This window comes from Odontesthes bonariensis, chromosome 15, assembly GCF_027942865.1.
Source record: "Odontesthes bonariensis isolate fOdoBon6 chromosome 15, fOdoBon6.hap1, whole genome shotgun sequence".
NCBI lineage: Eukaryota > Metazoa > Chordata > Actinopteri > Atheriniformes > Atherinopsidae > Odontesthes > Odontesthes bonariensis.
In genome coordinates this window covers 9127355-9198078 of record NC_134520.1, presented here as the reverse complement: position 1 = coordinate 9198078, position 70724 = coordinate 9127355, and the positions used below count along the sequence as shown (strand labels likewise).

The window sequence follows — 70724 nt, the reverse complement described above, 5'->3', positions numbered from 1 at the left end:
GTAGATTTCAGGAGAAACAGGGTCAGATCAAATCCTGTTTCCATCATGGGAGAAGAAGTGGAGGTTGTTGAGGAATATAAATACCTTGGTGTTCATCTGGACAACAGACTGGACTGGAGACACAACAGTGAACATCTACAAGAAAGGACAGAGCAGACTGTACTTCTTGAGGAAGCTAAGGGCCTTCAAGGTTTGCAACAAGATGTTGCAGATCTTCTACAAGTCTGTTGTTGAGAGCGTCATTTCCTCTTAAGTCATCTGTTGGGGCAGCAGCATCAGAACCAGGGACCTAAAAAGACTCAACAACCTGATAAAGAAGGCTGGTTCTGTTCTGGGGACGACTGTGGAACCTCTGGAGACAATGATGCAAAGAAGGATTTTGCATAAAATCAAGAGAATTATGGACAACCCTGAACATCCTCTCAATGAGACTGTTATCGGAAAACAGAGTCTCCTCAGTCAAAGGCTTCTTCAGTTTGGATGCAAAATGGACCGCTACAGGAAATCTTTCCTGCCCACAGCCATCAGCATCTATAATAACTCTTTGATTTAATTGAGCTACATCAACATTTAATTTCCCTCTGGGATAAATAAAGTATTTTTGAATTGAATTTGAATTGAATTGAATAACCCAGCCACCGTACACTCCAAAAACGTCAGAGAAAATTACCGGAAATACGTCAGAACAGTTTCCGGGTATTTCCTTGTTGAGTGCTTCAGTGTATGGCGGGTAAATTCTGATCAAAAGTTTCATGGCGTGTAAAAGAGGCGCTCTCATTGTGCTGGAGGGAGTGGACAAAGCGGGGAAGACGACGCAATGCAAGAAGCTGGTTAATGCATTGCAACAAAGCGGGCGTCCGGCGGAGATGATGAGATTCCCCGGTAAGCCACACTGTTCTCTGGAGTGTTTGCTGTTAACCGTTGGGCGTGTATAAACAGTCGTCAGCCTGTAGTTGTTCGGTGAAAAGAGACATTCTGATAGACGGCCTAAAATTCGAATAACGCGCCGTTTTGTGTATGCAGACAGGACCACAACAATTGGACAGTTGATCAGCGCCTATCTGGAGAAGAAGAGTGATTTGGAGGACCACACGGTGCATCTGCTGTTCTCTGCCAACCGCTGGGAAATGGTGTAAGACTCTGGCTTTAATCATTGTGGACATATACAGGATAGTTACAATGTTTGGATAGTTACACGTAGTCAGCATGGCAGATGTACATCGTAGTAAATGAAAGCGAAAGTTATTCTGTACGAGAAGGAATGAACACCCGTAGTCGAAGCAATTTCACCGTGCAGTGCATTTCACGCCAGCCAACACAGCAAAACCAGACTTCGCGAGGGCGTCGCGTGCACATCACGCTCTGACGTAACGACCACGAACTCACTTAATCATAAACAAACACACAGAGCGCATTCGGTGCACACACACTTGTTTGTCACATGAAACGTGTGCTTCTACATAACTCCAGTAATGAAAAGTTCTTTACATTTACAGTTTGAATTCTTCCCTCTATGCAGAACAGAATCTTAGTTGAAACGGTTTCAGGTGGGCCCTTGTGTCTGTGTTGCAAAGTTTGCAGTGGGCCTTAATTTTATCACCTTTTGATCCATAGCTTGAGATCATTCTCACTTTCTCACTCTTTTCTAAAAGTTTTCTGCCCACTTTGGTATCCTCCCTCTGTCTACTCTATTGCTGCAGGTTGAGAGCATCTCCTGTTCAGTCTTCATAGCCAATGGCGGCGTTTACTCTGGAGACTTGACAGATGGCAATAGCCAGTCAGTGATGTAGACAGGTCATGGGGCAGTACTTGAGGTATCCAGCTGACTGTACCAGTTAGCCCAGTTCTTGAGCATCATAATAGACCTAATACCAGGGCCGTTTCTCAATACGCGTACTTGTCTGTACTTGTGTACTTCTGAAACGTCATCACCGAAGGACCAAGTACTGTTCCAATTCAAAGTACGCATCCAGACAAGTACGCTCCACATTCCCTTATGTGCGCTTGCTCCGCCCATTTTTTCGAGTTTGCTTCTGTGGTGACTTGTGTAGCTTCAGACAGCTTTCTATCCCAGAAAGCAGTGCGGCACGAGCGATGATGACGCTTCCGTTCCAAATGCACAATGAGCGTACTTGTGTGCTCAGAAGTCCGTACTTCTGACAAGTCCATACTTGTAAGCACACAAGTACGGACTTGGGTACTTGGGTAATGAGAAACGGCCCATCAGTCCTTTACACTGAATAAATTGTGCCCAGTTAATAAATAAGGGCCAGTTTATCTTTAAAGGGACACTATGTAATTTCTTCCCGCATCTAGTGGTGCAATTTTATTTTGCAAAGTCGAATGAATTCGCTCTCTAGCGCCTCGCGTTTTCAAATGTGCGTTGAACTACGGCAGGCGGTATGTGTCAAGATTCAAGAAGCTCACATTGCCTTTTCAATTCTCTTTTTCGCTTTTTTGGCGACGAGGATCCTTTCTCCTGTGGCGTGGCATAACTATGGTCTTCCATTGGGAACAAAGTGCAGGCCGTTCAGGCTGGTTTATACCAGAGAATGTCTAATGGCGTAGACTGGCTCTGTTTATACCTGCGTGCAAACGTGATGTCAAAATGGGGAAAACGCGATTCGAAGTGCTTTATGTCCCTCTCGGCACTTCGTTGTTTTTCATAGACCGGAAGGACATGGCAGCCTCCATAGAGCTTGCCTGCTCTATGCAGATACAGACTAGTTATTCTTCACTCAGGAGGATAATTGAGATTTTTGACAGAGATAATTTTACACCAATGAGGACTAATTTATGAATGAATATGTTGATTTGAGCTAATAAATGACTTAATATATTACATAGTGTCCCTTTAAGCCACTCCTTTCCACGTGTTCTCAAAGTTTTCAATGATATCTGCAATTAAGAGCAATTCATATTTAAAGTTATGGTGATTAAAGAAAAAAAACGTCAACCATTTTGTCCTGTTTATATATAATAAGGCTTATTTATGCAATAAAGTTTTGAATAGTAATGACGCAGTCATTCAAAGAGCTTCTCAGATATGGAATAGCAGGCTAGGAGACAAGATACCTGTGGAGGAGCGCTTAGTTTTTTCCGGATTCACTGTCATTGTGTGTGTTCAGAAGCCTGAGCCCCATCCACTGTCCTAGCGTGTTTTTTTTTTTTTGTCCCCCTTATCTACTGGACTCAGGCACTGCAAAATAAATACAATTTTAGGTACTGCACCAAAATATTGAAATACTGGGAGTACATCCTTCAGATTATTCTGGTAATGTGTTTGTTAGAAATGTTGGTAACTAGGCTTTTTTATGCTAACAAGTACATGCAAACACATGCAAAAACTACCGGTGAGCAAAAATCACTGTAGTCAAAGATGCTCAACTGGTCTTCACGGACATGTGCCACCTTTCTTACTCTTGCCGTGGGTGACGTGTACCTTTTCCATATCTTGAACAAAGGCACATCTTTTATGAAAGCTGCTCTACGACCAGTTCTTAATGGATTCATTATGTATTTGTGTCTCCATGTTTCCTGAGAAAATGGGGAGACCATCGGTTATTTGGAAATAATTTAGCTTCTTTTAAAAACCCTATGATAGCTAAACTTGTTTCTTCACAAGGTTGCAAGCGAGTATGTGCTAAACAACCAGAGCCACAGATGGGTTGAGGACCGTGGAGGATTTTAAAACAACAAACACACTACATGTTAAATTAAAACGTTGACTCTTATATTTTTTTTATTATAGGATATTAACAATCAAATTGTCCTATTTTTCTCTGGATGACCTTGTTAGATGTAGGTCTACAGACATGGTGGTCTTGACAGTTTCCCTCTTTACTGTGATCCACTGCCTTACATGTCCACGGTGTTCCGTGCTGCTCACCCACAGCTGGGATAGGCTCCAGCCCCTGGCGATCCTGAATGGATTTAAGAGGGTATAGAAGATATCTGACATCTTATGGCCATAATCCTATTTCTACTAACCCACAGGCCTTTGATGAAGAAGAAGCTGGAGCAGGGGATCACTCTGGTTGTGGATAGGTACGCCTTCTCTGGAGTTGCTTTCACCAGCGCTAAGCCAGTGAGCGTTTTTTTTTGTTTTGTCAAACTTTGTATCCATCCATTAGTGTTTTCATGTGTATTTGAGGAGCAACAGATAGTTTAAGGTTTAGTTTTTTTTAAACTCCTCAGGGTTTCTGTCTGGACTGGTGCATGAAACCTGATGTGGGACTGCCGAAACCCGACCTCGTTATGTTTCTGCAGCTGAGCCCAGCTGAGGCCGCTCTGAGAGGTCAGTTCGGAGATGAGAGATACGAGACTAAAGTTTTCCAAAAAGCTGTTCAGGAGAGGTTTGAGCAGCTGATGAAGGACGTGTCGGTAAACTGGCAGGTATGACATTGTTTTGGTTCTGGTTTTTAGGTCATTTAAGGCAATGGTGTGCGTCTAACAATCCAATTTGTCTATTTTAGGTCATTGATGCTGCACAGAATGTTGAGGATGTTCACAGCAACATCACAACGCACAGCTTTACTGCCATCAATGCAGCTCAGGACGCACAAATTGGAGAGCTATGGAAATGAGTCAGAGGGTGAAACTAGTTTTTTAATATAACATAACATTCCTCTTTTTTAGCCAAAAAAGAGGAATAGATAAAGCTTTCGAATACCAGGTTCGGATTTTATTTTTAGTTTTTATTCCTCTTACATCTATTGTAATTGTATGTTTTGTTTTTTTTATTTAATAAATAATCTTAAACCAAACTAAAGTGTATGTTTTAGACTTGGCATGGATACTTTGCATTAACAATTAATACAACTTGTTTTCAGTTTTGACTGGATTTGGTTTCATTACAGGCTGTTACAGACTCCAGTTATTGGTGACAAACTGCGTAAGCCATAGGCATCATGAGCCATTGTGTTTGATACAACATAAAACCGTTTTTATGGCAATTTTACATATGGAGTCAGGGAAAGGCACCATATCACTTCAGAATAAACATTGAACGTGTTAAGACTCGAATGGAAACGCGTGTATGTGAAGATGTGCATACAGAAATTATCCTGAGCTCTTGCTACAGCTTCCATCAGGCAGTCTTGATGTTGGATACAAAGAGCATTCAGAGGCTGTTGAAGAACGCCGTGTAACACACACAGACCACACCACTGGAGCTGGACCGGCTCAAGAGGTCTCCAATAAATGTTCGTCCCCTCAGGCTTCCCTTCTGATACAGAGAAGAGAGAATCTTCCGCCTACTGTTGAACAGTAAATCATTGTTCATTGTGTTCCTCACAGGGACAGGATCTCAAACTCCTCGTCTTCTGAATCAAAGAATCTCTCCAACCTGTCCGAGTCTGAGAAATCTGAAGAAGATTTAAAAAGACATTACAATTCATTTTAATGAACGCCCTTTTTTGGAATATGTTAAAAACTATGCAGTTCATTTACCAGGAGTAAGGTTAAGGGCATCCACGCTGACCATGTGGGCTGGCTGACTGTCAACTAATTCAAACATGGGCAGGCCCCCCCGTTTACAGGACAGCTAGAAGTGAAACAACATCTTTGTATAATATCCAAATTCCTTCAACCCAAAGTGTTCCTTTATTTTAGGAAAGTAAAAGAGGAGGAAGCGAAACAACTGTTGAGAGACGTACCCTTCTTATGCGCATACACCAGTCGTCAAACTCGTCCTCCGTTCTGCAGAAGAAGCCCTGGCAAACACCAGAAAACAATCAGTCATACAACATCTGAGTTCATTTAAACGGTTCAGCCTTCTCACATTCATCTTTAACAATTGGCCTTAGTTGAAGATACAAAGGCTGTCTGCAATGAAACCCTCCCTGGCAGTCCTACCGCTGCTATGGATGGGTCCAGCTCACAGATGTGCATGCGGCAGGGTGGGTGCTGACAATGGTACGTCTCATCGGGGACCTGGCTGTCTTCACATGGCTCCACTGCCGGCTGTGTGGTGTGTGGGTCTAAATAAATGAGCTCCTCTCCTGGGGACAAAGAGATGAGTTCAGAACTAAACTGGTCTCGAAGGTTTAAAAAAAAAAAAAAAAAAGCAACAAAGCATATGAGCTATTTCCAATGCACAGCTGAGTGTTAAATGCACAAACACAAGACAAGACATACCAACATAACCAATGAAGTAATGGGCACTGTTGGGTTTTCCCCCAATAACACCAAGGGATTGAGGCAGCATGAAGCATTGCTGTGAAAAGAGAAAGACTATTTATCTTATCAGTCTTTTCACTAGTTGTTGAATTTGCCCCAGTCATTTCTACATATTATTGCTGTTATACTGCATTTCTTTTGAAAAGTGAAATGACTCATTTTCCTTTCCAATTTCAATACTTTTTCTACAAATTCCAAAGTCAGTCTGCATTGAATTAGTATTATATCCAATCTTACATGATGACTGTGAGCTTAATTTTTGTAAATCGCATAAGCGATAACTTATCACTCTTGGAATACTATTGTCAAGGAAAAAATGCAACACCTCTGTACATGGGGACGTTTCTCACCTTGAGAGTTTCAATATAGGCCTCATTTATATCGCTCAGGCCCAGCCTGAGTGGGATGAGCAGAACAAGAGGTTTCCAGAGAGCCGTCTCCTCCTCAGCCAGGGCACACGCTCCCTCCAGGCAGCCGTTGAGCTCCCCCACGCCCTCCGTTTCACCGCATGCTCCTGCAAGGTCCAGCCAAGGCATACAAAGACGCTCTGCAGAAAATACTAGCACATTAGCAAAGAGGACTGGGACAGATATGCTTAGTGTAAAATAGAAAAAGACTTTCCTCTTGCAAACCATTTATCTGTTTAAATACAAAGTGAGATTGACCAGAGTACAGTGTTGGGATTAACTTTTTATTTCCTGTTTGGTTCTACCTGCATTTCCTGTAATAGCAGTAAGATTTATTTAAAATACCACCTGAGTAAACAATCTATGCAAAGTCCAACACTAACTACAGAGCAAGTACAAGAAGTACATTTAAGAGGTTATGCAAATGAAACGAGAGGAAAAGACTCGAACACCATGTTGCAACACAGCTGCACTCACTAATCTCCTCGATGATCACAGTGTTGTCCATTGCCACGTGTACAACCAGTCTGCTCCATGTATCAAACACTGCCAGCTTCCTGAAAGTGAGACAGCAAAACGGTCACGCGTGTTAGCTTCAGCAACCACAAAGACACTTCTGGAAGCCGTTTTAAACGTCCATGGAGCGCACTTCCTGATATGACTCAGTTAAGTGTTTGACAGTAAGATTTCAATTCATACAAGGAAGTCAAAGCATTAAAAATATTCAGGTCAAAGTACTACACGATAAGTTAGTATTTTAGATTAACTGAAACTTTTCTCTTTACACTAGTTGCCTTCCCCAGTTTTCTTTGTAAAAAGACTGAAGTATTACCAAAGACGTAAAATGATTCCAATATTATCCGGCGTTTCAGCCAACAGATCCCCCTAAATTGTATTGTATTTTAATAATAAACATACCTGCAAGTCTTTACAGGTCCCAAAAACAGAAAAAAAAAAAGAAGAAGCAAAAAGTGCTAACCAGGAAATGCTGGAAACTTTGAGTCTTAGCTAATGTGGCGTTAGTAAACCTTCTCCCCTCTGCCTGGCTATGAAGTGTATGTAGAAATAAAGGTGACAGAAAAATGCACCATCCTGACCTGACTGTATAAAACATGGATCCTAAACTGTGTGGGTCCCAGGCTGGTTGTCCTCTACACTAAACAAAAACACAACTTTTATTTGTTTACTCCACAGAGCACATTTAATCTTGAACACTTTTCACACTGTGGTTTCCACGTCTGTGTGTGCATACCGGTTAGGACTGCAAGTGCATATGCACATTCACTACCTTTTGGGTCAAGTGTGCCAAAGCTTCAGACGCGTAGGCATCTACAGTGCAACACTGAGATGGGGATAATGCTGATTCTACCCTGATGTCTCCCGTCAAAACAAGCGTCCATATTGTTCTGCACCGCTTTGTCTTCTTTGTCAGGTATATTCGACAGGGCGCTGAGTCCATGCGGTTACAAATATGCGGGGTGCATGCACAAAGGCACCCAGTGGACCCTTGCACACAGGTGAAGATGAAGAAACTATCGCGCAAGTCATGAATTCATGGTAATTCATCATTTGAACAGCGTGATTCACAATCCCTCACCTCCCTTGCTGTCTCAGAGGTGGATCAGCGGCAGACCCATATTCTGTTTGCTTATGTATAAATATGACACCGATGCGCACTTCGCGACACAGGTGTATCAGTCCCAGCCTAGAAATGGTGTGGAGAGGCTATTTAAGTCGCCGAGCAAACAGGAAACCATAAGTGATTCCAGATTTCCAAATGTGAGAACTTTCTGCTTCATGTGACTGTGGATGGATGATCTTTACAATTTGGAGTAGGCACAATCTATTTTTCACATTTAATTACTTACAAGAAAAAAAACAAAAAAAAGAGAATAATTCCACTCATCTCCATGACTTACTTTAGAACCTGGGCGACTGTGTTTGGTCCATACCACTGGCCTATCGGCTTTCCCTCTCCGACTCCCATTTGGGCTGCAGCATTTAGAAGCAAAAAGAACAATTTTAAGCAAACTATTTAAGTACTGCCCAAGGGATCCCTTGACATAATTGCAAGGATTTGACACTCACTACTCACTCACCGATTTGATGGATAGAATAATAGCTATCTTTTTTGTCAATGAAGGCATTGAGAATACTGATGTACTCTTCTCTTTGTTTCTGGCCTTTGGCCCATCTCCAGTCTGAAAACAAAATGCCTGTCATCATGTCCGGCCTAAACAAGCTCAAACTGGTAAAGTCTTATTAATGTTATGAAAGCTATTAGTATTCCACAGTGTTAAAAGATATTTTAAGTATTTTAAAGGTGTTTTACCTCTGCCTAAGTGTCTACACACCAAGGCCTCTCCTAGGATCATCTGGCCACACCGTAACATACATCCCCACCCTGTGTCTGATGTCGGTCCAGTGCCCCCTGCAACACATTTGGGAGTCATCCATTATTTTTCCTCTGTGTCTGAAAGTGAAAACCTCAGGAGCTTAACTAAAACACACAGCTGTTTTGTCAACTCACCAATCGGTGGGAAGTTTTTTCTGTACGTGAGCCACAGCCGTGAAGTGACGTCGGACAAAATCTCATCTTTCTCTACATTAAGAGGAGAAGTCAATCAATTTGAACACATATGCATTAAAAGATTAAGTGTACTGGCTGTCTCGCTGATCAGATTTTGATTAACACAAGACTTTTATCATCTACTGAACATGTCCTAAAGCTCCACCTGTGAGTGCATTATATTCTTTCCCCAGGACCCACACAGGCTCTGAGGTCTCAGGAAAATCTTCAAACTCTCCAAAGCGAAGTGTGTCGTACGTCAAGGTAGCTGCAAAAAGAAACAATTTTAAGTGTCTGGGGAACTCGTAGGAAGAAAGAGACGCTGGTGATCACCACTAATATTAGTAGCATTTGTCTGCTCATTGAAGCTGATAAGAATAAAGCTCTCTGTCAGGAATTTAGGGTGGAATATCCATTAGCTGCCTGAGATCCCATATATGGACATCTTTAGATAAAAAACCTGTTTAGATTAAAATGGTTCTCATTTTATACGCAAGCAAAAAAGGAATTTTCTTTTCTTTTCTGGAACTGAAACTGTGTTTCTATAATGTTAAACTATATATATTATAATGTTCCATTGTGGGACTTTTGAGAAACTTTTAAAAAGTAAGTTTGGAATGAGTTTACACAACACTGTAGCAGTATTATAAACCTTTATAAAACTCTTAAATGACTTAAAAGAAGGTTCACAGACGTAAAATATTTGTCTCTTTGGCTTGGAGGTAAAAAGCAAGTTAGCCTGTGCATGAGCAAATAATCATGCTGTGAATAGTTTGGTTTATTTTAATCCTGTGGTTTTACATCAGAGGAATTCCAAAATGCCAGATTGTGAAATCAGTCAGAGTCTGTATTTACAGGCTGCCTTTGAAAACACTTGACTGAAAGTCAAGTAACACCGCAGTGGATGACACCAGTTAAGTAAACAGTTCCTCATAAAAATACATAAAAGATTTCTTGTGTTGGCCAAATGGTGTCTGTAAATATACTTGAACTGTGTAGTGGGTTGAAATGATGACTTGTGGCTCTACAGTTTAAAAAAAGAGGTTTATGAAGATACATAATGTTACTAAGCCTTGAAAAAACCCCCACTGATTTCTAAGTTTATCTTTAAATGAGAAAGAATTTTCTGTCGTGAGATGGAAATGAAACGGGGAGCCAGTGAGCTCCAACTGAGGAGTCTTGCACCATACCATATATCACACGCTAGCCTTTAGCATTCGCAGTGCTAATATTACCACAATAAGCCTACGTGATGTTATGGTGATAGTGCATTAGGATGCTCCTCCTGGGCGTAGCACAATGTTAGCACGAACAGTGACAGGAGGAACTGGGACCACTTATTGTAGGCGAAACTTTATAATGACACATGACATTACACCATATAACACCTCGAGAATGTCGCTGTAAGATATAGATGGAGCAAAACGCTGTCAATGCGGAGAATACAGCACATTTAGCAATTACAGCAGGCTAACGTTAGTTAGCAGTTAGCTTTAGTCATCATTTTAGCCAAGCTAACGTCACAGGGGCTACAAAGCAATATGGGTCTGTGTTGGACTGGCGACAAGCTTTGCAATACTGTCAAGACAGAGCGGGACATTCCTTGCAAAGTATGGGGCAATGATTTTATGAATACTCTGTGATAGTCTGGGCTTCTAGGGGAGAGAAAAAAAACGTTAAACGACTATAAAATCTTACTAACCTGCATCCATCCCGACGATCTTCACCCTATCTTGTTTGTTGTTCTCTGCACTCCAACCTGCTGGACCAATGGGAAGCGAGTGCCGCTGTGGAATTCGCAAAGAGGCGGAACATTTCTTGCAACATCCAATAGAATCTAACATGGAGAAGTTGTTTTGCCCAGAACCCAATGATTATTGGCTGACGTGTAATAAAAACATCCATGGTGCCTAGAGTGTCCATTCTTCTATCTTTTAGTTTGAAAGTTAACAAAAAAAAAAAATCATCTTCGTGGTATGACATCATGCTTTTATTATTCAGAATATGAAGGGAAATTAAATGTTGACTTAATATTTTGATTATGAGTTGCAGCCCCTAAAATTAGAAACTGTCAAAGCAATTACCCTGCAAAATTTAAAAAATGTCTGTGGTGATATGATACTGAAATTGTTTTGAGGAAGAGCAAGGGCTGTCTGAAAGGTAGGGAAGCAAAACTCAATTATATAACCTCAAAAGACCCAAGTTTAAAAAGTGTGACACAGTCAATTCCATCAAAGTAGAACTTTATAACCTTAAGAGGAAGGTGGTTATAACTTGAAATTGGTGGGTACAACTTGCAGATTCCTCCCCTGACCTATTCCTCTCTGCTGTGCTTCAGCTCTATCTTCATACCCTATCATTAGAGAAGAGGCTCCATGCACGCACAGGCAACTTACTAACTGGCAACTGAGGTGGCAGTGATGGACACCTCGCCCTCCTCCACCCTGGCTCTTATTGTGTTTGTTTTCACTCACTGTGGATAAATGCAAATTGCTTTAGAAGCACTCAGAGGAGCCAGAAGAACTTGATTGGTTTTTGTCTTTTTTTTCTTCTTTTATAGATGGTCTTACTACTGACAGGGCATAATGCTCTTTTTATCCTTTTCTTTACCCTTTGTAAAGGTGTTGAATTTTATTGACCTTTACAATCCAAAGTCATATAATAACATATTCAATAACCTCAAATCCTGGACAGAATGTGACGCAGATCAGTTTTTGGGCCTGTTCAAATGGCAAATGATCTGCATATTGAAATTGTATTTGCACAAATGTAGGTCCATTTGAATAAAGGGCCACAGAAATTCACATTCTCATTTTTAATCATAATAATTTAAATTAAGGTAAAGATTCCATTGTCTTGTTGCATAATACATTCCACATTCATTTTCTACAAATGAGACACATAGTACTGCTACTATAAAAGCCAAGACATTTTGTCTGGTTCTGCATGACCTTACCTTCGGCAAAAAGGCTGCAAAGCCTCATGTACCCATTAAAATGAACAAATGATGCCACACCTGTAAGAACCATTTTTATTGTTAATACTTAAAGTTGCAGATGACGGACAAACATTTACCTATTCTGTATGTCGCTTGGTGCTATGTGCCACATAAAAGTACAATTATTCATGGAATAAATTCTATGCACAAACTGCAACTGCATCAAAGTGCTCGTAGTACCATGCTGCAACTTATGTTACTGTAATTAGAGAACAGCAACACAACACGCAGCCTCACAGTGAAAAATAAAAGCAGAGGAAACATTGCTTAGAATAACCCATTCGGGACGCTCATTCTGATAATCTTAGAAAATGTTCTCCCCCTTTTGGGAAAACTGAAATGCTCCTCCCTAAAATATAATAGTACTGAGTACTGAAAAGGTATAGCTCTGAAACGTTTAATCAATTTAAGATCCCCTATTTGGCCCAGGTGTAAGGTGTCAATGGACCCTCAGCCAAAGAGTTACATTTTTCTTCCCAAATCTGGTAGTAAAAGTAAAATCATTAGAAGTGGCCAGTACACACAGACCAACCGTACTATGACCTGTTTGCCTTGCAATACTTTTACAAGTTGTGATTCAAAAGAGTGTGAAAGATCAACGTTAGGAAGAGACTGACTATTGTGATGAGCATTATGAAATAGAGATAACTGACGTTCTATATGGCAAAGTACCCTTTTATGGCTGCTTTTATTCAACACTCCACTAATTATATTGTATTGTCTCTTAGCCCCAACATGCTGATGAAGTTTCTCAGTTTGTAAAGCAGTTACTATTTGTTACCGCTAGGGGGAAGGCAAGGTAGCAATACTGGCAGTTCTACAGTCTGAAGAAAAAACAAAAGGCTAAAAAGGTCTACGGAGGGTGATTGTGCACATTCACACCAAGTGTGCCTTAATATAAGCACTAATAATAAATAGACAAGGGAAAGCCCATGGAACAAGAGGAGTTCAATTCTGTGAAATGGGTAGGTGTTCATCAATAAAGGCTCAGTGCAAATTAGTGTAAACATAATCCAAAACAGTGGATACTTTAGTGGTGGTGGTGCTGTATACAGTGCTGGTCTGTCGTCTCAGAATCCAGTTCAGTCTTTCACTTCTCCCTGAGGAGGTAAAACACAACAGCCTTCAAGTAGTGTCCAAAGGCACAGACGGCAGACACCAGCCAGTGAGAGTGGAAGCTTGGATCAGTGTTCACCACACATTTTGTAACATCCACCTGTGAGAGAATACCAGAGAAATTCATATGAGGTCAAATTCTAAGATCTAACAACACAAAGTCACATGGAGAATGCAATTTACAAGTACAGATTGGTGACAACGACCGGAAAACGCTTGTCCCATCCAGTAAGGGGATCAGGTGGCTCAGTTATGCATTGGGGAGCATTTTTCTGGGATGGTTTGGGTCTGCTTGTTCCATGAGAAAGAAGTGTGGCTACAATTCAAGTTGTTGGGGGGTATCTTTATCCTTCCATGAAACACTCTGGAGAGGTTACTTCTAAGGGGACAATGCCAGTATCCTTGAAAATGATTTGAATCGTATGTTAGGGCATACGATTCAGATCTCAACCCAGCTGAACATCTGTCTCTCATCAAAATACAAAATGAGGAAATATCTTTTGAAAGAATGGTGTTCCATCCCTTCAGTAGTGTTCCAGAGACTTGCAGAATTGATGCCAAGTTGCACTGAAGTTGTAACAAGCCAGCACCTAGGCGCTTTATGCTGTACGGTACAGTGAAAAGAAGCAGTAATGAATCCGACATATGCTCCTAATTTGTCACTATTCTAAGAATTTACTGTGAGAAGATTTTAAACTAGCCCATAATAAGTTCTTCCAAAGCCAAAGAACTCTCAGCAAGTCTTATTTACCAGTCTACTTATATAACTATCTTCACAGAGAGTGATATACCACAGACCGCACAGTTTAGTGTCAGTCCTGACACTGAACACTTTTCCCTCTTCAGCTCCTCTCGTTCTTCCAGTTATGGTGTTCTTAGGTTTCCAATTTGCTGACATCATCACAGGGTAAAAAGTCTTGGTCTGGGTTTGGGCTGCAGCAGTGAAAAACAGGTCCCTTGTTTGTGCTTTTCAGGTCAGTCATACAATACAGTGTTCTTCATTTTGTTACACTTCACTTATCCTCAAAACACGACAGGCCTGGGTGCTCATTTGTTCACTTTCCAGCAAAACAGACAGAAACACGCTGTCAGATGTTCGGATTTGAACCCAAGTCTCTTTATTGTATCTGTCTGATAAACCTTTTGTCTCCAAAACTTTATCAGACAGGCTTTTCCCACTAGCAGGACTCAACAGAAAACCATCCACTATCCTGTCTGAAGCATAAGCTCAAGCCATTTTACATCTGGCTGTTGAAAAAACAAAAACCCTCACTAATTGAATTCAGAGAGAGCTAGTCTGCTGTTCTGGATCAGTGAGAAACGGCAGCAAAGATCGCATCGGATATCAACTAGAACTACCAAATATAGCAGAACTAACAGACTGTTTGAAGCAGGATCAGTCATTTTAGAGAAAGAGTGATGCAGAAAAAAGCAGCTAAACAACAAGCAGAGAAACAGAGCAGATTTAGACGTGCCATTCTTCAAAATCAGCCTCAATTCAACCTATAAAGAAGTTGAAGGTTGAAATAGAGGAAGCCAGAGGAGGAACTCCAACCAGAATGTACTAAGAGAACAGGAACCTGGGGAGTTACTGATAAAATCCATCAAATTATTTGAGTAAAAGTAATGGATCTCTCAACATTATTGCTGATTGGCCCTCTTAGAACTCTGACCTAAATTCCATAAAGTTTCTGTGTGATAGAGAAATACGTCAGCTTGTGTATGCTCTAGTGTGGAGGAACTGGAAACTTCACTGACTGAAACATGGAGAAAACTGCATGTCTACATTTCTCCAAGAATGACTAACAAAATAGAACACTTAAAACCTGGCAAAACCTTTAAACTAATTCTTTACAAAGTGTTAATGTAGAGAAAATCTGCATTTCTTGAAGTGATTAAATACTTAATACGAAAGTTAAATCCCAATAAAATGTTTTATTTTTCTTCACCTGCCTGCCCCTTGTCTGTAGTCTGCATTTGAGTCATCTGCAACTCACATGGTCACCTCTTGCCTAAATTTTGGAGCCAATCGCAGCTGTCATTGGGCGAGAGGCAGGGTACATCCTGGACAGGTCTGCCGTCAATTCAGTTCATCCATCCATCCATTATCTATACCGCTGAATCCGTCGATCGGGTCGCGGGTGGGCTGGAGCCTATCCCAGCAGTCAATGGGCGAGAGGCGGGGTACACCCTGGACAGGCCGCCAGTCCATCGCAGGGCCACATAGAGACAAACAACCATGCACGCTCACACTCACTCCTAAGGACAATTTAGAGATGCCAATCAACCTAACATGCATGATTTTTTGGACAGTGGGAGGAAGCCGGAGTACCCGGAGAGAACCCACGCATACACGGGGAGAACATGCAAACTCCACACAGAAAGGCCCCAGCTGGGTCAATTCAGTTCAGTTCAGTTCAATAATTCTTCACTAACCCCCTAAAGGGAAATTATATAAATTATAAATATTTATATAAATAGAATTTGAATAAATTTACAAACTTTTGGAAAGTTGAAATGTAGCAGAGAGTGATACAATGGGGCTTAAGCTGTTGTGAACTAGTGAAGTGTGTAGTTACAGTTCAGCAACATCATTTTCCCGTAGTAAGACGTGTATTTTCATGCCGGCCGGCGGCAACCGTTGTGGGGTAGAACAGCACGGCCGGCCGAGGCCGCTACGGGGTATAAAGAGTTAAATCTCCAGAGATCATCAAGAATGGATTGGGGAGTTGTTATTGTATCTTGGAAAAAACTTAGCTGACGATGTCCCTGTCACACATGGCGTCAGCAGGTAACACAGGTAAACTCTCTCAGTAGACGATGTGGACGGAAGCTCACAGCAAACAAGTCAACAGCCGGGGTGCCAGGATGACACCATCTGTTATAAACAAGCACTGTAATCCCTCCTCTTTTACTGTTACCTCTCTGTCTTCCCCGATTGGTGGTGGAGTCATTCCCGCAGCCACGTCTCAGTGAAACAAATAATCTCACCCTCCCGATATTCCCACTCCAAGTTTATTGATTTTATCTGCCAGTGATCTCACATTTCCCATGACGATCAAGGAAGAAATTGCTTGATTTGTTTCTGCTCAGCATCCCTGACGTCTCCTCTTCAACTCATTTGGATTTGTGCTCTCATACTGGACATTACTTGGGCTTTGGAAAGTGCAATCCGCTACTCCCACACGAAAACAGCTTTTTAATTGACATGTTTACGCATCCTCATAGAAAAAGTACAGCACACCAAAAATTGTAGTGAGGAGACAATCAAAGAAATTAGATCAGAAAAGACAAAAAAAAAAGGTGAACACTCAGGCTCCATGTGTATTTTCTTCTAACAGTCAATGCTATTTCCCTTCAGCCTCTGTAAAGATAAGGGCTTTATGCATCATGACAGATGTAATAAAAAAAAGTGCCACAATTACTTGTGAAATCATTCCAGCGACAGCATTCCTAACCAGTGTAGAAGATGGGCACTGTTTGGACACTTTGAAGGCTGATTTTCACGCATTTAAAAAAAAAAACTACAATCACAAACCTTTTCTTTGCAACAACAAACTACAAAGATTTTTTTCCCCCACATGTCTAAATAAGGCCATATAGAATCTCAGATTGAAAATGGTTCTCTTATTTCACTTTTTCAAAATCAGTAACCTGTCATGTTACTATTGACTGCATAGTTTCATTATTAGTAACATTCATACACAAACTAAAGCAACCACACAAATAAAAATGTATTAAAGGTTTCCCTTACCCAGCCCCCTCTCCTTTTCAACCATGGGGTGAGACTCTTGCGGACAAACTCCCCCATGCAGTCGACAATGGTGTGGACCATAGCGGGATGACCGTGCCGCACACAGTCCACTGCCAAGGCCCCCGCTACCGCATACAAGGAAACCACCTTCCCCCATGTCACACCTGATGAGAGACACACAAGTTGTGGAGCTCTGAGCAAAATAAACTGCATATTTTCCTCAAGTTCTGTCAGAGTTAGTTATGTACAACAAACTGTTGAATCATGCATATGATATAAGGTTTTTATGTATTTGGAGCTGGATTTAGTGCAGCAAATATCTCCTTCAGCAGCTCTGTTAATAGATGAGTGAACTCATTATCGAACCTCAGCAGCAGAGGCATTAGGCCTGCATGCCTGTCTGCTCCACAAAGAAGGAAACACAAACACAAGGCTTGGGACAGCAGGCAGGCAGTACGCCTGGCTAGATTAGGGAGCAGATCATTTTTCCCACTTAGTGTGCATGCTAAGAGTTTGTCTCTGCTGCCATACCATCTACAGTCAATACTTCGGACTATTTCTTTGTTGTTTATATGTCTGACACACCCAAACTTATATATTGTATATTGCATTCCTAGAATCTCATAAACTGAGGTCAGGTTTTTCTTTAACGGTGAAATCTTGAATTCGGAGAATTGTCTGCACTTTTAAAACAACTGTCTGCATTTGGTGAGTTAGAAAAGAGTCTGTATGAAGTTAGTTTTTTTTTTACACCTGAACTATAGTTCAAGATACTCAATAAAGATAGACAGCAATCACCACTGAAACCTTAAAAACATATAAATGAATAAAAAATCTGAGAAGTCAAGCTGTAAGTCTGCCAGTTCTGTCTGTGCTCTAGCATCCAACTGTCATCAACCAAATCAAACAAGAAAAATCATAAAATCTTAGGCATGAGACATCATGAAAGCAACATTCAGCTGCTGGAGCCAAAGCAATACTATGTAAGTTTTAAGAGGCAGAAGTAGTACTACAGTTTCAACTATCTTGAAATTAGTTCAACAAATGTAAACTTTGGAGTGAAATAAAAAGCGATTCTTATTTCAAAAACACAATACATCACACAAGGTGAAAAATGTTCATATTATGCTACTTTACTTTGAGTAATTTCCCCAAAAAAGTTTATTGTGATCGGGGAGTCATCCATAAAGGCAGTGTGTGTATTTTAACTACAAAAAAGCAGCTTACTCTTATTTTTAGATGACTTTGACAAAGCAACTCAAAACTTGCACGTTGGATCTCAATTGGCCGTAGGTCTGCGTGAGCCCGGACTGTTGTCTGTCTTACTATTTTTTTACGACTCTTATAAATATCTATACTGAACAAAGCGATTGAACAATAAAACTAAGTTGTGGACAATGGAACCAAAACTAACTGTTCAAAGACAGAGTTGCACCTAAATGCTTGGCTGCATTTACTAGCTGGTTGCTAACTTTGTCAATCTGGCATTTGGTGCTGAACAGAAAATTTAGAGGAGGTTTATCTAAGATGTTCCTTTATACTGAAATCACATTGATAGCATCCAAAAGACTGAATAAAAAAAAGTACAGTTGTGGACAGTAGAACTAAATGTATGAAGATGGAGCAGCACCTAAAGGCTCCCCTTCATACTAGCTGGTTGCTAATTTTGTTTGTCTGTTATTTATTGTTAACCAGAAAATGTACAAGAGGTTTATTTGAAAGTTGTTCACTAGTCACACTAAAGAGAGCAATGAGACAGAACCAAAAAAAAAGTAAAGTTGTATCGAGTAGAACTAAAGCAATAAGCTAAAATAACTAAGTAACACCTAAATGCTCCACTACTATTACAAGCTAGTTGTTAGCTTTGCTCATTTGGCATTCTATTTTTTTCTTTGCAAATACATTGATAAGACTAACAAGGCTGAACCAAAGATGTGAAGTTGTAGACTGTGGAACTAAAACTATGAGCTAAAAGACAGAGCTGAGGAGAACTGAGAGTAAAGTTTGTAGCGGGCTCATCATAAATTTCATTTTGCTGTATGTTGATATGCTGTTAATATAGAAACATTTTTCAGAACAGCTTTAAATAGTAAAGCTCTCAGAGTTTTTTAGTACGCATATTGTATTCAGTTACTTATGTTAATTTATGTTATCCTGATTTTATTGTTATGGTTATTTTATTTTACTTTAGTACTTTCCCTCTTGTACCTTAACTGTTGCACACAGCAATTTCCCTCGGGATAAATAAAGCTTTTTGAATCTTGAATCTTGAATCCTAAAATGTTGTATAATGCGGCATGTTTGCCTCAGACCTGCCAATGTGTCCACTGCACCGAATAGACTGAAGCTGGAGACATTCAGTGTGATATCAGACACATTGCATGTGAGATGTCAGAAGATACTGTGGCCGCATTTTGGAACATTCACACAGTAGCATGACATTTGTAACTGAGCCCATGAGGATCAGACACGTTTGTGGTCATAATCTACAGCTGCACAGGACTTCCTCTTCACAGTGACTTGTTTAGTCATCTTTGGTGTTTGTCCATATTTACATTGCATTCACTGATGTTTTTTCGTTTGTTTGATGTTTTGAACCTGTAAACTGAAGTCTGGCTACATTTCCCCCAATTATTAAATGGAATTTTGTGCATCCGTCATTGTGCCCATAAGACCTAGTCTGAATTAAGGTGGATAATTTTTAATTTGACGTCATGTTATTTTTCAGACCAGGAATGTTACTGAGAACGAGACTAACCTGATTTTCCCCAGTTTGACTCTTAATCACCTTTGCAGCAGATCTCTATGTCATATTCCCTGAGGAAGAAGCCAGCTGAGACCCATGACTAAACTCCCTGGGTAGGGTCCAAACTGTCCGTAACAATCACACTCTAGCATGTTAATATGTTAACCTAATATGGACCGAATGTTTTCCCCAACAGTTCTTTCCTATCAAAGGATAATGACAGCCCCAAAATATCTCTCACTAATCGGGAATTCAGTGGTTACCCTATGTGGGAGGTGTGGAACGTGTTTACTTGGAAAAAGAAGGCAGTTATTTTAGAGTTTGTTTATTTTGGAGGGGAAATGTTGCAGAAACGCTATTGTAGTTAAATAAAAACGCATTATAGGAGAAATACCATAAGTTCCACAAACTCTCAATATCTCAATTGTATTTGCCTCAAACCCTAAAGTTCCCCCTTCTCAATGATAAGCAGAGTGACTTCCTTAAACAGGACAAACATCTTCCTTTATTTTCACTTAAGTTAGTTCCTCTGATGCAAGCGTGCATGATTCCCCTGAACAAGACATACCTGTGGAAAAAATGTCTGCTGCAACAGCCAGGAAGGCGTCAGACACCACACTCTCTGATGCCACCGTGATGTTCAGCTGCCGTGCTACGTTACGGTACACGTTGGGGCGAAGGTACTCCAACTCATCACCTGTCCAAAACAAAAGAAATGAAACTTTTTCAGGTTTTCTCACTGCCTGCTGGCCTGACTTTACAACTAGGCAATACAGACTGTTCAAGCAGGGCTGTGAAACTTAAAGGAAGCAACAATTAAACTTATTCAACTTCTAAAGAAAAACCTCCCATTTAAAGGGACTAAAAAAGTCCATCATGCTCAAATCAATACATTCATCGGTTGCTGCTACAACCACAACTGATCTAAGATCACCTGTATACAGTACATGGTGACAAATGAGGTAGCTGATACAAGCTAACGATAACAAACTTTAGGAGAATAGCGCTTTTATAAAGACCGAATTGTGTTAGTGCTAGCTTTACACTCGATTTAAACTGTAAACAACACTTAGACCTCAAAATAGTCATTCATCAGATGTCACATGGTTGAATTCTACATTTAAAGGTGATTCCAACAAATTGCCTCTTATTACACCTCAGTTAATAAACTTGCAACGAGGGGGATTTAGAAAACCGATATCCATCTCCTTATCTAAAGCTCAGCAGGGACACAACATTGAATTATTTTCTTATAAAGACTTATGGAAATAAGTTCTTAAATGCATTAGTTGTAGATACTTAAAAAAAAAAAAAGTAACACACCTAAATATACTTTGTTGTTCTTTTTTGCGTCTCTTTTGGACCCTAGTTCTATTCCTGACTAGTTCCTTAGTTAGTTTCCTTCACGTCTGAGCTTCCATTGAATTTCCAAGCAACCTAAAGGGGAGGTGGACTGGAAACCACAGATGACAAATCAAAACCTAAAAAGGGAAGAGCCACCTGTGATCTATCTGCCTGTGGGCATGCCCTCTGCACAGACAAGCATCTCAGGGGAGAGTCCTGGGAATTCCCTCTAAATTGTGTCACTTAAACTGAAAGGTAAACCTGTGACACGCACAGCCAGCATTTAATGCTCCACCACCAACAATTTGGATTTAAGCTTAACATATTCTACAGTTTTGTATCTTTTTTAATCAGTTAAGTGGCACAGTTGTTTCTCTTGATAAGAATCTATAAGATCATCACTTCTTTTCCAGGCTTTTAGTTAAAAGTACAAGTGATTTTCTCACATATTCCTCAGTTTCTATGGACTTCTATCGACTTTTGTGTTCCGATTAAACGATAGTGGAATCCGGGTCACTTGAGGCTTAGATTAAAATAGAAAATATACAAGGCTCCTAAAACCTAGAGCCCCTCTCAATTTACCAGGAACAGAGTGTCTCAGGCAGAGAATAAGACTTTGTTCGATGTAAATAAAACCAAACATAATTTTTATATTAATCACGAGCCTTTGTTTAATCAGCTATACTGTTTGGGTTATTTTAATCTTAAAGAGAAAACAACTCACCCAGCCACAGGAGGACTGACGATGTATCTCCAAGCGCCCCACCTGACGCAGCCAGTCCGTGTTCAGGCTTAGACCAGCCGATCCCGGCTCGGTTCAGCCTGGAGTGGATGTAGTCTCTGCACAGTGCCTTGGCCTGGGACACCAACTCCTTGTCGGTAGGCGACCGATCAAACACCTCAGCGGCGAACACGGATGAGCGGCGCAGCATCTCCATGCTCCTGTCATCCGCCGCGGAGTGCGCAGCTCACCTCTCCGCCTCCAAGCGACGCTCCGCGGCCGCTTCTCCCCGGCGGACACCCCACCGCTCCCTCGCTTCTTTGAGATAGAATGGATTCTGGAGATTATCCTGCAGAACAAACACGCGGATTAAGTTGTGGATATCTTTTGATGGCCCGGATAAAGCCTCCCGATTGCCAACGCTACCAAAGTCTACCGAAGGACCGGCTGGACCGCCAGGAAAAGTTTGACATGAAGCTATAAAGGTGTGCGCGCACGTACTTTATGGTAAAGGACAATTAAATTAAGCTAAACTTACCCAAAATACTGATAGTCTACTGAGGCCCAACGACAATAACCATCCTAAGCAGGAGGATAGTTATCTTCTGACTGAGCCAAAAAGTGGCTTTTATCTCTGACTTTTTACAACTGAGGGTTTACAGTCTGAGCGCAAAAATGCTCGCAAGTTTACAGTCTGACAGGCTTTCCTTCTAAGGGCACTTATTGTGGAGTCCAAAGGCGGAGAAAATCAGCAACAATAAAAGCCCCTCCCCTCTGCCCTCATCCCACTTCATGCATCACACACACACACGCACGCACGCACGCACGCACACACACACACACACACACACGCACGCACACACACACACGCACACACACACACACACACACACACACACACACACACACACACACGACGTGATCCAGCCGCTAATAAATAAATTGGTTTATTAAAGGTGTCTTCAGCACAAAGACATCAATAAAACAAACACTGTTTGTTCTAGGCTAGGCAAGGCAAGGCAAGGCAAGGCAAGGCAAGGCAAGGCAAGGCAAGGCAAGGCAAGGCAAGGCAAGGCAAGGCAATTTTACTTATAGCACAATTCGTACACAAGGTAATTCAAAGTGCTTTACAGCTACATAAAATCACAAGAAGGCAATAAAATCATTAAAAAGAAATAAAAAATAAAAAATCCATAAAAAATAATCATTAATTCATTCATGCAGATAAAATACTTTCAGGTGTCATATGCACAGCTAAATAGAAGTGTTTTCAGCCTGGATTTAAACATTGTCAGAGTTGAGGCCTGTCTCACGTCTTCTGGAAGAGCGTTCCAGACTTTAGGAGCATCAAAGTGAAACGCAGCCTCGCCTTGTTTAGTCCTGACTCTGGGCACCAGCATCAGATCAGCTGCTGCGAGGCAGACATTAGTAACATGCTGCCTGCAATGAATGGATGCAAGGCTCGAGTCACTCCTCATCTCTTTATATATTACCAGGAAAACTGGAAATGGGTGCAGCGAATGATCAAAATCCGTGGAAACATAATGGAAATACAATATATAAGCAAAAACAGATTTTTTATTTTTTTTTTTTTTTTACCATTCTAATGAGCACCTTCATTCTTCAACACAGCCTGAACCATCTTAGAGAAGCTTTCTGTCATTTCTTTAAGTAGTCTTCAGGAATAGTTCTTCAGGCTTCTTGAAGGACACCCCAAAGCTCTTATTCCCCGTTTCCTTCCTTAAGAATGGCTTCTTGACAGCCACCCTTCCATGGAGACCATTTCTGACGAGGCTTTAGGGAACAGTATGGATCAGCTGAAGGTCCAGATGCATCTCTCAGCTCCTGTGTCCGGTCTTTGCTGGATTTTGTCCTCTTTCTTAATGACATCCTTTTCATATACAGTTCATCTGCTGTTGATAGTTTTTTTTAGGCCTGACACTTCTTCTTTTGTCCTCCACTTGTCTGGTTTTCTCACATCTCTTACGGACACACTGCACACCATGTCGAGACGGGTTCTTTGGGAATCACCTATTCTATATCTGTCACTGTGTTAGCTTTGGCATCTTTCATAGACGTAACTATAAAATGAAAACACGTGATGCCACGTGTCATGCTGACCTTCCTGTCTCCCCCACTGTCAAATAAAAGGCCACTTATAGTCTGGGGTCATTCAAAAGGGGTCATTCAAATTATTATGTGGGTAAATGCAGCGATTATGTACATTTCCAAAGCCGACTGTCATTGGGCGAGAGGTAATGTACATCTTGGACAGGTCACACACAGTCAAAACAACCATGCACGCTCACACTCACTCCTACAGTCAATTTAAAGACTATATTGTAATGGCTGGCTCTGGCTTTGTTTTTGTCTGTTCAGACAGGCTTAGCGCACTTGTGTCATCTGGACCAATAACAGTACAGTTATGAGACAGATGGTTCCTGTTGAGAAAGCTGGAACTCCTAAGATACAAAAGAGCCTATAAAAGGAGTTCTTTGAACTACAGTTGGCCACAGTCCTAGTGGTGTGTATCTAAAGAGAAGTTGGGACACCCTCCGATAGTTTTAAAGACTATGAAAAGGTTCTTGAAGTCCAAAAACACCCGTACAAAATGAGGAAAACTCCTCTTTTTTTTTCTTCTGTCAAGTTGCATTGTCAGTAAGGAGTTTGAATTCATCATACAAATTCACATTTCATTCATTTCAATGGAAATGTTGAACAACCTATGGAAAAAAGCACAGCAGTTCAAATATATTAGTCAGCGTTACTCGGTAAGAGCTTTTTTTTTTCAGGACTTTCATTGTAGATGACACCGATAGCTTTCTGTAATTTACAAATCTATCAAAGCAGGAATGTTTAGAAACTAGTTCAAACACACAGAAATCACAACATTGAGTTTCAATGTGTTATTAATACTGTAAATTCAAACATACTCAGTGTGATAACGATTTATAACCACCTAATCTGAAAAATTTAAGAGGTCTCATTTTCTGCAAAAGTCAATAGGATCATCACCTTTAAGATTCGCTGGCTAAAGCTAACATGCCAACTCTTACATTTCTTAGAATTAGATGGGCATTCCTGTTTCTAGTCTTTGTACTAAGCTAACAAAGTCCCAGCTGTAGCTTTATATTCAGTGTACAGACATAATTTCCTCTATGCATTTTAATTTTCTCCTTTCTTTTGGTTTCTGGTAACTTCTCTGAGTCTCCATACAGACCTGCTGGTGTTGTACCTTTCAGAGGGTCAAATAATCCCATGTGGCGCCTTTCTCTCATGATGCATTTAGAAGAAGGAAAGAGCGTGTGCCCTCCGACATACTGAAGCAGCCTTTTTAAGAGTTAGCCATGATAAGAATCTCTGCCACAATGAAAGAAACTGGATTTATGTGCTTGTCAAGACGTGAATGTAAAGTTGTAATCTCTAAACAATCAGGCATGATAAAGAGATGATTTGATGCATAAAGCCCATCAAATTTATGTTGTGGTTGATGAAAAAAAAAAAAAAACTAAGAAAAAACAAAAGGTTTATAATCACAGCAGACAGTGATTTGATCCACACCCCAACTGAAAACTGTTTGAACAGATCTTCTTGGAAGACAAGTGATATTGACATTTCTGGGGAAACCACCACACCCACCGTTTAAGCTGTTTGGACATGTCTGAGGAATGCCCTGCTCCGTTTATGAGTGGCTGACATCAGATTTTATAGTCACTGTTGATGCAAAGTCCAACTCAACACACTGTAACTTGTCAACTTGATCAGGAGAAAGGCTCAGTGAAAAAAAGCACCATCAACTCCCTTCGACTTTACGTGGACTACATTCATGGCAATAAACATTCAGGCCCACACCGTTTTTATTTTAGCACATAAAGCAACTGTAATACCCTGAAAATTTCCCAGTAATTTAAAACCACAAATCTTGACTTTTTTTTTTTTTCTCTTCACCCTTGTTTTGATAGTTTGGAGCTGTATTATGCATCCTCAATTGCCAAGAAAAAACCCTATATGACAAAAGGTGCAACTTTTCTGATTTCACAGATACAGGAAGGTTATCCGTGTATATTACATATAGACAGAGGTTGACTGTGGCTTGAATTTAAAAGGATAAAGCAATTCGTGAAAATGTATGTTGTGACAAAAACACAGCGTCTTGGCAATCTAAGGAATGAAGGTTCTGGACTGTAAAGGGATTGGGGCGCAGAAGAAATTGACCAAAACAAAAGCCACAGGCACGATTCAAATTCAGTTTATTTGTCAGGTTTTCAATGGAATTACACAAAGTCCATATGAGGGCATTCGCGAGCATGGGTTTGACGACACTCTACAATAAATAGGAGTAACATGTCGGTCTCGTATGCACAGAATATCAAACGGTTTACAGATGGCCCCCATCATCACCTTCCCTTAAAGCTCCAGAGGCACGGGAGGTTTGGGTCTCCATTCATACACACACACACACTGAGGATAAAGATTCCAGTCTTCATAGAAAATACATCACAAATAATACCATAATTTTACTTAAATTGACTGTCACTTGTCCCTATACAAAGTCAGCTCTCATTTATCTTTAACAGCCTTGCACAAGAAGAAGCCATAAAGTACTTCAAAATATGTTCTTCAGTTGTCACCATTCCACAGTATGTTCTAATGCTGTTCCTATGTAAAAGAAAGCAGGACACATTTGATTATAATTGATATTAGAAACATATAGCACCAAACTGGCCACAGAGATGCCTAACTAATCAGGATCATTAAGTAGAACAGCTCTCTTTTGAAACACTGGCTGCATCCTTCCATTAGCAGGCAAAGAAACATCAAACTGGACTGGCATCAGTTTTTAGGAATAAATCGGCTGTTTAAAAAAACAAAACAAAACACTGAAGCACTTGTCAGAACAGCAGCATCAATTCCACAGAACTTCCCAACTTCAAATCTCCAACTTGGTTTAACATTTCATTAACTTTCCGCTCGCCTCCGTCGCACGAACACATCTCTCGACTCCGTCTAATAACGATGAGCAGAGCACATACCGGCTGTACCTTCATGTCCCACATACTGTAGCTCCTCTGTATCACAGTAATATACCCAGTAAAGTTCTGTGCTCAAGTCCTTCAGAAAGCCAGAAGTTGAAGCCCTTTGTGTTGCGGTTGGTCCCATCAGTGTATGTGAACAACCAAACTGACAACTACACATGCAAAAAACCTGACAATAATGTACACATCTCCCTTTCATCATATCCCTTATACTGAAACAAATGTTACCATTTATACCACTACTGAAGAAAAAAATGCACACACAATAAGAATGAAGCTGAGAAATGTTGACGCTTCCTTCACCTGGCAGTATCATTCAGTCTCCAGTTGTTTTTGTTCAAATCTTTGCTTCACTTAGAATCCGACTTCCCAGAGGCCCAGCCTCTGGATACATAATCTCAAATCAGTTTCCGTTCATCTCCAGGGGACCACCTTTAGGTATGAGCAGGCTCATCCGTCCCGTGGTGCTTGCAGCACTCTTGATCACCTCCATCCATCTGAGTGGAGGACAAAGTTACTACCACACAACTTAAAGGGATAGTCCGCTTCTTTTGACATGAAGCTGTATGACATCCCATACTAGCAATATCATTTATTAAATTTGACTTACCCCCCGCTGCGTCCTGTGAGCCGAGTTCCAGCCGAGTTTTAGTGTTGATGAAGGTAGTCCGGCTAGTTGGCTGGGGCCACAAAAATAAAGCGTTTTGCTTCTCATAATAATATGCGTTCAAAAGAGTAATACGTTTGCATCACAAAATCGTTCTCCAGGAAAAGTCAGACCTCACATCGCTTGGCGCCATTTTCACTCTCTACCTTCGTATCACTGCATGCGTGCTGTGTACACCGAAGTGCAGACTGAGCAGTCCCCTGCTTCTGAGCAGCAAACACTGTAACAGGTGCGGCTGTCGGCAGCACGCAGTGATACGAAGCGAGAGAAAATAGGGCCAAGCGATGTGAGGTCTGACTTTTTCTGGGTGAACGATTTTGTGATGCAAATGTATTACTCTTTTGAACGCATATTATTTTAAGAAGCAAAACGCTTTATTTTTGTGGCCCCAGCCAACTAGCTGGACTACCTTCGTCAACGCCAAAACTCGCCTGGAACTCGGCTCACAGGACGCAGCGGGGGGGTAAGTCAATGTTCATAAATGATATTGCTAATATGGGATGTCATACAGCTTCATGTCAAAAGAGGCGAACTATCCCTTTAAGTCTGACCCGTTGTTAGAGGAAACACAAATTGGAAAAAAACCAAAAACGCACCTTTCAAAGGTGTACTCGCTCTCTGCTCTGAAAAAGTAAACGTGGGACTTGAACTGCAGCTTGAAGACGTACTCCTTGTGGATGCTGTCCGACTCCTCGGGGGTGCTCACCGTGTAGCCGAGCAGCGGGAGGCTAGCGAGGGGGAAGTCGTCCTGCAAACAACAAATCGCCCTCACCCCAGTTACACGTTGTCACATGGGCGCACATCCACAGAAAGAAACCTGAAGATGTGTCGGCTGACCTGGTGAGTTTTGTAGAAGAACAAGCAGAAGTTGGTGAAAACAACCCAGAGTTTCTGCCAGCCATTGCTGTTCTTGAACTTCCTCAGGAGGTACCCTGACAGCTGATTCTACACCGATGGAAAGAGAAGAAGGTAACAAGTTTACACACCGATAGTTGGATAAATGGCTAGAGCTAATATAATTAGCACTTTGAGATTTTATTGTAAATGTAAAGTGCGTTATAAATAAAATTTATGATTATTATTAATATGAATTCATAGTTCTTTCTGCGTTACCGAGGGTTATGGAAATGAAGTGTTGATGCACGCAGCCATTCTGAAATAAAACTTGTGGAGGGTTTGATGTGTTGCAGTGTGATGGAGCAGGTTTGCCTCCCGTACAGGCTCACAAAGACTTTTTTCATTTGGTCTGCAGCTCGAGCAGCTTTGACTGGTCCCACTGGTCAGTGCACACTAAATATTCCAGCAATACGAGAGGTATTTGGCAACATTTCATTTTCAGTTTTAATCAAAGTGCTGGATAACGATGATCTTTGTTGTGAAAAACAGAGCACCACCTTTTCGTGTAACGATCTGATTGAGAAGAAGACTGGTTGCAATTTAACAAACCGTCTCATTTTTTTCCTTTTGATATCAGAAATAAGTCTCTTTGAAAATTTTGGACAATATCTACTTAAAAACTAAAAATCAGGCCGATTTTGTTTGTCTGTATGAGTTGACTTGTTTTTTTTTCTATGCTTCATATCCTTATGTTGCCATCTCATATTTATAGTTAAAGCATTTATTTTTGTTTTGGCTTTTAAAAACAAATTTCAGATCATTTTTTATACTTTAGGAAGGTCCAGATTGAAATGGATACTTTCATTTGTGTGCAAAGCGTCTCTTGGGACATAAAAGGACGTTGTGGAATACCATCAAGACATGAACAAATAAACACTAACAATATTCGTTTTCAAGCGAATTTCAACATATTAGCTGTTATTATTATTATTATTATTATTATTATTATTATTATCCTGTTTCCAAAAAAGCTGGGACATGGTGTACAATGCAGCTATAAAACAGACCAGGCCAGATTTAAAGAAATGTTCACCACTGTGTTGACCCATCTTTTAACTGAGGAACAGTGGGGACAATTTGCAGTAGTGTCCCATTCCAACTTCAGGGCCTCCCCTTTGTTGTATTTTTAACTTGTGAGTTTGACCAGTTTGGCCTTCTGACTACAGAGCGTATAATACTGTGAAATATGCAGAATCTGGTTTGGTTTCGTCCTCTTGGAATAATCACGGCCTTCTCTGAAACAGATGTCTGCATAGGTTGCTGCAGAACCTGTATATGTTGCTCAACATTAATGGTGCCCTGAAAGATATGCACTCTAGCCAAGTCACATGCACAAATAGTCCCTGTGAGATTTTGAAGCATCCCTCTCTTTTTAGCTCAGACGACGAAGCATTTTAATCTGCTGCAGACAGTTTCTGACACAGAAACATCTAAGGAAGTTGCTCGAGAAAGGACAAGCAGCTCCAATTCTTCTAACTTCAATTAATCAGATCAACAAAGCGCTGCCTGAGAAGTGAGTGAGAGGTGAGTCCCACACCTAAAACCTGCCTGCAGCTACCAGGGGAGGAGGCCGACTGCTTCAGACCATTACGTTGGGATGACAAATTAAAAAGCTTGAAGCGTAACAAAATGGACTCTCTCGGGATTGTGGTCTTACAGTAATCTTGAGTATCCAGCTGCTCACAAAGTAGCCAGTGTTCATGATTTCCAAAATGAATCTTAAATGTTATTATCGCAGACCACAGGACCGTTTCCCTCTTCACTTCAGTCCATTCTAAATCAACTTAATCCAAAGGCGGCAGCTGCCTCTCTGGATCTTGTCCATATACGTACTGTTCTTGGCAAAGAAGCATTTTAACTTGCACGCGAGGATACAACCACAAAAACGTGTTCGGTGACTATAGTTTCATGAAAATTCAAAGTTCTCTGCAATTTTATGCAAATCATTTAATGAAATAATTATACTTCAATTGTTGGAACTGTTTGCACTCTCAAGTCTTTTACAGAGTTGTTAACATCTCTCCAAATGCATCCCAACCTTTCTGGAAACAGGGTTTTCACTTGGCTGTGATCCACTGTTACCCCTGGGCTCTAAGTACCTGGTTCACGCGCAGGTAATCAGTGAGAGATAGGTTCTGGTTTCGGTACCAGCAAACATGTGTGATGGTGTTTGGTCTTTGTCCCTGACCGAGGAGATAACGAGGTGGAAGCTCCGGAGAGGCGGTCGGAGAGCCGAAAACTGAGAAGGCGGAGAGAAGAAAGAGAAGAGGAGGAAAAGGTGCAGAGAAAGTGTTAGCATGTTAGCTTCGAGGAGAAGGAAGGGGGAAGGAAGAGAGTTAGAAGAATCCTCCAGGTCTGTAGAGAGCGTTTTCGTGCATGCACATAATTGAACAGAAAAGAGGACGACAACGAATTGACTTTACACATCATGAACAGAAGACACACCAGAAACACAGGAGAGAGGGGAGGAGCATTAAGAGAAAAAAAATGAAAAGAAAGAAGTTAAACGCTGAGATCCAGGCTGAAAACAGACGTCTTTCCCTCGATGTGAATGCAGCCATAAAGCATGGCGTTCAAGTGTGTCTGAAATGTAATATGGCTTGTGCTTTTACATGTGCGTTTGAGTTTATAAATGGGTGTGTGTGGATGTCACTGAGGGCAGAGGAGGAGTACCTCCACAGCCAGGCTGTGATCAGACATAGACACACTGGTGTTGCGGTGCCAGCACACATGCATGGTTGTGTTGGCACGGTGATGCGTCTGCCTGTCCAGTGAAGTGCGAGAGGAGTTCATGTCATCCTCCGACTCCTGCTCCAGAGAAACCTCATCTGATGATCCTGAGGGAGGAGGAGGAGGAGGGGGGGTGGGTGGAAGGAGGGGAGGCAGGAAGTTGTGTGGAGGAGAGGGATTAACTGTACATTTAGGATGCTCGTGTCTCAAGGAATTTTTTTTCTTTTCAGAACACAAAATAACCACATAGTTGACGCGTTCCAGCTAAAGGTGCTGCAGTCACTGAGGTCAGTGTGAAGCGCTTACGGTTGGAGCGATCACTCAGGCCGGGGTCAAGGAAGATGCTGGACTTCTCCTGAGACTTCTTGGCCATGTCAATAGCCAAGTTCAGATCCTCAATCCACTTCCCCATCTCCACTTTAGAGCTGAAAGGACAAACAAACACAATACGAAATCAGAGATGATTGAATGAATAGTAAACTCAGTCTGTTAGAAAGTAGAGTGCGCGCACGGTGTAAATAAAAACAAGAGCCAATAAGCTTAACCCTGAATCTAACTGAGAATAATATAGAGAAAAAAATATCTTCATAAAATGTTTAAAATGTGATCCAAGAAACCACTCCATTTAGGTCAAACCAGTGAGAACAATCCATCAAAGCTGAACCAGAAGGATGATCTGTAAACTGTGATGGATGTTTGCAACATAAGGTTTGGGTGACTTTCACCATTTTCCAAATAAGATTTGGACCTATAGGTTTTCTCTGAAATCTGTCTGAGCTGCTAAGCTCTTCTTTTAGTCACGTGACCTCTTATCCAGACCTTGGGGGTGAACTCAATAGATATATATATATTTTTTTACTGGAAGTAGGAACAGTGATCAAAACTTTGTATCAGACTCAAAACAGAGGCAAACATGTAAAACCCTCATAGCTAAACTCCAGAGGTAAGTATAGAGATGTGTTGCTCACATTATCAGGCTAAGCTATAGAAGTTTTTTTTTTTTTTATTTTTTTCAACATGAAAGGGTTTCTATGTGAATGAGGCAAGACTCGGTGTGCACACTGCCTTCAGAGCCTTGGCTAAAAAAAAACTGGAATCTGTTACATCAGCATTTGGCAAGCTACATTGGTCTAATACAAAGCCTTCAGAAAAGTGTTACTAACTTCTTATATCGGAAAGACCATAAAAGACCCCTGCTTTTATTTCACAACAGCTGTCCTATAAACATGCCGGCTGCAGTGACTCATCTCTGTACACGATAGAAAAGAAACTGGAGGATAAAACTTCCCCTTTTCTTTTCACAGCTCACCTGGCAGCCACCACAATGGTCCTCTGAGCAGAGTAAATTGTGAAACAGTGCGGTACCGACCATTCATTCTCACTTTCCTCGACCTAGAAAGGTGTGAAGAAAAAAAACAAACATGTGGAACAAGCAGTTGCAAGCATCTAATAGCAAATTAAACTAAATAGATTGCTCATCATGAGTGATTTAACAATCGGGACAAAAAGATGGGAAACAAATACAAAAAGTCCGACTGACGCCAGTCAAAGAGCCTACTGCGGCATCTCTATATCTGGAGGTAAATATGGCAGACTTTTTTTTTTTTTCTCTTTAAATCAGCTATAGATTTTTCAGTCTTTCAGTCAAAAAGCGTGCCCCTGTTCGAATAAATTAGACACATAATCATGTCCAGTTGATCATTTATCACCGTTGACATTGCTATAAAACCATATAATTACGTAATCATAGTTGGAAAAGCAAAATATCAACATGTTTATGCGTCTTGAACAATCTGCTGTGTGTGCCTTTTTGCTTTGTCTACGCAGGCATGGGAGAAGAAGGGGAGGTTTGGGCATCCACGCTGGCAGAGCTCAGAGGACTTACCGGAGCGTCCAGCACTATGAGCTGCAGCCAGGAGTGAAGCAGAGACATGTGAAAAGTTAGGACACCCGTGCCCTCCCTTCTCAACACATTGTAGACACGTTTTAACATCCTGATTTAAGTCTCTTCATAAGGTGACCGTATACCCAAAGTGAGCATGGGATCTGTACAGGCCTGATTTAAGTTAAAGTGGGACAACTGTGAGGAGAAGTGGAGACTTTAAACTCACTATCATGCCATGAAGGGGCAGCTGTCCATGTACTTTGAACTGATTGGTTGCTGTAACACCTTTGCTTGTGTAGAGGAGCATGTCTGAGAACTGAGAAGACAATGACACAAACATTAACAGCTGTTTAGGTACTAACACTCATCTTATTTCTGAGCTGCACCAGTGGCACTTTTGTACTAACCAGGAAAAACATTCTTTGCTGCAGCCCCTTCTTGGTGAGCTTGTACAGACAGCCCTCTCGGATGAACTCCTAAAAAAAAAAAAAAAAAAAAAAAAAAAAAAAAAAAAAAAAAAAAAAAAAAAACGGCAAGCATGTCAGACACTGCAAGCACTTCTCTGCCGGTTTCTCTGCTCCCTCTACCCTCAGTCCTGTGTTGGTGCACTCACCCTGCCTGGTGCTGTCAAGTTCTCGATCCCAATCAGGTCCCTCTGCAGCTCGGTTAGCTTCTGGAAATTCTCCAGCCGAATAAGACTGCTCTGTAGCTGAGTGGCTATGTCTGCCACCTCCTTCAGAGCTTCTGTTTACATGTAAAATGAATTTGTGAAAGTTAACTCACGTGTGCCGTCAACTGAATGCACTGTCACTAAGCAGATACAAATAGAGGCTGCAGTCACATGAGCCTTCGCTTGTAAACACCCTGGCCTCCACTCAGACAGAATCTGAGGGGTATGGAAGGGAATAGAAGTAGAGTCCTCATGTCATCAGGCCTTCCCTGGACATACTTAAATGTTTTGTCCAACAAGATCTGGTTCCACTTTGACCAGAAGTGTAGTGACAAAATTCTTAAAGGAGGCCAGGAGACACATGTTTTATTTCACTCATGCAGTTAAATATTATAATATAGTTATTAAGCAGTGGTTGGCCCAAAATTTTCTTCATTTAAATGATGACAAAACTGAATGCATTGTGTTTGGGGATACTGTGACAGCTGGCTTTGGCACCTTGTCTTCAAAGCTTAGTTCAACCGGCAGAAATCTGGGAGAGACCTTTGACAGTCATCTGAGGTTGAACAAATGAACAATGTCGTCAGGACTAGTTTTTTCCAGTTGCATCTCCTGGCCAAAGTTAAAATGTTTTTAAGTCGTCATGACCTTGAGAAAGCCATCCATGCCCTAATAAGTTCAAGGTTAGACTATTGCAGTGCACTTTATGTTGGCGTCTCCCAGTCTTCTCTCAGCCGCCTTCAGCTGGTGCAGAACGCTGCTGCCCGTCTTTTAACCAACACCAACAGACGTGTGCACATCACTCCTGTTCTGAACTCCCTCCATTGGCTTCCTGTCCTTTATAGAATTGATTTTAAACTTTTAATGTTTGTTTTTAAAGCTCTTAACGGCCTCGCCCCATCAAATTTATCTGAGCTTTTAACAGTCCACAATCCTGGTAGAGCTCTGAGGTCAACAAATCAATTTTTGCTGGAAGTGCCCAGGTCAGAATACAAACACCGGGGTGACCGAGCCTTTTCTGTCGCTGCCCCCAGGCTCTGGAATAAGCTCCCTGTCGAGCTGAGTCTTGTTTCTGACCTGGGCCTATTCAAATCTAGGCTAAAAACCTACTTATTTAGGATTGCTTTTAATACCCAGTAGTATGATGACACTTTTATCTTATTTGATTTTGTTGTATTTTATTGCTTTCACTGTTCTTTTATTGTTTTTATTTGTTTTTACTTATTCTTCTCTTTATTTATTACCTGCTGTAAAGCACTTTGGTACACCATAATAATTGTCTGTAAAGGGCTGTATAAATAAAGTACATTTACATGCAAGATTCCTAATTGATATAATAATACAGATTGTAGGTTTTCATACAAAGTGTTTTTCATTGAAACACTCACCCTTGCAGTCGTCATAATCGCGGTGGGCAGCGGAATAATGCTTGCATAGTCTCTCCAGGATGAGCTTGTAGTGCATGAGGCGCTGGATGGGCTTGAGCAGGAATGTGTTGAGGGGCAGGTAGCACACCTTCTGCAGTTCAAACTCTTTGTAAACCGTCTCCAGCTTCTTCAGCCTCTTGGAGGCTTTCTCCAGCTCCGTTAACACCTCGTCGTGTTTCTGAAGGTAGCTGGTGAATTCCTGGGGACAAAATCAAATACAGAACAACACATTTGTCAGTCAACGGTGTGAAAGTGAGGAGACATGAGTTCAAGAGCTAATAAACTGTTACCTTAAGAGCACACATGTTCTTCAGCATCACATCACCGATCCTCTGGTAATCACCTTTGACGTGAGCATTTGAGCGTCCCTCCCTGTGAAACAGATTTTCAGATCAAGTCTTTGTCACCGTGTCATCAGGCAGGAGCTTCATGCGGTTGAATCCCACACAAAACATGAGGGAGCGCCTACCAGAGAGCCAGCCTCTGGTCCAACTCCTTTAGGAAGCCTCGGTGGAACTCGTAGATGGGGTCAATGTTGGAGAAGAGGAGGGACATCAGCCCTTCGGGCATGGCGTTCTCTTTGATCACAGCACTACGGAACCACTGAGAACAGCAACAGAGACAACCACCTGATTCGCCATTTCCATTAACAGGAAGGATTGATTGGAGGACTGAATGATGTCAAATCTGCACCTTCCCAATCCAGTATGATGCAAAGAAAATTGTTAAAGCCAATAAATTAAGTTTTATCAGCATCATATCCAGAAGATAATTTCAAAGTCAAGCTGTCAATGAGTTCCAAAATGTCATAGTGGTCACCAACAAACACAATCCCTCACTGCATAGGACAGACAATGGAAAATATAAACAAAGGGCAACTTCAAGCAGAGGAATTAAGAATAATCTGGACTTCACGCCTACTTCAAGCTAATTTTCTCTAAGAGCACATTTCTCTTACATTTCGACATGATGACTCTTTGCACCGTTTAGTTCCCCTCTTACCGTTTCAAATAATATTCTTTGACACACACTTGATATGAGTGCAATTGAAATTTTGGCATTTTGTTACGACTACAAACTCACCACAGTGATGACCTCGAGGTCTTTCAGGTACGTCCGTTCTGTGGTCAGAATCTCTTTGGCAATGAAGTAGGCCTTGTCGGTGGGATATCGCTGAGAAAAGTGATGGATGTTAGTTTAAAAACACTCCCACCGAGAAGAAATGCAAAACAAAAGTTACTCTCCCTCCACTGCACTCAGTGAAACTTCCCATCCCATTATAAATGACCCTGGAAACGAAGTCTGTGCATTCTGTGATTTGTGGTTGCGAGGCAGGGGGTTGGAAAGGTGACATGCAAGCAGTGTACCTTCCTCCTGCCCTCCTCATCCTCCTCTAGCCTGGCATTGCTGCCCACCTCGCTCAGGATGGGGCTTTGCAGGGGCGACGGGGCCTGGCTGGGCAGGCTGAGGGTCGATATCTGGAAGGACGGCGACTGGCTGAGGGGACCCTTGGAGGGGAATGGCGAGAGCTGAGGGCTGTCCACTACTGAATCTATGGAGGAGAGGAAAGTGAAACTTTAAAAAAAATCGTTCAAGAACAAGAAATCACCTGCTATAGCAAGATTATTGTCTGAGGTATAAGGAAAGCAAACAGAGAAAACTTTCTATTAAAACCGGTCAAACGGGATCTTTTGTGTGGGTGCAGGTAAACAGTTATGCTCTCTACAGAGGAACTAAGCCCAACAGCATACTGACAACTACTCTATAATAAGCTGCATAAAGTCAAATTTACCTCCATCTAACCTGTATTTTTCCACAACTGTCTTGTTTCCTTTCAGAGAACACTGCAAAACGTTTCAAACGAATGGAATGCTTCATCTCACACACACAGGCCACAAATGAAAGGCGAGCTACAAAGCAGACCACAACAAGTCACAGTTCCAACACTCTTTATAAAAAAAATCCAAGTCATTGTTTCTAAATCCCTCCACAAGAAGGAATGATGAATCGTGACCTATACAAGCCTGATTCAACTTCAGAGAACTAGCTCTGCCACTTTTGTTCCTGCCCGTTAGCTTTTCAACAAAACTAATGTGGAGACAGGAAAAATACATAGAAAAAACACAACCCTTTTCTCTCTTTTTCCCTCATTGAGCCACGGATCACAGCTGCACTTCCACTTCTATTAGGGAGAAGAGTAAGAGAAAAAAGCGGGGGTGGGGGTAGGCTGGGGGAAAAAAAACGAAAAGAAAAAAAACCCAAAAAAACCAAAACACGGGACTAACTATTCGACCCGGAAATAATTGCTCACGCAAGGACTTATCGGGAATGCAGCTTGTCTGGAGGGCAAATAGTTGTTTATAGTTTATGTGAAGAGCACTGCAGGGAATGACAGAGGAAGGGAAAAAGAGTGGACGTCGGGCCCACAGCAGGAGGACGGGGGCTCACAGTGGAATGACTTGGCACAAGGCCTGTCCAAACAGGGAGCGCGCACACACACACACTCAGCTGGAATTAGGCTGAGGAATCTTATGTACAAGTCCATCCCAACCCCCAACAGCAAGCGAGTCTGTTGCCTCAAACATAAGGAAAAACTACTGTGTGGTGGGGACCACACTGCAGTTATACTTTTCTTTTTCCTCCCACAGTATTGTTTGAACATTTAACTGAAACTTCAAGGAGGGTTAATTAATTAGGGTTAATTCGCTTCATTAACAAAAGAGTGACTGGGTTAAGTGGCAGTCACCCTAGATCGTTTCTGTGAGGGATGGAGAAGATCAGGAGTGGGATAAAAACAGCACAACTATTAACAGGGTTCCGCTTAGAGGTTTTTCCTTTTTTAAATCTCAAACGTCTTCTCCACCATCTGTACCTCTAAACTAATGTAGAACACCACAGGGGCTCGTTCGAAAAGCAGCAGAAAGCGTTACAGCGCTACAAGCTCCTTTGATTTCAGCCTGCATCTCAAAAAAAGAATTTTAAGTCTGACAATTATGGTACCCAAAAGTAATTACTTTATTCTTGAGAGCAAAACATACAAACATTAAGTACAGGTTGTTTAGAATTAGTAAATATACATGTTCAGGATTAAGTGATGATTACTTGGTGCCTAAGTGCAGTTAGCTGATTATAACGGTCAGCCCATCATTAATTAAATCTTTAGTTGGATGTGGGAAGAATTACATGGCAGAAAAAAAAAAAAAAAAAAAGCCATCAAGACAAAGCCTTGATCAGGTCAGTCAACTACAAGCTTTCTGGATGGCATCTGAACTGCATAATGTTCCACACCTGTGCACACTTGTGACTGTAGAGAGATTGCAAATCCACTTTTGGTGTGTTTTGGCTATTTGCCATCCTTCAAAATGACAATGAGAACAGGTGAGTTTCTAATGAACTGTCTTTAAAAAAAACAAACAGTGAAAAAAAAGGATCACCCTGATGTAACCCCCCCCCCCATTCTTTTCTAAACAGATATTCAGCAAAAACCTCTCAAAACGACACAGGAACCTGAGATAAAAGCAACTGCATGAAAAGACTGAAAGTAAGTGCTTTAAGTGCAGCAGACAAGGAAGCTAACGAGCAGAAAAAGCCAGACTTTGTTGGAATCAACGTGGAGTCTGGCTATAAATAAGTACAGACTATCCAGAAGAGGAGAGAACATCGGTTGGGTAATAATATCCATCTAACTTGAACAGTACCAATTATTTGATTCTCATGCTCAATGTGGAATCAACTAGAGCGGTTTCAAGACACTTGGAAAAAAAAAAAAAAAAACCTGACCAGGGAGTGTAATGACACATTATGAAAAAAAGCTCTGTACATGTTCATATAGAAGTGTTCCTATGCCCAGACTTTAAATCCAGCTCGTAAAACAAGGGAAAAAATGTATAGCTCATGTGCAAAAGACTCCTGATTTTCTTCCAATAAACCAAATATTATCACGTCGGTATTCTAAAGACAACTAACACCAAAAACCCAAAGCACGGTCAAGGCTAAAGCCGAGAATGAGTCAAAGCAGCAGTACAGGATTAGAAACCATTATACCAAGAGGATTTACTGGAAGATAACTTAGACCTGATGTTTAAAACAAAATAAAACAAAAGAAACGTTACTTTGCTGTTTCTATTTTTTCAATTTTTAATTTTTTTAAAAAATAAGGATAAATGTATAATAGGCTATTATACTTTAAACATATAAGATGATATATTCATTTAACATAAAGGGGTGTAAACAGTGTACTTGTTGGCTCATTAGTACACCGTTTACATTCTTCAATGCATCGAAACATGAAAGAAGATGGTACATTGGTGTCTGCTCAAGTGATTTTTTTTGTGGTTGTTTTTTTATAATCTTTCAGACATCACAAATGAAACAATATATCGTTTTACGTGCTGTGGACAACACAACATGTTGTGTGACGTCGGGGCTGCAGGCAACTGCATCTGCCAGCAGGTGTCAGCGAGGCACAGGCGTGAAAATGAAAAACAACTTCATGGCTGTCATGTTTTTGTTTTTTTTTAAAATAAAGGAGGCCCTTAAGGATCACTGAACCAAGACACTTATTGGTTTCATCTTTACCCTGAGATCACAGGATCTGGATAAGAAACAGATTAATGATTAGAATCCAATGGAAAACTACAGTGCACAGGAAGTGCCACCTAATGAATGAGACGTAGACACTAACTAATTGGTAATAATAACAACATAATAACAGCGGTGAGTATTCTATTCTAAATTGGGATGTCTTCCCTTTAGCTTACTTGTGGATTAAGTTATAATTGTTTTTTTTTTACGATAATAATCATAATAAAGTACAAATGATTGATTGATTAATTGATTAAAACTATAACACTAAGAAGTTTCCTTCACTGTATGAAAGTTGGAATTTATTTGACCCCGCAGTCCCCAATAATATATATAAAAATATATAAAGCGTCCAAAGTAAAAGCCCAAAATTGTTTGTATTTTCAGAAATGCTCAAGGGGTAGCTCAAACGCATGCTCAACATGTTCTCACAGAAATGTTGAAGAGATGTGGCGTTAGAGAATGTTATGAAAATACAGGCTGAAGCTGTTAAATACAAATAACAGCGCTGCCTGCAGGAGGAAAAGTAAGACAGAACCCCACCTCATAGCAGAGTTAAAAATGAAATGACATGCCTCAAAGTTGGTACGAGTGCAGGATTATGGAAACTAAATGCAAAGTTGGCTAAACACAAGCACAAAAAAAACACCCAAAAAACTCTCACAGTCTCACATGATGCAGCCACCTTTGTGAGCATCTCATTATCAATGGCTGAGAACACTGAAGTGTTGTTGGGACTAAAGTAAAACGGCATTCATTCTGAACAGTGAAATGTATTGCTTTTCAAATTATTCAAACTGCTTTCTCTGTAACTGGACATCCCTGGAATAAGACTTCAAGTGCTGTGAGGGCTCTACATTTTAATATGTGGCGATGCAGAGGGGTCTGTGAGTGTTAGGGCCTGCAGGTTGTGGCACTGAAGGAGAAAGCTCTCTATGCCACTACTCCCTGTTAGAGTGTTACTATAAAACAAGTTCTGCTCAGGTGGAAGGACGCTGTCAGAGCCCCAGTCTGAGTCTGAATCGGAGCTGCCGTTCCCCGAGCCCTCAGTGGCAGTGGGCGGGTAGCTGAGTTGCTCCAGCTGCTCTACCAGGTCACTGAACTGCACGGCAGAGCTGCTCTCAGAGCGCACAGAGTATGCTGGGAAGTTGACCATTGAGCTGGCCTCTGACTGGACGTCAGACCCTGGCAGGCAAAGTGAGGAGGAGTCTGGGCCTCCGTAGCCCACTGACATGGACTCTCCTGCAGAGCTCAGCCCCAGGTTGTCCAAGGAGCTGCACTCTGAGCGGTTATTTGCTAAGGAGCTGGTCTCAGAAAGGCCAACAATGCTATCTGGGAAGGTACTGGTGTTCCCATTCAGGTCCTCAATTCTCACACTGAATATCCTATTTTTGCTGAGGTCTGAACCCTCCACAAAATCAAATTGATCCACTTTATCATTAAGCCCGTAGGTGTAGGCCTCTGCCCCTCCACCATAAAAGGAAATCTGAGTGGGATCATCATCGATGAACTCCTCTGTGACCTGCAGCGGAGAGCTGGACATTGAGTACATGGGGTTCTGTTTTGTGCGCAGAATCTCTGCTTGAAAGGCCTCAGGTGTAAGAACCCCCTTCCTTTTCCCTCCACCCCCTCCCATTGAGCACCCTGTTCCCCTTCTCCCACCATGCTCGTTATCCTCATTGCCATTTTTGGAGGGCTGTGACTGGGAAATGCCACTCTCTACACACACAAACATGGGGCTGCAGTGTCCTGCTGCCTGATTGCTTGGGGCACCTTGAAAAGAGTAGTGTGATGGGGAAGCAGCCTTGACGAGATCTTCCTTCGGCGGGCTGGGGGGTCTAGTAGCTTGCAGAGGGGACTGAAGCTGCTGGGGAGGTGCTGGAGACAGGCTCAGTGTCGACAAAGGTTGGGACTGAGGTTGCAGTTCTGTTTGCGGAAGAATGCTAATCATGTGCGCTGGGTGGAAGGACACAGTGGAGGAGGAAGGGGAGCCTGGGGTCCTGAGAATCTCATTGAATGACAAGCTCTGGGGAAAAAAAAAGAGAAAAAAAAAAGACAGGACAAGGAAAAATACAGAATATAGGAAAACAGAAGAAAGGAATCAAAGAGAAGAAAGTTGAATTAGTTTATCAGCTACAGTTCAATCGATGCAAATATTTTGTTTCACGTTGCACTAAACACATTAAGTTGCTCCTCTTACCAGTTTTGGCACATCTGTTGTGAAGGAGCGAGCAGACATTCTTATTTTACTGTTCCTCCTGGACAAAAGACGGCAAAAGACCAACATGTCAGAATTATCGTGGATTCATGAATCTTTTAAGAATCGGGAAAATTCCTTCTTCTTCTGACCAACAGGCTCCGTAAACACAAACACGCACCTTTGGTAAGGGGTTCTCTTTGCTCCATTTTCCCTGACATATTCCACAAGCTGCTTCTGAGTCCTTCCACTGACAGACAGAGTTTTGAATTAAAGTACTGAAAGCCATGATGTTAAAAGACACTATATGTATATATGGTGATGAGTAGAAGACAGCCCTAGGTCTGCTTGTGTCTTGAGTACAATACCTGTATCTGAAGGAAGAACCTCTAGTGAAAATGATTGCTTTGGATTTCGGTTGTGGTTGATCAAACAAGCGGAAAAATGAGTGATACTCCACGCAGATCTTCCAAAAGATTTTACATTGGTCTCGACTAGCCATCATAAATTCGAGTGTATCTTGATGGGGGCCCTAAGATAAAGATAAAGAATAAACAGCATGGTGTCCATCATAATGAATTTTAAATCAGGGTGTCCATTCTCAGGGTTATGACGGTGGTCTTTCTATGCAAACTTACATGGACCTCTGGGTGCAGTTTGATCAGAAATCGTTTTCTTTTGAAGCTCAGTTTTCGAATCTTGGACCAGTTGAATGTATTTATTCTTAGGTTGCCCTAGGAGAGAAATAAAGTCAAAAAGATGCCCATCGTGGTCAGTAACACTGTTAGGGAGTGAGTTTATGCTCACAGAGGACACCTGGCAACGTGGTAATTACCTGAAACACCTGAAGCCCCATGTGAGCGACAGCCAAATTGATCTTGGTACCCTCCCGATCAGCCGCTGGGTGGAAGCGGATGCCGTACATTTCCAGTTTACGGGCAATCTCTAGGATTTGGAAATCTGATTCAGCAGGAGTCTGGCCACTGGTGTTAAAAAAACAAAATAAACAAACAAACAAAAAACATTAACACTCACTATGTCTGCACTATGTCCTCTCCATGCTGTTATTGTAGAACAATAGTAGTACAAGAGTTCCCCAAGGATAAATTATTGGACCTTTTCAAAACTTATCTGTGTGTTGGACCAAATTACACAAAACAATGAAGAACAGTCAGATGTGCAGTGCTCTGTCACTAACTGATTATAAAAAATACCGACGTGTGAAGCTTAAAAAGCTTCAGTTAAATAAACAGACAAACTGAGACAGAATTTCAGAGTAACTTCTGTAATGCATTTCACCAACTCTCCAGTCACAGAAGGAGTTTAAAACATTATTGCTAATTATTAAACTATTAGTTGGCACTTCATCTCTCTCCACTCAGTTTGGTTACTGTGTCAAAATGCGTTTATCGTGTCTTCTTCACTTCTTTTTAATCGTACTTTTTTTTATTTTTTAACATCTCTGATGCAACATGTCGTGCATTTTGAATTAGCCTTCCACATGATGTGCGGCACAAACCGCTTTGACCCAGAGCTTTTCTAGAGTTGTGTAACACCCCAAAAATGCGCAACCTGTTGAGAAAATGGAGGATGAGGATGTAAAGTCATGCGACGCATTAAGTCTGCATAGAAAACTTCCATTCTAATCTCCAACCGCCTTCAATCACTTGTCATAATTTCTCAACGAATCAAACAAAACTAGTCTCAGGAATTCGGGTATTAAATATACAGTTTGCAATGTGAAAAAGTTAAGTCTGATCACTGTATACATTTCATTTAGAAAACTGAACTGACTGTCCATTTCTTCCTAAAGATTTACCATATAAAATCTTAATATAAAGATCGTATCATGATTCGTATGTCAAGTTGGTGTGACCTTAAATCCCTTACAACTTCGAGGATTTGACAAGCATCATCTAAAACCATGTGATTACAACACAAACAGCATGTTAGGAAGACATATCCATCCAATCATCACTCCATTCTAATTTTGTTCATCCTTTAAGCAGTAAAATCTCCTTAGAGCCCTCCCCTGCCCCACTGGCCTCATGGCTAATAGACCGGCCAGAGCAAAGGATTAGGCCAGGGAACTCTCTGCTTGTGCTTCCACACGAGCAACCGAGGGAAGAGATTAGCAAAAGTCTTTAGAGCCGCCTAACACATTGGGTTGAAAAGAGCCCCTACTGGCCATTGGATAGTTATGCGCTTCCAAACAGGCTGGTGGTGGGAAAAGCAGTATTCTTTTGTGGGAATATGAACTCTAAATTGAGAAAAAAAAACAAAAAAAAAAAACTCAAAACGTTATTGTTCTTATATTTAGCAAGAACGCAACGTTGTGCCAGTTAAGTGACCTGATCACAGTGACCGCTCTACATAAAACCACATAAAACAGGTACAACATGATTTGAATATGAGCCGTGCCAAATACTGGAAGCAGCTAAATGTAACTGAAATGCAACATCAGTGATCCCTTTCAAATATGCTCTCCTGCAGTTAAACGTCTTGGTCTAAATTCCAGTACTTTTACTATAAAATCCATGACAACAACCACACAACCCATTAGAACGTTGTATACAACATCCTGTACGTCTTGTGCCCAGTGGCTCTTTCCCTTCCGGTTTTGGCATGTTTACATATAGCCATGTATCACAGAGAAAGTAGTGAGCACACTACAGCCCTCTTTAACCCTGGTTTGAAAAAAAAAAAAAAAAGAAAAGAAAAGAAAAGAAAAACAACAGCCACAAATATCCACTACCATCTGGCCTTTGAGTGCAATGGGAGAAACCGGCATTTAGTCCTGCGTCAAATGACTCAGGGGGCATTGATGGAGGGGGAAAAGCTCACAGCACGTTTACCGACCGCAACGTCTCACATGGAGGCTGTCGCACTGACAGGGCAACGACTTGTGGACAAAAAGACACAGCTCGCTCCCAGTCCCGCTGTGTGAGGCTGACGTCTGCAGTGCAGTCAAAAATAAAGAACTACTCTGATCATTTCAGAGAATCGCAGTTTGCCCTTTACCTTATCATATTTACAGGCATGTCCACTGGTATTTAGTGGTACTTTTTGGACCGGTTTTGAATGCGCAATAGCCTCCAGAACACCGAGAATAAACACATGACAAATCTGCATGTTTTGGAGGGCGTTTGAATTGGTGAAGAACCCATTTATGTTACCTTTGGCATAAATTTCACTGTACGGCACAACTGAAAGACAAAATACTTAAGCTTGATCAGTTGATTTGTGCACTACATTCAGTCAAGAGCTGAAACCACACTGCTGCACATCAGACGACATACATCCCCCATAACCAACAGGAAGTGCTTCACAGCAGCAAGTCAACAGCCCCCAATCTTCTGCACTGCGTATGTTTATCCAGCCAAAAAGGATCAATTTAAACAACTGGTTACAGTAGAAATTGGACAGGCATTAGCTCAAAACTCTTGAACTTTGTAAATGGAGATTGGCTCTTCTGGTTAAAAAGAGCTGTTTTTTGCCGTTATGCTTCTCATATCAAGATTTGTATTAATATAGCTCAGAGCATTTATCAACATCGAAACCTACGTTCTTGTTATCTCTCATTTTACACACAAGAGATACAGCAACAGCAAAGGCTCAGGAGAAGGAGTTTCTGTAGGAGCAGGGATGTACAAGCAGGGAGGGAGTTTTTCAGGACAGTGAGACTAAAAATAGGAAAGCATCATTAAGTTTAGCACAGTCGTGCAGGTTAATACCACTGACCTACAATACTATGCTGGCCGTGACCTCAAGTGATGAGATTTCCTGTTCTTGACTCAGATATGTCAACATCCCAATAAACTGGGTTAACATGACCACGAGAAGAAAGCAATGAATTACATTTACTCTTTTGAGCAAAAAACGGAACAATTGTGTGGCAGCAGAGACCTTACTGGTCCATTCTTTGACAGAGACAGGATACTGCACAACAATACGACCGCTACACCCTTTAAAAGGAACTCTGGTTCAACATGAGCAGTTCAGATTGAGACACTACTACCAACTACAAACTGAACAGCCACAAACAGATGATTAAGCTCCAGATCAGAAACACAAGGATACCGTCACACAGACCAGAGGAGGGGAACTTACAAATGCCTGCGGTGGAACTCCATGATTCTCTCCTGTACTTTGTCTTGGTAAGGCAACAGCTTGTTTATCCTCAGGAATTCCATGTCTGCTACATCATCGTAGTCACCAATCTCAGCTGGGGTTGGGATACAAGGAGAAAAACATTACATTTTCTTTACAGAATAAGAGTAAATGTTTATAGGAAGAGCTGCAATAAACTGTTGATCAAGCAACGTATTGGTTCGTCATCTTTTACGACCACAGCACTTGTTGCTTTTGACTGATTGCATGAGTAATTCATAAATCCTTTACATGCAAATGAATAAGTTATGTGCTGGACTAAAGTGTGTGCTTACTGGTCTTTTATGTGTATGCGCTTAATTTAACAAACGGTATGCGTTTGAACCACAGTCATTAATTCAACAGATGTGGCTTAGACAGGTATAATAAATTCAAAGTGTACTATATCTATCAAACAAAACCTGACTTAGCAGACAATCCACTTCTGCAGTTAACAGACCACAATATAAAACATACACTGAACAAGGTGAGAGGCCAGCAGTGCTCCAGTATTTTCTGTGCAGATCAACCTGCCCTCCATTAGATCTCTTTTCATCTGCAGGGAGAATAGGTATCTGAGGGGGGGCAGAAGTACACAGTGTCACACAAACTTTATTGCATTTCAACTTAAAAACACACAAGTCTGCCTTTTCGAGTAATAAAGATTTCCGGAAATGTCTTTTTGGGGGACAAGTATTATAATTCCAAAATGCTCTAAATTCAAAATCATGAGCTTTTGAAATGAAATATAAAAACAGTTCAGTTTCTAAAGCTCCTCAACACAAGCATGACTTGAAAGTAATATCCAATAGGAAATTACAGTCACTGACCTCGTGTACTCCTCCTGCAGCTGACCGGGGTCAGGGGGAAAGAATTTCACCGACAGTCTAAACAGCGTATTCGCTGGTCCTGAAAAGAAAGATGAAAGCAGATCATAAAAGCATGTTCGCATTTTCATCAGGAGGAATCTGTTATTTCTGCTTACTCACTTCGGACTTGTTTTGCAACGGGTTTGGTGGGTTCCAGCCAAACCTAAAAGGAGACGGAGAGAGCTTAATCTTCACAGTATCAAAGGCTCCAAAATTTGAAAAGCGACGACAACAAAACTCGATACGACTCCTCAACTATGACCTTATCACACGCTATGCGAGCGTTTTAACGGTAGAGAAACGTTGCAATGCTGTTTGCATAAACTGGCTTCTCCGCTGCCTTATTGTAAGTGCTAACTCGGCCCCATTACATCTGGGCCTGATTCACAAAGGAATGTGCAACACTCTAGATGTATTAAGAAATGTGCATCAGGTGACATTTACATGCGAAAATAATAGTTCTACTCAGTTTACAGCTACACCTTTGCGTGTGTCTATCATCTAAACATATTCAAGGGAAGTACTGATACTTTACGTAACACTGAATATCTTTTGGCTTTCATATGTAATGCTAAATTGAATTGAATAGCAGTTGCATTCTTGAAGGAGATGAATGGTGTGTTTCATAGCTCCTGGGATGGTTTATAAAAACTTCTAGGTGGTGTTGCATTCCTTTTATGTTTTTGGAAGAAAAAGAAACTGGAAACTCTGACAGCTGAGAATAGGAACTTGTGCCCGACAAGTTAAATATATTCAACGATCATATAGTACTCAAGTCCAGTGAAAACAATACCACCTAAAACTGAGAAACAAGTTCAAAGAGGACGTTGCTCTTTCACTCGAGTCTCGTCATCGAGCTGTGACCTTTAACCTTTCAAGCATCTGTCACTATCATTCAATTTGCATGCGCTGTAAGCTACTGCATATGCAACACGTCTGCTTTAAAAAGGAAATGAAAAACACTATTGCTAGCGTACGTACCCAGTTCATCTGCATGTTCTGAAACTCGAGGCCAAAGTAATCACTCTCAATGAGGTTGCCTCTGTGGAAAACCTCAGAGAGGAGGACTTGTCCAAGAGCTTTTGGCTGGGGGGGGGGGGAGAAAGAAGACAAAACACAATAGGATGAATTACTTCTTTTGATAACTGTGTCACCATAGAATTTTTTTCAAGCCCTCTTGTGATACATCTTAAGATCTCCAAAACTAGATAAATGATTATGGTTTAAGTGAAAAAACAATGGAGAAGGTCCACAGAAAGAGACCGTCAGAGTGGGCCGGAGAGGGGAAGACCCTGGCAGTGCTCAAACTGAACCCTGGATAAAGGCTGTCTGTGGCTGTCAGAGACTATCTGCCGTCTGCAAATGATCCACTTCATTGTGTTTTATGGCTGCTTACGTTCCATCTGTTGACTTCAATAGTTTCCTCGCCTTGGATGACGAGCGGGTGAACTGCAGAAATGTGTCCTACTGTACGACTCTGTTCCCTGGCTCTGAGCAAACTGTAGCAAAAATAACAGGCAGGAAATCAGCCGAAGTTTACCTTCTCAGGGCTCAGGGGTTTGTTTTCACTAAACGAAGAACTAATTACTATGTACTAGGAACACACTGCACTTGAGGTTTGGAATTCTAGCCTGTGTCTTTTTGAGAAAATTATAGCCTAAAACATCTGGTTGTAATGTAAAAAAGTATTTTTAAAAGCCTTATAAAAAGAAATGCTTTGCATCGACTAAAGTAAAGCATTACAGCCCAAAGAGTAATGTGAGCCTTACTGTAGTTAGACTTTTCATTACTTTGATACCATCACATGCTCCGCATTCAGAAAAATCTATAAATTGCAGGTGAAACCTACTGACACAACATCCATAAATGCAGGAATCTGCTGTAAAATGTCTCTTTTTTTCCACACATTCACAGTATCTGATCACAGCAGAACAAAAACTGGTGTGTTCAAATACTTTGGCTTGCCTTTGAGTCAAAGCCAACACAATCCACACCGACATTAGCAAGTATTCTGCATCAAATCAGTGGCCAAATGTACAAAACATTTGGAGGCATTTTGTCGGTTTGACCGAAGATTCAGTGTAACCATATACTGAGCCTTAGGCAGATGCAGTGCTTTATCAACAGTTGGAGCAAAACCAACATCTTCACTCATAAGACAACTGTTTCATAACTTAATACCCATTTCTACCAAGTGACCTTTCAGGCTAACCGTACACCTCATTCTGCTGTAAGTTAGTGAAAGTCAAGATAAGAGACAAAAGCAAAAAACTCAAGCCAGCAGACGGCAGATTTGAAGCTTAAATTGCAGTATCAAGTAGCAATAATGAGTCTCGCACAACTCAACCATATACACCGCAAAAAAAAAAAAAAAAAAAAAAAAGTGTTCTTTTAATAAGCAGCAGCATACAGGGGAAGGTGGCTTAGCAAGAAAAGAAGCCAATAGCTGATTTGAGGCGTTCAATGACTTCTTCTTCCGTAGTAGCAGTGTGGCCCCCATAAGCAAGGTCTACAATGTTTTCAGAGGCCTCTCCTTCATATTACTCATTAACTCTTAAGCAGAAAGGTTGGACAGGAGAGGCAGCTTGATCAAATTTACACAATCCTCTTTATCATCTTCAGTCAGAGGGGGAGGGGGCATTTTCACAGATATGTAACAGCTACTGAACAGTTAACAAGGTGCGATACTGAAAATCACCTTTTCTACTCATCCACATGAATATACAGCAAGTACATTATTTCAGCACTGATATTGGGATTTGTTTGTGTGGAAGAGTCACAATTTTGGTGGTTTTTGTTAACAGCTGTTTATTTATTGAGAATGACGCTTATGAGCAAGTTCAATAAGGAGGACCTGTTCCTTCTTGTCTGCACTCACGCTCTAGTGATCGGACGCTTTGTCACTTGCGCACTCTGTCAAACATCTTTCTCAATCTGTTGTCATTACTCTGGTCCAATGGTCTTCCTGCCCACCACATTCCCACCCAGTCACTTTGATTTCCACTCTTTAAAACTCATCTGTTCTGTCATCAGGCTGACTTTCCTGGTGCCCGAGAAGCCGCATCAGAGGTTTCTGCCAACTGCTCATCCACCATCAGCATCTGGAGGGTTCCCATCATACCCTTCCTTCATTAATGCCATTGCTCCACTGAGATGATGCATCAAAGTCTAACAGCCAAACAAAGTTAGTCTCAAATTCCATTCCATTTTTATTTTTTTTTTATTTTTTTAAAGGGATATGCCACCCCCAGGCCAAATTAAGTGTATCCCCGCATTCCCGAGACATAAATAAGTGTGTGGGAGCGTTTTCCTGGTGACCCAGGCATTGTCCGAATCTCACAGCACTGACCACTGCTTGGTTGCGCGTAATACATACATGCTAGCGTCGCCAATCGAAATATTTCGCCCAACGTGAATTAATTTACTTGATTTACCTTCTAATTACTGTGTGAGTGGTGTACTTTCACATCGAGTGCAAATGACTGTGTAAATCTACATGCAAGGCTTTGTTTGCTCATGTCGGTTTGGGAACTAGTTTCCAGTGCAGAAAACACAGCCGAAGCACACTCCCCGCTACGTCATTGGGAATCCCCCCCCCTGAAATGTGGCCCACAAACCACTGCTCATCATACCCACACCCTCCAAAGTCACATAAGTTGAGAGGAGAGCGAAGAGGTTGACATCTACCACACACACACACACATCACCACAATCACTGCTCAGAGCAGGACACTGCTGCAGGTGAAGAGATGGAGACTAAACAACATTTTAAAACTGGCAAAAACAAAAGAAAAAAAGAAGCTCCTCCAGCTTCACTCAGAGGTGAGTACGTAGTCAATGTAAAAAGGTGGCCATAAGATCAACTTCAGCTGCAATTCAGCACATGACAGAAGTCCAGGTCCACATGTGGGATGCTTTAGATTCAGTTCTTCTTCAGCAGCAGCATTCGTCTGTCCTGACTGACAGCTGATGATGTTAGAGACCGGGAAAGCAGGGATTAAGGTTGCTTAAAGAAACAACTCAGAGTAAAGTCAACAGAAATGTGGCAATTTGATACATTGTTGACAGACGGAACTAAATCTGAAAAAAAAAAAATTAATCAAAAAACTGAAATATCAGTCTGAATTAGCAAGAGTTATATAATAAGTGCATATATAATTGTAAAAACAACACTTATAGACTGTAATATCATCATCATTATAACTAGTAGTAGTTAACTGGTAACCTATTTTGTGACCCACATTTATTTCACATTTATTAATTGATAAAAATGATTTAGGTTGCTATTTGTGCCATTTATAAAAAAAACAAGTTCAAATGGCATTTTGTCAGGCCCTAACTTTTCTGAATGCTTGTATCATCCATTTGTAACGGAGGGGATGTTGGAACAAACTTTAGCTTCAGGCCTCAATGTGACCAGAAGGAGTCCTGGTTGGGCCACTCAGACACTCAGTGGGGTTACATGGCACTGAAAGAATCGGCGAAATTACAATAAGACTGAGTTATTAAGTGAATGTATACACCTAAGTTTGACTAAAATTGGACCGGATCGGGTTACTCACAGTCGAATTAAGACCCCGACATAACTCGGTTGATAGTCACACTAAACGTGCTTGTGGGCGGTGAAGCACGTGGTGAATTGGACTTTGCAATGCTGAAGATTTTTTTCCGGGGTCGTGACCCGGAAGTCAAAGGAGACGATATTACTGTTGTTGTCGTCGCCGTTGTTGTCGAAAGAAACAAACAACGTGATGGTAAATGCGCCGTTGTGCAATAACCATGTAGCCTGACTACGTCATACTCACGATTCTAGTCAGAATGTGAGTCTGATACCGCTCAATAGAGATTTGAGTATGGGGCGTGTTTTAACCGAACCAGGAGAAAAAATGCCTCTTCGCTCAATTGGATAGACCTACAACCAATCAGAGCAACGTAGTATGTGACGTAGATTAAGCGACACACACTTGTTGTACGAAGGACGGCAAAAACATCTTTTCTATCGATAAAAGCCTTTATCGCGTTCCTCTGTTCGTCTTTCAAAATGAATGCAATGTGGAGATCCTGTAGAACAGACTCGATGGCAGAATCTACACACCCTAGCTCTCCAGCGGCAGCCATGTTTGTTTCAAACGAAGTCAAACCAAACGCTCTTTAGTGACGTAGTCGATAATGTCCCTGTTGATCATCTGTCCATCATCGTATAAAGCCCGCCCTGACAATCTGATTGGGTCGACTGATTCGATGTCGGGCATAATGATTTCCCAACTGAGCAGAGCCAGACCGAACTTCCCCACCAAAAATTTTATGGGCGGGGCTAAGTTCGGCTGGCACCCAGGCTAATAACAAACAAAAATGTAGAGAGAGACGTGGCTTCATGTTGCTCTTCATTCCCCATCTTTCACGAATGCCTGAGTTTGTTGTTGGTGGTGAAGAGGTCAATAGGAAGTGGCTCTATTAGCAATAGTTGAAATGGGTACAGCGCCACCTACCGTACCGGGGTATGACACGCTTTGTGCCAATGATTCCATTTACTCACCGCCATATATCCAAGTATAATTACCCTTGCTCAAATAAGGAGCATAATCCAACTCTAGCTATAATCAAATTAATCTCATTATGTAGACCCACTAACTGGTACAGAGACCTTTCAATCTTAAACACACTTGTTTGAGTTTTGAGCCAATTTATTTTATTTCTTTTTCAAAAGTTCAGACTGATGCAAATGTGTGTATATATATATATATATATATATATACATACACACACACACACACACACACATACATAACAATATTAAAAAAAAAATAGGATGCAGCTTTACATGCATCATATCATCAACAATCCAATCAAACAGTATTCAATATTTCTATTTCTCACATATTTGATGTGGTTTTGTTCACGTTAACACTAATGATGGCAGATTTCAGTATTTGTGGAATTTGTGATCTGTAATGTTGGGTGTAATTCCTTTGTCAAAAAGAAACACAATTAGAGACAAATAGGCTAATAGACAGTATTACAAAGTAGACATAGCAACAACAGCAATCATGCAAATCCTTTTAGTCGCAGTAACTGTGCCATGGCCTTGTGACATCCTGTCCCTAATGCACACCAAGAATAGGAAAGGTAAATCTGTTCTTTTTGTTGATGACACACTCCAGCAGCTCTTTATTCTCCCAAAAAAAACCCACAGAGACTTTGAATTAAACTTTTTGTCTTGTGTCCGAATACATATCGATCTGGGAATAATAAAGCAACGGCTGATTTTCTCATAGTTCTGTGGTAATTCATCACAGTGAAGACTTGTGCAGATGAGATTTCCCTTAACACCGCTTAATCTTGAGAGATGAGCACTGTTTAAAAAGCAGGCAGAGTCATCCCTGAATGTGCAGTAGCAAAAAAGCTGAGAGAAAAAAAGCAACATGGAGAAACACTTAAAGACGAAAACTTTCAAAAATATTAATTTTATTAGTCACTATAAATGTTTTATTGGAATAATGTTATTATGTAATTGTTGGTCCGATAGCAAAGTTAACCTAAAAGTAATTTGTGACGTGATCAAGTTCTGTTTGTTCGCACCCAACTTGTGGTTTAGACCACAGTCTCATCTCTGAGCACCAAGCAAGGTCAGTGGGCCACCAAATCAAGAGCTGAAAGCAGCAAGGATTATGACAAACAGATGTTTCTCTGGTTGACCAATCTTCTCCTGGGTGTGGCGGTGTGTGTGTTTGTTTGTTGGGGAGGTGGTACGAGTGAGAGAGTTTTAAAAGATGCGGGGGAGGGCTGCCATACTCTGGATAGAAATTGAAGGCTGGAAAAAAAACAAAAACAAAACACAGCTATAACCCAAATATCACTGAACCCAGTTCTAATCGAGGGCTTGGCTTGGGTGTGCCTTGCAAGACCGGTTAGCATGGTTTAAAACTATCAGTTAATGGCGGTGATCTCTGGAAGAATCCCAACTGACAGCATGTGTGTGTTTGGGCTTGTACGAGTCACACAGTGGGTCTACATGATGAGATTAATTTGATTACAACTATTGACCCTTCCCAGTCACGTGACTTTCGTAAAGCAACCGCCATTTTGGACGTATAGAAGACAACGATTTGCGAGTAACGATAGTAACAGTAACGATACAGAGACTGAAAATTGAATAAAAGAAGAAAGAACAAGATGCAAAAAAAAACTCCACTATCCAGCGAGGTCAGGCATTTAGTGGGCCAGCAGAGGGAGAGGTATTTGGAGAAGCTGAAAATTGGAGGTTTAGAAAACGACGTGTACTTGCTTCCACTAGGGCTGTTTACAGACCTCCGACAGCATGCCACCGCCTCGTCTTCACCCGACTTCGGCCCCCACAACCTTTATATTTATGTTGTAAAAAACCCATCGCCATACACGGGAAAGGATCTAAAGGCATACAAGAGTTTGGATGCCTACAAATATTGTGTCGGGCTATGTGACCTGCCTTTTACCAGTGGATCGTCCCTGGAGCCGGTGGGCGCCATCTTTTTATAGCTAAGGTTTGTTTACATTTTTCATTTAACGTTGTTCACCAGGATAAACGACATGTAAACCCGTTGACACGGTGTTATAATCTTGCTATTACGAGAATTGCAATGACCAAGTCGTAGTGCTTTACTAAAGGCGCTGTGTTATGTTTTATCTAGTAGAAAGGCAACCCTGAAATGGCACGGGGGAACACTAGTGTGCCGTGAGAGATCATCTGGTGTGCCGTGGAAAATCCCTCTAAGGCTTTATCTTTATTTTGCATGTATATGTATATGTTATATATCTTTATTCAACACTTACCTCCAACAAAGTGGTCACTACACAACTGCTGGTATACTGAAGGTTGCCAGCCTTTCCTATTGATCGCCGCGACTCATCTTCTCCGTCGCTCAAGGTCAGTGGGGATCCGGTAAAAAGACAAATCTTTCCTCGTCTGCTGACTGTTGGTACACCCAGGCGCGCAACAATATGCCGGCATGATGTAAACCTTACTGATCGAATCGATATTTTACTTTGAATGTTCCTCGCTCCTCCGTTGTTGGCTGTGGTAGACTACTCGTTTTCACGTCCAAAATGGCTGACGCTTTTGTTGTGACGTCACGTGGGATGGGTCAATAGTTGGATTCTGCTCCTTATTTGAGCAAGGGCAATTATCCAAGTATATATGGCGGTGAATGAATGGAATCATTGGCACAAAGCGTGTCGTACCCCGGTATGATAGGTGGCGCTGTACCCATTTTAACTATTGCTAATAGAGCCACTTCCTGTTTACCTCTTCACCACAAACAACAACAACAAACTCAGGCATTTGAGAAAGCTGGCGAACAAAGAGCAAGATGAAGCTACGTCCCTCTATATTTTTGTTTGTTATTAGCATGGTTATTGCACAACGGCGCATTCTCCATCGCGTTGTTTGTTTCTTTCCGACGGCGGCGACAACAACATTAATATCGTCTCCTTTGACTTCCGGGTCATGACCCTGGGAAAAAAAAACTTGAGCATGCGCAGAACGCAAAGTCCAATTCACCACGTGCTTCACCGTCTACAAGCAGGTTTAGTGTGACTATCAACCGAGTTATCTCGGAGTCTTAATCCGATCCGATTCAATTTCTTGTCAAATTAAGGTGTCTACATGAACTTAATAAATCAGTCTTATTGTAATTTTGCCATTAATCTACAGTGCCATGTAACCCCACTGAGTGTGCCTTCTGTTCAGGTCTGCTGTGTAACCCAGATGCTTTCCAGACTCGGCTTCCAAAACAAAGCAAAAATAAACTAAAACAAATAAAAAAAATAGGTGGGTCGTCCTTAGTTGGTAGCTGATTACTCCCTGCAGACTTTCAAATGGCAACCAGACCTGTAATGGTAATCAGATCAATAAAGTGCAGAGTAAGGGACTGTTTGTAAAATAAAGCACTGAGACTGAACTGTTCCAACACTTCAGTGTATAGTAGAACAGTGCGAGTGCTTTCAATGATGAACCCAAAAAGTACTTCTTTGCTACAGGGGTTGTAAAGACAAACAAGATAACTCATTTTATTAGCATGTACGTGAAACAGAAGCAAAACTCTTCTTCATCCATTACGTGGACGACCAGACGTTTGTGCTGCTCCAAACTACGCTCATCTGGAGCCCTATTTGCACTGGTGAAAAAAAAACTGCACACATCTGGCTTTTGAGTGCATTGAAAAGAGTTAGTCAACATTCACTCCTGTGTCAAATGACCCTGTAGACACAGCGGGTTTTGATTGGCTCCAGCTTGGCATTTGTGGAAGCTGAAGATTTGGGTGTACGTGCCAATTCTCACTGAGGATGCTGTGGTTGGGGCAACAAAAAATGGGCACAGTGCAAATTTTTCTATACAGAGAAACATGTATAGCAGGGTCTCACATGGAGGTTCTATCTATAACTCCTGGGCACAATTAAATCAAATTGATCCATTTCTTTCCTTTTTTAAAAACAAAAAACAAAAAACTTTTAGTCAAGACAGCTGGAATCTTTTGCTCTGTCCTGCTGTGTGTACCAGGCCAGTCAAAGCAGTTAACAGTCTGTTTATTATTGAGCACAGCAAGCAGGATACAGGTAATAGCATCCCTTATGTTGTTAAAGTGACAAGCCTGTTCTCCGGGAGGTTGAGGTTTACTGGACCAGTAAGTTTTAGCTCACAGAGTACTGATGATAAACCCGCTACTTCACGCAATATTAGGGGCTTTAATCGGCTGGTTTTAGCAGCTGTACCCATTTTAAGAAATAATAATTAAATCCAAACACTCCAGTTTTGGTGCAATAAGGTACAATCTATCACTTATTGTAAAAACATTAAAGAGACAATGCCATGCTTCATTTTACTTTTCACACCGTTTGTCTCTCACCGCCGTCCATCTATGTATGAGTAGTTTAAAGATTAAAGAGCAATGACACACAGCCACTGATTTACACAAGCTCTATCATCTTGCGCCGATAAAAGAATATAATCTTTCTGCAACAGCACAGGGGTTGAAATTCCAAGGCTTTCTGCATGGCTTCACTGCCGTGTGTCCCCTCCCCCACCTCAAACTTTGCTCTGGCCACGACTGCTCCCTCTGAACTGCTCTTTTAACACCAGAAACTGTTCCCCTACTTCTCCCCCCTCTTTTCTACCCACTTCGCTGTCAACCTTGCTATTTATGTGCTTGTTTGCTAACACTAAAGCAAAGGCCTGCCCGATTCCCCTCCCACCACGGCTGCATTTTCACACAGCTAGGTTTCACACCCCCCCCAGCCCATTTTTTGCGAGTTTTGAGCTGGAAGTTAAGGCCAGCGAAGGGCCTGGATAAAAGAAGCCTGTGTTTCCCTGCACCGATGGGCCTTCCTCCCTGTCCACAAACCACAAGGCCGAGCTTTCTCCTGTGCTGGCTGTGGGAGGAGCCTGTGGATAAGAGCCATGCAAGCAAATGTCCGCTGGATGATCCATGCCAGGTGAATGCTCAGCAGACGAAGGCCAACAGATCAAAGGACACGCTCTATGATTTGATTTGTCTAATTTAGAATAAAAAAATAAAAAATTCTACTGACCTATGACATTGCATGTTTTTACCTCTATATTAATTCATTACAAACTGAAACAGTAAGAAAGACATAAAAGGCTGCCTTGCAACTGTCACATATGTGCATCGATGATCCACCTTATAGTAAGCGCGTTCACATAAAACAAGAAAGAAAAAAAATATATAAATGATTGCATTATTCTGATCAAAACCAGAATTTTGACATGAATGTAAACATGTTGGTCTGACAGAAACTGTGCTTCTCAAAACTGGAATAACGCACCCAGATAATGCATTTAGGGATCAATTCACTCCTGCTTGTAGCCAATATGCTCAGCTAAACTCAAATGGACCTAGGTGCTCTGTGCATGCTCCAAACTTCTACCTTTTTGTAAGAACGGTAAAGCGTAATAAGTGTATACAAGTGCAGCTGAATTCCCAATAAAACCTGCTCACATTCACATCTTTTTCTGTTTCTTTTGGCAGATGACTAAACACAAGTAACTTTAGGACAACGTATGTGCAGTGAAATCGCATACCTAAATGTACGATTATCTCCTAAAGATAAAGTTAGAAGTGGCGCAGTATCTTGGACATTTTCTCACACCTCCTCCTTCCTCAGCGCAGCAGCTTGGGACATGCTTCAGCCAATAACCCGATTCCCCTCCCGTTCATGTGTACTAGGACAAGTTAAATGGCCAAGTTGAGCTGTAACCGTAGCTGGACTGTGCGAGTACACGCAACTGTGCTGAGTGAGTGACAACATATAGTACGAGATTAGATTGTACACCACTGTACAGTATACAATATTTGGGTTGCTGAGCAACAGAAGTCCCCACAATGAGGAGAGGCAGTTACTTCATGGCCACAACCTGCAAACACTCCACAATGCAATTTTTGCATTCAGACTCCATGAGGACAAACCTACAGTTGAGTATAAAAGTTGTACCGCTTTGTTTCTCTTTAAAGGAACTAGTCAAATTACCACAGAAGCTCTTTTGAATGAAAATGACGGTCAGCTCTGTCTGATGTATTTGACTGTGCAGCCGTTCAGCACATAGAGATAAATACTATTCTACCACCAACCCACGACTACTCTGAATGAATGAATAGAAATATGTAGCACTGCCGATTAACAACACAGCCTCACAGAGGGCCATCTTGTTCTTGGCCAACTGCAGTCTGCTTGACAACAAGACTGCCGTCATTCTCCTTTTACAGCTATGTATTTCTGTCTGCCACCTCCTACCAACACTATGTCCAGAGCTACGCTGCACTTGTCATGCCAAGTTCTATAGACGGCAAGTACTGAGGGGAGAATATTTTCTGAAAACTTACGTACGCAGAAAAAGATCTTCACATTACTTTTTCTGTGGACTAAACAACACAGGTGACTACTCCCATACGATATTAAACTTCTATCTGCTTAGCTTAAGGCTTTGAAACAACATACGGTGCATAAGATTATGAAATGTCTGTCTCAGCAGTGCTCCCGAACTGCATCTGCCAGAACAGTTATTGTTGTGGCTGCACAGGACTTAGGATAGATATAGGGCGGTATAAATACACCGCCTATTCTAACACAATTAGCAGCTGCCAGGTCCAGTATTGTACTTCTCCATCAATCGGCCACTGAATTGGGTATTTAATCACTGTGCCGACACCGCGTGGCTATTCTTCTGTCCACAGGAAACGGCAGGAAACACACTCTGATATAGTGGCTTCCTTATTGCTTCCTATTTGCCTGCTGAATTACTCCTTCTGCGACTTGCCAAGTAAAAACAGGAGAGCAGTGCAACAACGTGGATCATAAAAGTTTCTTCAAAGCCACAGCCAATCTTAAAAAAAAGGTTGGTTCTCAAAAGTTATCTCTGTGAAAACAATACAATTATTGGCAATCATTTGAAAAGAATGTGCATGCGTGCTAATGTATTTCACCAAAATCTTTCCTCAAAACTAATCAGCAGAAACCAGCCAGTAACTAGACAGTGTAAAAAAATAAGGAAAACTACCAGTTCTAATAACATTACTCAGTCCAAGAGCAGAAATCATAGCCAAGAAACTTTAACGTGCCCTGGTGATTTATACTAAGTTGCCCTAATAAGAGGCCTTAAGAAGGAAGGGATTTCAGCACCAAAGCCATATGGCAGCTGTCACCAACCCAAGCCACACACGCAAGTGGGGTAACCAAGGACTGTAAGCTGTCATGTAGCCTGCTGTGTAAGAAACACCAGGTTATCCAAGAGTAAACAACAAAAGTGGGTGAAGGAAAACCAATGACGATGTGCAACAGTTGGAACTTACGTCCATTTCAAAGAACTCCTGGGAGTCGTCCAGCCCATATACACGGATCTGCATGCCTCGCCCATGGGTTTTGCTCCCGCTGACCATGTTGCCACTGAGGCTCTGGCCCGGCTCCAGAGTGCTGATGCCAGCATTGAACTGGGCTCCCAGCCGTGTGCCGGGGGTCTGCAGGACCCGATATGAACCCTCTAGTTCCCCCATGACTCCTCAGAGCCACCGACTCCTGCAAAATACAGTAATTACATTAAATCAATGCAAAGAACTAAAACACAACGAAGCGTTGGAAACATCCCTTTCTTCAGATTTCTTGTGTTTTGCTTTGACCAGTTTAACTGGAGGTTTGCATGCTTCATGTCTGAAGCAGTGTGTGGACATGTGAGGATCATTCATACACACGGAGCACACAGTTGACATATGTAGGATCAGCAGCTAATATTTGCAAAAGACATTACTATGGTATTCGATAGACTCTACAACAAGTTGAAGCTTTGCAGACAACGGCCCGAAATATGAAAAGAAACCACGTCGTACCGACTTTGCGTTTTTTTTCCTTTTTTGGGGCGCTAAAGTTCCGTGTAACGCATATTCGTCAGTATGAAGTTAATGCTGTTCTTTTAAAGATTTAACTGTAATGAAATAAGCATACAAATACTCGATAGGCACATTTAAATAACTAAGGTGAGGTTTATTTAAGTTTTCATAACCGGAGTATACAACCGAATATAAAACCATACCGACGAGTAGCGAACCGAAGTTTGAATCCTAAACTGAGTTTTCGCTAAAATAAAAAGTAACGAAATTAGAACAAAACACGAAAATGTCCCCACGAGGCAGTGTTAAACTTACCGTTTTGCCCAAAATAACACAAAACGCTAAAAGTTTGTAACAACGAGTAGGTCACTACTCCAGTCCATGGTCCTCGTCACCGAAACGAGTGCGCACTCACACTACTTTGTCATTGGCTGAAACAGTCTCGTTCGTCTTACTATTGGTTCAGATGTGGCGACGGATAGTAGACTGTGGAGCGAGCGAAGATTTACCTTCGTTGACTTTAAATAGATTTCTTGGATGGACAAAAAAAAAAAAAAAAGTCACACTGTGAAACACATAGCTTTTACTCATATAACACTGAGGAAAACTTTGAAAACATCTTGTCGAAGGAACCCGAGTTTACTCACTGAGACAAAATAAAAAGCTTGTTTTGCCAGACTGCTTCTGGGGTGGCGTTATGGATTTGTCTCACATATAGAAACTGGGCTACAGCGTTCCACATGCAGATTATATTAAATGATCACAAGCTTCTCCTTAACTGTCCAAATATAGAAACACATTTCTCCAAACATTTGTACCACGTGCCCGCGCGTGTCACGTGCGTCCAGTACCGTCTTTTAACATAGTTGAATCACATTATTCCTGAAAAACTAATGAACCAGACCCAGTTTAAAAGCAGGACTGAAACCAGAGCGACCCGAAGAAGTGGAAAGGCAGGGGTCCCTTTTCACTTTGTGGCAGAGCTCCCCCTGCTGGTCTCAGCAGAGTAATAAGCGAAGAAAAATGCCAGGATAAATTTAAAAAAGAAAATGACTGTATTCTGAGGAATTAAGTGTTCAAACAAAATATTTTAAGCCAATAAGTTTTTAATGACATTATCTTTTACACTGAAAATTTAAATCTGACAATGTAGGTTTCAATGTAGAGAAAAATTTGGACTGTTGGATACATGGATATATGGGGTTTGACCCAAATTCAGGGTGCTGGAGTTTGGGGTCAAGCCCTTTGTGCACTTCGAGGAGCTTATTTATTAATGTATTTTTCTTAAGTTTTCCCATACATCACATTTGTGTATTTGACAGAAGGAAAAGTAAAAAACACATATACATTTTAAAAGTAATTCTTAAATAAGTTATGTATTAATGCAACACAATATAACTATACTCTAACAATGTAAATCCATACAAGGCAGCTGGAAATGTTATAAGCTATTTAATTCACTGTTTTTCACCTGCTAACTGATTTTCAATGCCAAGAAATGAATGAGTGGAGCTTTTCCAGCATGCAGTAGAAGTCACTGGCCATTCACAAGGCTATGTATCTGTTTACAGTCCACATCAATCATTTTTGCTAGTCCAACTCTTATGTCATAGCGTGGTTGCCATTTTGACTGAATGTTGTTGCTCAAATGTCCTATTCTCATTTTCCTTATTTTTTGTTTAGATGTAAAGCATGTCATAGCGAGATGAAGATAATCCCTAAATAGAGTAATGGCAGATAGAACCTGGGTTGACTGACTTGGCTGGTCTCCTAGGTATCTTTTGATCTGCATTCATTATCCTCAAAGAGCCCATGACCACGTCACAGCGCCCATGTGTAATGAAGTTAGTCGGATAGATGGTTTTGTAATTGTCTGCGACTGTTGGCTGTGGTGTTTCTGTACATAACATGTCTAAAAGAAAGAGTGATCATGATAAGATTGACAAATTAAGAGTGTTTTTGTCATATTTGATCTAAGTCAATACGATTTACTCCTTGTAGATAATCATGTATATCATAAGTTTTTCTGTGTGAATCAGAGATTTGACACCTGCTATCCCTGTAGTGGACAAGAGTTTGAAATATCTAAGGGGCTCTCAGTAGTCAACCAGCGACATTGCAAAAATGGAGGGCTTTCAGAAACTCTCAGCAGAAATATGCAAAATACAAGAAGTTTCACTGGAAATCACAGAGAAAACAACACTACATGCTTCACTGACCACTGCCACACTGTAACATAATGAGCGAACAAATCCTTTATATGACTGTAACTGTTACCAAAAAGTTTGTACGCCATTGGGCAAATTGTGTCTCTTAATGTTTTAAAACAAGTGCTAACATTAAACTTGCTAACATAGAAAGTTTGCGCATTTCTTAGGAATGTTTGCACAACTTTTCTTTGGCAGGTATCGCAGCTTGTAAATGGTTTGTAACCAGCTTTTATCCTGTCCTAGATTAAGGGATTGTTGGTGATTCTCCCCTACCGATCACCTCAGTTTTTGAGACATTTTAAAAGGGTTATTAGAGGGCGTTCAAGGAGTCTCATCTTGTGTTTCTTGTAATACACTATTGAAAAAGAATGTACCCCTATAATTTCAAAGGTTTGACATGTTACGACACAACAAAAAAAACGAAGTCTGGGGCGGTTGGTGCCGTAGTGGGTTAAGCAGCCGCCACATGTACAGAGGCTACAGTCCTCGCTGCAGCGGGCCCCGGTTCAAGTCCCGCACCGGAAGGCCTTTTGCTGCATGTCTTCCCCATCTCTCTGCTTCCTGTCTCTCTCTCCAACTGTCTATCCATTAAAGGCATAAAAAGCCTAAATAAATAAATTAAAAAAATTAAAAAAAAAAAAATCAAGTCTGACTCCGTAGTTCTTTCTGGACCCCTGTCAAATCTGACCAGTGATGACATGTTTATCCGCATGTCCTCCTTCAATCGCTCATTGTCCAGATGGTGTCCAGCAAACAATGTGGGCTACATAGATAATTGGCAATCTTTCTGGAGAAAACCTGGTCTGGTGAGGAGAGACGGCATCCATCCCACTTTGGAAGGAGCGGCTCTCGTTTCTAGAAATATGGACGAATTTATTAGTCATCCAAAAACATGACAACCCAGGGTTGAGACCAGAAGGCAGAGTTTTAGTCTTACAGACTTCTCTGTAGCTTCCCACCTGCTGCTACCCCCCAAAAACTACATAATGACCGTGTCTGCTCCCACACCACCCAAATTAAATAAATCAAAAAACACATGATGAGCAAATCGAGAAACGCCGTCCCTCCAAAAATGTATAAAAAATATAACTGAACAAAAGCATAAAACTATAAAATGTGATTCGCTGAATATCAGATCTCTCCTTTTCAAGTCTCTGTTGGTGAATGAGTTGATTTGTGATCATCATATTGATATATTTAGTCTTACAGAAACCTGGCTGCAGCAGGAGGATCATGTTAGCATTAATGAATCAACTCCCTCTGACTGTTTAAATGTTCACCATCCTGGAACCACAGGCAGGAGGAGGAGTGGCAGCTATCTTCAGATCAGGGTTACTCATCAGTCCCAGAGCCAAGATTAGTTTGAGCTCTTTTGAATGTGTGATTCTCAGTTTTTCCCAAAGTGGAAATCACAAAAACCTCTTCTACTTGTTGTTGTGCATCGTCCACCTGGCCCTTATTCTGAGTTTCTGTCTGAATTCTCAGAGTTTTTATCCCAGTTAGTGCTGAGTACAGATAAAGTCATTGTAGTGGGTGACTTTAATACTCATGTAGATGTTGGAAATGACAGCCTAAATATGAACTTTAATTCTATATTAGACTCTATTGGATTTTCTCAGAGTGTTCACAGACCGACTCGCTGCCTTAATCACACCCTTGATCTTGTGCTGACTTATGGCATTGAGAGTGAACAGTTAACAGTGTTCCCTCGTAACTGTCTTATCTGAACATTTTTTGATAACTTTTGAGTTTACATTACTTGACTATAAAGCTTCTGAATTCTCCGAGATTTTATCCCAGTTAGTGCAGAGTACAGATAAAATCATTGTAGTGGGTTACTTTAATATTCATGTATGTTGAAAATACGATAGTATTAAGTTTAATTTGATATTAGATTCTACTGGATTTTTTCAAAGTGTTCACAAACCTACTCGGGCGGCAACCGGCATTCTGACATCCCGCTATTCCGACATGCAAACGTCCCACCATTTCGACAAGGCTTTCCATATAAGGAAATGTGCGGTACTCAACAGGTAAGAAAGCCCTTCGTAAAACTAGAACTGCTTATTATTCATCATTAATTGAAGAGAATAAGAACAATCCCAGGTTTCTTTTCAGCACTGTAGCCAGACTGACAAAGAGTCAGAGCTCCATGAGTTATTTCTTTAACTCTCATGAGATTCTTTATCAATAAAATTCTCTACTAGAGAGAAGATTCATGGAGTCCTTCCCACTATTGTCACTAATGTATCATCAAGTACAGCAGCTTTAGAAGTGTCTTTAGAACCTGATTTGTTTTCAGACGGCTTCTGCCCAGTGGATCTCTCTGAGCTAATCATCTCTTCTAAACCATCAACTTGTATTTTAGACCCAATCCCAACCAGACTGTTCAAGGAGGTTTTCCTCTTAATCGACACTTCCATATTGGATTTGATCAATCTGTCTTTATTGATAGGATATATACCTCAGATTTTTAAGGTTGCTGTAATTAAAGCTTTTAAAACTACTCATGATTCCGAAGTGTTAGCTAATTATCAACCTATATCCAATTGCCCTTTTATGCCTGAAGTTCTTGAAAAAATAGTTGCAGCTCAGCTTTGTGATCATTTACACAGAAATAATCTGTTTGAAGAGTTTCAGTCAGGATTCAGAGTGCATCATAGCACAGAAACAGCACTGCTGAAAGTTACCAATGATCTCCTCTTAGCCTCTGATAGCGGACTTGTGTCTGTGCTTGTCTTGTTGGATCTCAGTGCTGCATTTGATACGGTCTTGTAAATTTAGAATCTTCTTCGCACACCAGAGTAAGTCATGAAGTTCCACAGGGTTCTGTGCTTGGACCAATTATTTTTACCTTATACATGTTTCCATTAGGTAACATTATTAGACAGCATGGCATAAATTTCTATTGCTATGCTGATGATGATACTTAGCTGTACTTATCTATGAAACTAGATGAAACCAATAGGTTGGTCAGACTACAAGTTTGTTGTGAAGACATAAAGACCTGGATGACTCAGAACTGTCTGCTTCTAAATTCAGACAAAACTGAAGTTGTTATCTTTGTCTTGCTATACAGTTGCTCTAAATGACATTTCCTTGGCCTCTAGTACTACAATGAGGAACCTTGGAGTCCCCACTGGAGTGGGCTGTCCCACAAATTTTCTAAAAAGTCTCCAGCTGATCCAAAATTCTACAGCCAGAGTTCTGATGAGAACTAACAGGAAAGATCATATTTCTCCAGTTTTAGCTTTCTCTTCATTGGCTCCTTGTTAAATTCAGAATAGAATTTCCTCAAATAAAAAGCTCTTAATGACTGAGCTCCATCATATCTAAAAGATCTCATTGTTGGATATTTTTCTAACAGAGCACTTTGCTCTCAAACTGCAGGTTTACTTGTGGTTACCAGAGTTTCTAAAAGTAGAATGGGAGGCAGAGCCTTCAGTTATCAGGCCCCTCTCTTGTGGAACCAGCTGCCAGTAAATGACTGGGAAGCAGACACCCTCTCTAACTTTAAAATTAGAACTAAAACTTTCCTTTTTTGATAAAGCTTATAGTTAGAGATGGCTCAGATGACCCTGAAACATCCCATAGTTAAGCTGCTATAGGCCTAGACTGCTGGGATAGGCTCCAGCCCCCCCGCGACCCGACCGACGGATTCAGCGGGAATAGAAAATGGATGGATGGATGGATGCTGGGGGGCCTCTTACGTCACACCTTTTCTCACTTTGCCCCTCCTCACTTTGTGATTTGGAGCTATATAAACAAAACTTGAGTATAAACAAAAATTATAAACAAAATTGAATTGAATTTAAAGTGGTCCTTACCGATTCATTAAATTAGGTAAATACAAACTTAACTGAACAACACATTAGACTGTATTATTTTAATTTAAGAAAAACTAAGCCAAAATACAGAAGTGATGCATGAAAATCTAAGTACAGCCTTATTGCTTCCATGGGAACAAAAAATGAAAAAATCCAAAACAGAGTAAGTAGAAGTCAGGTGTTGCCAATCAACCACGCTTGATTAATTGATTAGAGTTGTGAGCACCTCTATGATAGCAGATGTTTGGGAAGTTTGCTGCTCAGGAGCGTTTGTGTGTGTTGTAACACAATGCCAAAGAGGGAAGACATCAGTGACGATCTCTTATTGTTGTCCATCAATCTGAGAAGGGTTATAAAGTCATTTCCAAGGTTTTAAAAGTCTTTTCTATAGTGAGAAAGATTATTTACAAGTGGAAAACATTTGAGACAGTTCCCAATCCTCCCAGAAGTGGACGCCCAAGGAAGTTCACCCCAAGGTCAGACGGTGTAGTGCTCTGAAAAACAGTAAAAAAACACAAGAACTGCATGTCAGACTCTACAGGCCTCAGTGAGCATTTTAAATGTTAAAGTTCATAACAGTACAATTAGAAAAAGACTGAACAAGTATGACTTATTTGAAAGGGTTTCTCAGAGAAAGTGCCTCTTCTCTCCAAAAAGGATTTGCCAGCACCACTGTGGTTTACAAAGTCGCAACTGACAAAAAACACAAAATGTCCGGACCAACGTCCTTTCGAGAGATGAGACCAAATTCAATTCAATCTTTTTTTTATATAGTGCAAATTCACAACAAACGTCCTCTCAGGGCACTTCAAATACATAGTCCAATTCAAGCCAATTAGAATCCTGTTCATTGTAATGCAATTATAATCGATCAAATTAATTACATTCCAAGTTGGTCCAATTCATACAGAGCCATTTAAAAAAAGTTGCTAAGCTAAGGAAACCAACAGATGCTCAGGATGGGGGACCAAAGTGCAGAGGTTTGGTCATAAAGCACAGTAGCACGTTTGGCAAAAACCAAACACAGCATACCAACTGTCAAGCATGGTGGTGGAGGGCTGATGATTTGGGCTGGTTCTGCAGCCACATGACCTGGACACCCACTTGTCATTGAGTCGACCATGAACTTCTCTGTGTATCAAAGTATTCTAGAGTCAAATGTGAGGCGATCTGTCTGACAGCTAAAGCTGGGCTGAAACTGGCTCATCAACAAGACGATGATCCCAAACACAGCAGCAGATCTACAACAGAATGCCTGAAAAAAAAAAAGAATCTGTGTTGCAATGGTCCAGTCAAAGTCCAGATGTAATCCTGATGAAAATGCTGTGATGGGACAATAAGTGAGCTTTGCATAAACAAATACTTACAAATCTAAAACAGTGGGCCAAAATTCCTCCAGAACAATGTTAGATTAGACTTAGATTTTCCTTACACTGTTTTTCATCTGATGCTGCATTTACCTCTTTTCAAGATCTGGTTATGACCAGCTGATTTAAAAAAAAAAAAAAAAGTCCTGATATGCAAAACCTTAGAATTGAAACAATGTGCACTTACTTTTCTATTTGACTGTTCCTTTCGTGTATTTTCTTTAGGGCTGATTTGGATCACTGTCCTGTGGTAGAAACTAGTCTTTTTTCAGTTTCGGTTTCTTGACCTAATCTGTCCACTGTACTTGTTTCCAAAACCTTTCTTGCTTAGCCAGATGTTGCTTTGCATACCTCACATGTTGGCAGTTGTTTGGTTCTTCCTTGTAAGGGGGCCTGTCTGCCTGCTCATCAATGCTGCAGAGTGACAGGATGAACTGCCATTCCTGTGTCAGCTAAAGCACCCCCTTCTGCAATCATGTTGGGGATCTGTGTGGCCTTTCAGCCAGGCTTCTTGGTTTGCAACATTTTGAGCCGTGGAAATGGCAAACTTCATTTTCTTTCTCACACTTTAATTTCCTCTAATAGCCCTCTCTGCTTTATTGGGATCAGTTAGCTTCATTTTCATACCATTTGTCACCTGTTGTCCCAGTGGCTGTTGTGTGTTTCCAAAAGATTTGAAGGGCATTGATGCTTGTAACATCTGTATTCTGTCTGGGTTGTATTTTCTTCTTTTTACTTCAGAATCCAAATAGATATGTTGCTCTCCAAGGGCGCCCAAACGTATTGCACATAATTGTATAAGCCATAAATGATCATAGACACAATATAAATCAGCCTAAATTGTTTAGTGAATGACTAGACTTATTTCAAGTCTGCAAAATGTTACCATCTTCCTCCACTAAAAGTCACCATTTTCAGCCTTGTTAACATTCAATTCAATTCATTTTTATTTATATAGCGCCAAATACAACAAATGTCATCTCAAGGCACTTAGATAGTAAGTCCAATTCAAGCCAATTGGAATTCAATTAATTAATAATAATCATAATTATTATCATAATAAACATATCTGAGATAGAATTTATTACATGTTACAGGACATATTATGAACATACATACAGCCATTATGGCTGATAATTTCTGCTTTGAATCTGCAAATCACCACCTAGAAAGCCTGGTTGTTCTACGTGTAACACTGGATCAATCCTGACTACTTGCTATGTGGGGCTGCATGTTTTGTGAAGAACTGATTAAATGAGGATTTAGTTCAATCTTAGTTGAGGAACTACATGTTTTGCATTTGTTGTGAAGATGGCAGGCCGGATATGTTCTCTTTATGTACGTGATAATGTGAAATCAGATTATCTGAGCCTTCATGTCTTATCCAAATATGTTAAACTATAACTAACTATATACTACTATAACTATAATTATAACAACACTGAATTCAGTTTAATAGAAGACACAAGAGTGTCTCATCAAAAATACTGGAGAGGACATGTCTTTTTTATTTTGTTTGTTTGAGAACTGGTTTGCAATTTTGCCCCTAAACTAATTATGAAGACTGACACTCTTCCAAACATTTATCAATGTGACACAGCCAGAGTAAGCAGGCATGTCGGTTGACTGGCCATTTTATAATTTGAATTAGTTTTCTTTCTGTCTCTCGCTTGTTTGCAAATGATGAATTAATTCAAGCAGTGAGTCTCTCGGTACACAGGGCTGTGGCTGTGTACCGCTGACCCTCCTGAAAGTTGTCTCTGTCCTGGGAGAAAGCTCAGAGAAAGCTGCCTCGTGCAGAGTTGCAGAGTTTTGTTAAAAGAAGCTGTAGTGCAACACATTAGCAAACATAATTCAACTTTTTTCTGGATGTGCTGCATTTGGATATCTCATTCACATTTTACCCCTTATCCCAACTTCTTTTTGGAAATCTGCTAATACAATATATTTTTATATTGCATCATTTTCTTTCTGTAGTGAATCCATCAATGAAATTGTGTTCATTGTTTTCGTTGAAACTGCAGTCCTGGAGATCTTTTACTGTTAATAGGGATTGAAGATGGCCACAGCTTTACAGTTTCTCTGGGTCATAATTTCAAACCTAAAGCTTGACAGTGTTATTATGGTGGGTCATTTAAGGCAGCCACTGTCTGCCTGGCCTACCACAGTCTCCCCAGTGGGGCTCAGCCTGCTGGTCTGAGCAGGGAGCAGCAACCCTTCCCCTCGGGCAGCGTCATCAGCAGATAAAACAGTCCATATAAGACAACAAAAAGACATTGGCTGCCACATATGGTGAGACATTTTACCATGCCATATAGATTTACTCATTATGAGAATTAACCAGCAGCACAGAAGAGGCACTTTCCAGCTAATTCCAGATCGATTGTCTTGAGAAGAGGATGAGAGAAGCTGCCAAGCCAAGAGCAGGAGTTGAAGTTTGGATTCAGGAGAAAGCTGAACCATTGAGACAAATTTGTGGAACTGCCTAATCTAACAATAAGAAATACAGGAGAATCTCTGAAGCAAAAGAATGTTTTGGAAATGGTATCGGTTAATGAGGAACTATACAGATTAATAACGACTGGGAGATTTTTATTCTTCTGAAAACCACTTCTCTGATTCCCATCTCCAACAGATGAATTATCACTAGTTTCATACAATCATATTCAACAATTTCAGAAATCTATGTATTTTTTACATTGTCATGTCTACATTATGGATTTTACTTCTGGGCAAACCCAAGATAAGTTAGTTGGGAAGATAAGTTGGGAAGTTTTCTACAATGCAACCAAAACCATAATTTGTTAATTTGTTTGAACCTTTATTTAACAGACACAAGTACAAAGGAAATGATTGAGTAGGAAACTGTACCACTGATGAAGACGTGTGTACTAGAATCTTGCAGAGACACATGCTACCATCAAGGCAAAGTCTCTGTCCCAGGTGGTCTGTGGTTATTTCAGCAGAACAATGCCAGACTTATCTGACACAACCTCCAACAGCG

General features: G+C 41.0%; 4 protein-coding genes across 11 annotated transcripts; 1 reads left to right on the top strand and 3 right to left on the bottom strand.

Moving 5' to 3' along the window:
• Positions 1-687: 687 nt before the first annotated feature.
• dtymk (deoxythymidylate kinase (thymidylate kinase)) lies at positions 688-4791 on the top strand. Its single transcript, XM_075484939.1, has 5 exons — positions 688-882; positions 1024-1132; positions 3997-4087; positions 4198-4395; positions 4476-4791. Exons 1-5 carry the CDS (start codon positions 753-755, stop codon positions 4584-4586), a joined length of 639 nt encoding a protein of 212 aa, XP_075341054.1. The 5' UTR covers positions 688-752; the 3' UTR covers positions 4587-4791.
• A 393-nt stretch (positions 4792-5184) lies between these two features.
• atg4b (autophagy related 4B, cysteine peptidase) lies at positions 5185-10916 on the bottom strand. Of its 2 annotated transcripts, XM_075484935.1 has the most exons (13): positions 10859-10916; positions 9323-9424; positions 9118-9189; positions 8920-9018; positions 8687-8788; positions 8507-8579; positions 7065-7144; positions 6531-6727; positions 6139-6217; positions 5857-6002; positions 5658-5714; positions 5452-5545; positions 5185-5366 (listed from the first exon to the last, which is right to left on the bottom strand). In XM_075484935.1, the coding sequence occupies exons 1-13, from the start codon at positions 10866-10868 to the stop codon at positions 5293-5295; spliced, it is 1185 nt and encodes a 394-aa protein (XP_075341050.1). In that variant the 5' UTR covers positions 10869-10916; the 3' UTR covers positions 5185-5292. The 2 variants fall into 2 exon arrangements, with proteins under 2 accessions (XP_075341050.1, XP_075341051.1); XM_075484936.1 differs by lacking the exon at positions 5185-5366 and having other exon boundaries at positions 5455-5545; positions 5658-5700.
• Positions 10917-12009: 1093 nt separating this feature from the next.
• On the bottom strand, positions 12010-25266 carry boka (BCL2 family apoptosis regulator BOK a). 4 transcript variants are annotated; one of them, XM_075484932.1, is made up of 6 exons: positions 25056-25266; positions 23435-24558; positions 21839-22184; positions 20339-20467; positions 17025-17188; positions 12010-13370 (listed from the first exon to the last, which is right to left on the bottom strand). In XM_075484932.1, exons 3-6 carry the CDS (start codon positions 22050-22052, stop codon positions 13245-13247), a joined length of 633 nt encoding a protein of 210 aa, XP_075341047.1. In that variant the 5' UTR covers positions 22053-22184; positions 23435-24558; positions 25056-25266; the 3' UTR covers positions 12010-13244. The 4 variants fall into 4 exon arrangements, with proteins under 4 accessions (XP_075341047.1, XP_075341048.1, XP_075341049.1 ...); XM_075484933.1 differs by having other exon boundaries at positions 25071-25266; XM_075484934.1 differs by lacking the exon at positions 23435-24558.
• An 802-nt stretch (positions 25267-26068) lies between these two features.
• Positions 26069-60756, bottom strand: farp2 (FERM, RhoGEF and pleckstrin domain protein 2). Of its 4 annotated transcripts, none has more exons than XM_075484928.1 (27): positions 60632-60755; positions 59786-60008; positions 47928-48032; positions 47067-47109; positions 46908-46986; positions 46555-46652; positions 46039-46153; positions 42764-42911; positions 42567-42662; positions 42297-42460; positions 42110-42178; positions 41932-41989; positions 41505-41757; positions 36515-36699; positions 36231-36320; positions 35617-35750; positions 35438-35519; positions 35109-35346; positions 33664-33794; positions 33458-33526; positions 33277-33366; positions 32475-32557; positions 31472-31590; positions 30535-30674; positions 28376-28483; positions 28135-28286; positions 26069-27368 (listed from the first exon to the last, which is right to left on the bottom strand). In XM_075484928.1, exons 2-27 carry the CDS (start codon positions 59984-59986, stop codon positions 27275-27277), a joined length of 3144 nt encoding a protein of 1047 aa, XP_075341043.1. In that variant the 5' UTR covers positions 59987-60008; positions 60632-60755; the 3' UTR covers positions 26069-27274. The 4 variants fall into 4 exon arrangements, with proteins under 4 accessions (XP_075341043.1, XP_075341044.1, XP_075341042.1 ...); XM_075484929.1 differs by lacking the exon at positions 30535-30674 and adding an exon at positions 31109-31272 and having other exon boundaries at positions 36563-36699; XM_075484927.1 differs by lacking the exon at positions 30535-30674 and adding an exon at positions 31109-31272 and having other exon boundaries at positions 60632-60754.
• Positions 60757-70724: the final 9968 nt, after the last annotated feature.

Bases quoted from the DNA above. Each gene is read 5' to 3' on its own strand.
- dtymk (XM_075484939.1), top strand. From the start codon at position 753: ATGGCGTGTAAAAGAGGCGCTCTCATTGTGCTGGAGGGAGTGGACAAA. The intron at 4,088-4,197 runs GTGAGCGTTTTT...TAAACTCCTCAG, and splicing joins CTTTCACCAGCGCTAAGCCA to GGTTTCTGTCTGGACTGGTG. The intron at 4,396-4,475 runs GTATGACATTGT...TGTCTATTTTAG, and splicing joins ACGTGTCGGTAAACTGGCAG to GTCATTGATGCTGCACAGAA.
- atg4b (XM_075484935.1), bottom strand. The intron at 8,580-8,686 runs GTGAGTGAGTAG...TAAATGCTGCAG, and splicing joins TTATTCTATCCATCAAATCG to CCCAAATGGGAGTCGGAGAG. The intron at 7,145-8,506 runs GTAAGTCATGGA...TCTCACTTTCAG, and splicing joins ACAGTCGCCCAGGTTCTAAA to GAAGCTGGCAGTGTTTGATA.
- boka (XM_075484932.1), bottom strand. From the start codon at position 22,052: ATGGAGATGCTGCGCCGCTCATCCGTGTTCGCCGCTGAGGTGTTTGAT. The intron at 17,189-20,338 runs GTATGTCTTGTT...GTCTCTCATCAG, and splicing joins AGCAGACATTTTTTCCACAG to GTGTGACATGGGGGAAGGTG. The intron at 13,371-17,024 runs GTAAGGGAAACC...ATTCTCTCACAG, and splicing joins TGAAAAGGAGAGGGGGCTGG to GTGGATGTTACAAAATGTGT.
- farp2 (XM_075484927.1), bottom strand. From the start codon at position 59,986: ATGGGGGAACTAGAGGGTTCATATCGGGTCCTGCAGACCCCCGGCACA. The intron at 47,110-47,927 runs GTACGTACGCTA...GTCTCCTTTTAG, and splicing joins AGAACATGCAGATGAACTGG to GTTTGGCTGGAACCCACCAA. The intron at 28,287-28,375 runs GTCAGCCGACAC...TGTTGTTTGCAG, and splicing joins TCTTCTACAAAACTCACCAG to GACGACTTCCCCCTCGCTAG.